The following is a 60,951-nucleotide window of genomic DNA, read 5'->3' on the forward strand; positions in this document are numbered from 1 at the left end:
TTGCTCCTGACCTTCTGAGACTCAACTGATTAACTCATTAACTGTGAGTCTTTTCTGTGTTTCTAGTTTTAACTGGCTAACATTTTGAGTTCCTTGTAGTGGGCTTTACTGGCTGTAATTCTCTTTCCAACCTGCTCATATCTATTTTTCTGCCTAACAGTCAGATTATAGATGCAAAAGTTTATTAATTTTTCAAATAAATCACAGTTATAAAGCAGAAAAACTGTCTTCATTGCATAACATGGAGATAAATAACACTTCAGTGTAATTCCTTTCCATCTTTATTATTAAAAATCAGTAAAACATTTTCATGACAACTAAAAAAAAATGACTTCTTATGCAACAATTATATTTGATGTAGAACTGCTTGTGAGTTTAATCAATCAGGACCTTGAATAGTGTCTATCATATGTTGTTCAGTGAAAGATTTCGTTCTTACAATAGACTATTGTTATCTGTATATTTGGACATCATGGAAATAGAAACAGCTTTTTATCTTAAGAGTAAATTCGTGTGCCATTCCTTGAATAATACTATTCAACTATACACTGAATAAAACATTATGTAAGCAGTACATGAATGTGAAGTTTTTAAGAGTATTTAAAACAAAATCTATTTTATCTCTGAAAGGTATCATGCATTGTGTGTCCCAATCAGTGCTTTCGTGCCCTCTCTGCATCATTACTAGCTTCTCCTGGGACAACTTTTGTATTCCCTGTACCTCATCCATCTATGTCCCTTGGACAGGAATAGCAATGGCTGGAGGCAGCAACCTAATGGCCATCTTCTTACTCTTTGTTTTTCAAAATGATTAGATTATAGTTTTAAAAAATGAACTTATAGATAATCTCCATCTGTTTTATAGATGCAAGGCAGTTACTTCTGAGTTCCTCCTGTGCTGTATAAACCATCCTTTCCTTCCCATGGCTTGCTGGCTTATTCATGGAAACTACAAAACAGACTTTATGTTGTGTATTTTAGTGATATGATTGGACGTGTTTATAAGTGCAGGTTTTTATTTTTGTGTGTATATATATATATTTAAATACTTTTTTGTACAAATATGGAAAAATAAGCACTAAGATTATATTACTTATTGGAAAAGAGAAGAGTTAGGGTGTATTTCAGACGTAAAGAGGACTCTTTTAATCCTACCTCTGCTACTGAAATCAACATGTACATGGGGAAATTAATCATCTTTCCAGGCCTTAGTTTATTTATAACAAAATGAGTATGGTGAGACAAAAGAAAAATTCACTCTTTACTACTAATGTGAGCACTCAAAAAGAGCACAATGCATGCAATAAACAATTCAATTTTCTCAAGGAAATATTATCTTCATTTGATTAACTGTAGCATATTTATATATACCTTACTGTACCAAATAATAATATAACTAAAATGATAAATTTACCTTAATTTGTGATAATTTTTTCTGGGCACTCTTTTTATCCACTTTGATTTCTGAAATAATTCTCCAAGTCAAACAAAAATACCTCTTTAACTGCAATTGAAAGTGCTTTTGAACATACTGCCTAGAGCATTCTTTATCTCCCTGTTCCTCAGTCCAAAAATAAAAGGATTTATACAGGGTGGGATCATGGGATAGAACATGGCCACGAGCAGAGTTTGAAACTTTGATTCATCTGAGACAGTGATGCCGGGGATCTTGTTCACGAAGCAGAAGACTGAGCTTCACAAACACTCAAGGTAGGAGAGCAAGGTAGAGGCTTTTATTTAGAAATAAAGTGAGAGAATAGAGCTCCTGGCTCACAAAAGGAGGGGCCAAGAGAGCCCGTGGTGGTATGTTGTCTAAGGGTTTTATAGGTAGTTGAGGATTTTTCGAGAACGTGAAAAAAAACTTTGGGGTGTGGACTTGTTAAGTGGTCCCGTAATACTAAAGATTAACTTAGCGTTATGAGTTTCCTGCCTTGATTTCTCTCTAGAACACTGGCGCCTTGGTCTGGGAGCACATCAAAAGGCTGCCTACCCAGCCCCAAGGTGGGCTGAGGTTTGTCTATTTGTTAAAGAATCCTGCCTCTTGAACTTTCTGCATATTAAAACGCAATCTTATATTTAAGATGAAATTCTTCCTGCCTTTCACCACGTTGTCTACAGCTGAGACTGCATGCTAAGTTAGTTGCTCAGTTTGCAAAATCACTTCCTCAGATCTGAAGGAGGAAAGACAGCACCTAGGCCTGGGCATTTTAGTATGTTGAAGTGAATATTACACATGGCTACAAAAGATTAGCATAACTGAACATGTGCCACTCTTCCCCATCTGGTGAATAGTAACTGACCTCACTGAAGAATCGTTCCAGAACTTAATGTTTAACATAGAGTTTCAATAGGGACTTCTTTGCCCATTCTCACATTGTTCTGACCATAAATATTCCATCCTGCTTTTCCTGGAGGCTCTCACCCTACTCTGACTACACCCATGGTCCCTGTCTCAACAGGACCCAATACAATTGGGTCAGCAAACAATCCAGAAATTACAAACAGAATGAAAGTAGCGATGTGGGAGTTACAGGTTGCCAAGGCTTTGTTCCAGGCTTCCACAGAATGCATGTGGAGCACAGTTGAAAAGATGTGAACATATGAGGTGAATAACATGACAAAGCAGAATAAGATAATGCAGGCGCTCAGAGCCAGGACCACCGACTCAGAAAACTGCACATCATGAGATGAGATGCTGAGGACTTGAGGGATGTCACAGAAAAATTGGTGAATCACATTGGACTTTATGAAGGGAAGCCTGAACATGGCTCTTGTGTGGACAGCAGAATAGGCCAGCCCACCTGCCCATGAGACACCTGCTACCTATGTGCACCGATGTGGGGTCATGATGATTCCATAGTGCAGAGGGAGGAAAATGGCAACATAGCAGTCATAGGACTTGACCACAAGGAAGAAAAAATCTGTGGACCCAAATATTATAAATAAGAAAGTCTGAGCAGCACATTCTGTGAGAGAAATCAGTTTACTACCCACGAGGGAATTTATGATGGATTTGGAAAGAGTAACTGAGACGTAACCAAAGTCTAACAGATATAAATTGCCTATAAAGAAGTACATAGGGAAAGGAAGACATGGATCCATCACAATGACAGTGAAGGTCACAAGATTTCCAGCCACGGAACCCATATCAAACACTAAAATATTAAACCTTGCAATACATGGAGCTCCCTGGAACTGGAGATGTCCATGAGGAGGGACTCTGTGAAGATGGTGGGTTTCTCTGCACCTGCCAGCATGCCACAGGGACCTGTAGTTGATGCATAAAGTGAAAACATGATGTTAAAAAAATGGAAACAGAGCTAAATGATCCTCATATGCTTTAAGATTTTCATATACACTGGTTTACTGAAGTTAAAGATGCTTATGAAGAGATGGCATAAAAGCTCTCAAATACCAGCATTTTTTTGGTTGTTGACTTTTTTCTGTGATACCTGTCGGTATTTAAATTTTAAATATTAATAAATGTGGGTAGGCGGAGCCAACATGGCGGCGTGAGTAGGACAGTGGGAATCTCCTCCCAAAAACATATATACTTTTGAAAATACAACAAACACAACTAGCCCTAAAAGAGAGACCAGAAGACGCAGGACAGTGGCAAGACTGCAGCTACACCAGCAAGAACCCAGCGACTGGTGAAAGGGGTAAGATACAAGCCCCGGCCCTGCGGGACCCGAGCGCCCATCCCCCCAGTTCCCGGCGGGAGAAGAATAGGCAGAGCGGGAGGGAGACGGAGCCCAGGACTGCCGAACACCCAGCCCCAGCCATCCGGGCCAGAGCGCAGACACAGTACGTGCCCAGAGGGCCCTGGATACTGGGGAAACAGGGAGTAAGACCTCTGAGTGGGTGCCGAAGCTGATACCCCTGTGACAAAGAAAAGCGGGGGCTTTTTGAAAGTCTTAAAGGGACAGGGACTTAAGAGCTTGATGGAAACAACCCAGGTCACAGTACAGCAGCTGGAAATTACAGGGAAAACCGGGTGCACTAACCCCCTGGGCAACAGCTCAGAGACCCCTCAAGGAGGCAAACAGTCAAGCAGCACCCCCATCCATTACCCCAACAGGCGCTGCGAAAGCAGAGAAGCAGCCTGAGACAAATTCCGCACACAGAAAGGGAAATTTCCCACTTCCGGCCAGGCAAGACACAAAGACCCACTCTACACGCAATTACCCAACACAATCCACTAGGGGTCACAGTTGTCCCAGTAAAGAAAGGCCAGTAGCAAGTGAAAATTTTGGCCCTCCCAGCTGACAGTCAATAGCACCTGTCAACATGAAAAGGCAAAAAAATATCATCCAGACAAGTCTAACCCAGACAGCTACGGCATCTGCTACATCTTCCCCTGAGAAGGAATCTGGGGAGATAGATTTAGCCAGTCTTCCTGAAAAAGAATTCAAAACAAAAGTCATAACCATGCTGATGGACTTGCAGAGAAATATGCAAGAACTAAGGAAGGAGAATTCAGAAATAAAACAAGCTCTGGAAGGACTTCAAAACAGAATGGACGAGATGCAAGAGACAATCAATGGACTAGAAAACAGAGAACAGGAACGCAGAGAAGCTGATGCAGAGAGAGATAAAAGGATCTCCAGGAATGAAAGAATTTTAAGAGAGCTGAGTGATCAAACGAAAAGGAACAATATAAGAATCATAGGTATTCCAGAAGAAGTAGAGAGAGAAGAGGGGATAGAAAATGTCTTTGAAGAAATAATTGCTGAAAATTTCCCCAAAACTAGGGGAGGAAATGGCCTCTCAGACCACAGAGGTACACAGAACGCCCATGACAAGGGATCCAAGGAGGGCAACACCAAGACACATAATAATTAAAATGGCAAAGATCAAAGACAAGGACAAAGTATTACAGGCAACCAGAGAAAAAAAATGGTTACCTACAAAGGAAAACAAATCAGGCTATCATCAGACTTCTCAACAGAAACCCTACAGGCCAGAAGAGAATGGCATGATATACTTAATGCAATGAAACAGAAAGGCCTCGAACCAAAACTACTGTATCCAGCACGAATATCATTTAACTATGAAGGAGGGATTAAACAATTCCCAGACAAGCAAAAGTTGAGGGAATTTGCCTCCCACAAACCACCTCTACAGGGCATCCTACAGGGACTGCTCTAGATGGGAGCACTCCTAAAAAGAGCACACAACAAAACACCCAACATATGAAGAAGGGAGGTGGAGGAATAAGAAGGGAGAGAAATAAAGAATCATCAGACTGTGTTTATAATAGCTCAACAAGCGAGTTAAGTTAGACAGTAAGATAGTAAAGAAGCTAACCCTAAACCTTTGGTAACCACAAACTTAAAGCCTGCAATGGCAATAAATTCATACCTTTTAATAATCACCCTAAATGTAAGTGGACTGAATGCACCAATCAAAAGACACAGATTAATAGATTGGATAAAAATGCAAGATCCATCCATATGCTGCTTACAAGAGACTCACCTCAAACTCAAAGACGCGCACAGACTTAAAGTCAAGGGATGGAAAAAGATATTTCAAGCAAACAACAGAGAGAAGAAAGCAGGTGTTGCAATTCTGGTATCAGACAAAACAGACTTCCAAATAAAGATAGTAATAAAAGACAAAGAAGGACATTACATAATGATAAAGGGCTCAGTCCATCAAGAGGATATAACCATTATAAATATATATGCACCCAATACAGGAGCACCAACATACCTGAAACAAATATTAATAGAACTAAAGGAGGAAATAGAATGCAATGCATTCATTCTAGGAGACTTCAACACACCACTCACTCCAAAGGACAGATCCACCAGACAGAAAATAAGTAAGGACACAGAGGCACTGAAAAACACATTAGAACAGATGGACCTAATAGACATCTACAAAACTCTACATCCAAAAGCAACAGGATACACATTCTTCTCAAGTGCACATGGAACATTCTCCAGAGTAGACCACATACTAGGCCACAAAAAGAGCCTCAGTAAATTCCAAAAGATTGAAACCCTACCAACCAACTTTTCAGACCACCAAGGCATTAAACTAGAAATAAACTGTTCAAAGAAAGCAAAAAGGCTCACAAACACATGGAGGCTAAACAACACGCTCCTAAATAATCAATGGATCAATGACCAAATCAAAATGGAGATCCAGCAATATATGGAAACAAATGACAACAACAACACTAAGCCCCAACTTCTGTGGGACACAGCAAAAGCAGTCTTAAGAGGAAAGTATATAGCAATCCAAGCATATTTAAAAAAAGAAGAGCAATCCCAAATGAACGGTCTAATGTCACAACTATCGAAATTGGAAAAAGAAGAACAAATGAGGCCTAAGGTCAGCAGAAGGAGGGACATAATAAAGATCAGAGAAGAAATAAATAAAATTGAGAAGAATAAAACAATAGCAAAAATCAATAAAACCAAGAGCTGGTTCTTCGAGAAAATAAACAAAATAGATAAGCCTCTATCCAGACTTATTAAGAGGAAAAGAGAGTCAACACAAATCAACAGTGTCAGAAATGAGAAAGGAAAAGAAATACAAAGAATTATTAGAGACTACTATGAAAACCTATATGCTAACAAGCTGGGAAACCTAGGAGAAATGGACAATTTCCTAGAAAAATAAAACCTTCCAAGACTGACCCAAAAACAAACAGAAAATCTAAACAGTCCAATTACCAGCAACGAAATTGAAGCGGTAATCAAAAAACTACCAAAGAACAAAACCCCCGGGCCAGATAGATTTACCTCGGAATTTTATCAGACATATAGGGAAGACATAATACCCATTCTCCTTAAAGTTTTCCAAGAAATAGAAGAGGAGGGGATACTCTCAAACTCATTCTATGAAGCAAACATCACCCTAATACCAAAACCAGGCAAAGACACCACCAAAAAAGAAAACTACAGACCAATATCCCTGATGAACGTAGACGCAAAAATACTCAACAAAATTTATCAAACCGAATTCAAAAATACATCAAAACCATCGTACACCATGACCAAGGGGGATTCATCCCAGGGATGCAAGGATGGCACAACATTCGAAAGTCCATCAATATCATCCACCACATCAACAAAAAGAAAGACAAAAACCACATGATCATCTCCATAGATGCTGAAAAAGCATTTGACAAAGTTCAACATCCATTCATGATAAAAACTCTCAGCAAAATGGGAATAGAGGGCAAGTACCTCAACATAATAAAGGCCATCTATGAAAAAACCACAGCCAACATTATATTGAATAGCGAGAAGCTGAAAGCATTTCCGCTGAGATCGGGAACTAGACAGCGATGCCCACTCTCCCCACTGTTATTTAACATAGTACTGGAGGTCCTAGCCACGGCAATCAGACAAAACAAAAAAATACAAGGAATCCAGATTGGCAAAGAAGAAGTCAAACTGTCACTATTTCCAGATGACATGATACTGTACATAAAAAACCCTAAAGACTCCACCCCAGAACTTCTAGAACTGATATCAGAATACAGCAATGTTGCAGGATACAAAATCAACACACAGAAATCTGTTTCTTTCCTATATACCAACAATGAACCAACAGAAAGAGAAATCAGGAAAACAACTCCATTCACAAATGCATCAAAAAAAATAAAATACCTAGGGATAAACCTAACCAAAGATGTGAAAGACTTATATTCTGAAAACTACAAGTCACTCTTAAAAGAAATTAAAGGGGACACTAACAGGTGGAAACGCATCCCATGCTCATGGCTAGGAAGAATTAGTATCATCAAAATGGCCATCCTGCCCAAAGCAATATACAGATTTGATGCAATCCCTATGAAACTACCTGCAACATTCTTCAATGAACTGGAAAAAATAATTCAAAAATTCATATGGAACCACCAAAGACCCAGAATAGCCAAAGCAATCCTGAGAAAGAAGAATAAAGTAGGGGGGATCTCACTCCCCAACTTCAAGCTCTATTATAAAGCCATAGTTATCAAGACAATTTGGTACTGGCACAAGAACAGAGCCACAGACCAATGGAACAGACTAGACAATCCAGACATTAACCCAGACATATATGGCCAATTAATATTTGATAAAGGAGCCATGGACATACAATGGCGAAATGACAGTCTCTTCAACAGGTGGTGCTGGCAAAACTGGACAGCTACATGTAGGAGAATGGAACTGGACCATTGTCTAACCCCATATACAAAAGTAAACTTAAAATGGATCAAAGACCTGAATGTATGTCACGAAACCATTAAACTCTTGGAAGAAAACATAGGCACGAACCTCTTAGACATAAACATGAGTGACCTCTTCTTGAACATATCTCCTGGGCAAGGAAAACAACAGCAAAAATGAACAAGTGGGACTATATTAAGCTGAAAAGCTTCTGTACAGCAAAAGACACCATCAATAGAACAAAAAGGAACCCTACAGTATGGGAGAATATATTTGAAAATGACACATCCGATAAAGGCTTGACGTCCAGAATATATAAAGAGCTCACACGCCTCAACAAACAAAAACCAAATAACCCAATTAAAAAATGGGCAGAGGAACTGAACAGACGGTTCTCCAAAAAAGAAATACAGATGGCCAACAGACACATGAAAAGATGCTCCACATCCCTAATTATCAGAGAAATGCAAAATAAACTACAATGAGGTATCACCTCACACCAGTAAGGATGGCTGCCATCCAAAAGACAAACAACAACAAATGTTGGCGAGGCTGTGGAGAAAGGGGAACCCTCCTACACTGCTGGTGGGAATGTAAACTTGTTCAACCATTGTGGAAAGCAGTATGGAGGTACATCAAAATGCTCAAAACAGACATACCAATTGACCCAGGAATTGAACTCCTAGGAATTTACCCAAAGAATGGAGCAATCAAGTATGAGAAAGACCAGTGTTCCCCTATGTTTATCGCAGCACTATTTACAATATCCAAGAATTGGAAGCAACCTAAATGTCCATCGATAGATCAATGGATAAAGAAGAAGTGGTACATATACAAAATGGAATACTATTCAGCCATAAGAAAAGGGCAAATCCAACCATTTGCAGCAACATGGATGGAGCTGGAGGGTATTATGCTCAGTGAAACAAGCCAAGCAGAGAAAGAGAAATACCAAATGATTTCACTCATCTGTGGAATATAAGAACAAAGGAAAAACTGAAGGAACAAAACAGCAACAGAATCACAGAACTCAAGAATGGACTAACAGGTACCAAAGGGAAAGGGACTAGGGAGGATGGGTGGGTAGGGAGAGATAAGGGGGGGCATAAAAAGAGGGGTATTAAGATTAGCATCCATAGCAGGGTGGGAGAAAGGGGAGGGCTGTACAACACAGAGAAGACAAGTAGTGATTCTACAACAGTTTGCTACGCTGATGGACAGTGACTGTAAAGGAGTATATAGGGGGGACCTGGTATAGGGGAGAGCCAAGTAAACAAAGTATTCGTCATGTAAGTGTAGATTAATGATTAAAAAAAAAAAAAGCAGTTCCTATGTGGTGACCTCTAATGAGTTCTACACAATGATATAAAGGGCATATAAAGTGTAGGCAAAGGGTCTGTTTGTGTTTATACAGAGGATCAAAGCCTAATTTGGCTACCCCAAAAATGAGCTAAGATACGATATGAAAAAGAACTTCCAACATCAGCACTCTCGGGAAGACTCATGACAGAAGATGATCAGCAAAAAAAAAAAAACTCCAACAAAGATCCACGCACTGTCACAGGTGTAGATGCACTCATCCCACCAGTTCCTGGACTTGCCATGGGAATGATGAAGGAGATATCTAAGCTGGCCTGTGCATACAGTAAAACAAAAAATTGGACTGGATCTATACTGTTGGAACTCAACCAAGAATTAGGAGAAGTGCAAATTGTAGCACTCCAAAATCTTACAACCACAGACTATTTATCGTTAAAAGAACATATGGGATATGAACAGTCCCCAGGAATGGGTTGTTCTAGTTTATCTAAAATCTCTCAGACTGTTTAAGTTCAGTCGGACAGTGTCCACCATATCATGGATAAGTTTTCACAAGTGCCTGGGGTGCCTAGCTGGTTTTCTTGGTTTCACTGGAGATGGCTGGTAATTACAGGTATGCTTTGGTTAGGTAACTATATTCCTATTATGTTAATGTGTGTGCACAATTTAATTAGTAGTTTAAAACCTATCCATGCTGAAGTTACTCTACAAGAAGATATGTCAAAGAAATAATCAATCTTCCCAGGTTTTCCTCTGCCTGCTACTTCTATAGCTTTTCTTCTTCCTACCTAATCACAACCTTTAAATAGAACTCGTGCCACATGTCGAATTTACCGAGTATCATAATTCTTCCAAGTGGTAAAGACACCTCAAGACAAATGCTGGGCATAGAAGCTACAGGGCATAAATATGCAAAGAAGTAAAAAGCTAACCTTTTCAAACAATAAGGCTTCTCTCTCACTTACCAACTTAACATTTCCCTGTATGGCCCCGGAAGATGACTGGTTAGCCAGAGACGGGTAAGATTCCTCAAGGGAGGAACAACCTAAGACAGGCACTGTCGCAGGGGGCCATGTGGTGAGAAAATGGGGAGCAGCAGAGGTGAGGCTTAGAACCTCCCCCCTCATGTTCTGAGAGAAATCTTCTGCATACATGGATGTTTATTGCCCCCGTCTAGCTCGGATTAACACGTAGTCTACAGGTACACACCTGATCATCTAAATTTGCTCTCTTACAACACTAAACTCTGTTTTCTACGTTTATCTCGTATCTACCTACTACTTCAGCATTTTATTAAAAATAATAATAGAGAAATGTGGTATCCACATATAAATCAAGTTTAAAAATCAAATGAATATTCATATTTGAACTGACTGTGTATAGTTCATAATGCATGAACAAAACCGAAAGCTTCTGTGATGACTGCCCTTGCACTGTTCACCATGTAACTTATTCACTATGTAAGAATTTGTGCTCCATGTAAGAATTTGTTCGTTATGCATCAGAAGATTGGAGACTGACGAAAATTAGGCTTGGGGTGGATTAATGATTGTGCATTGAGTATTGACCTCCATATACAGAAATTTATTGTGGTTAACAACTATTTGATCAATAAATATGAGAGAAGCCCTCACAAAATATATATATACATATATATATATATATATATAAACACACTTCCAATTGTCAAATAAATAAGTAACCGGGACGTAATGTATAGCATAAGGAATATAGTCAAAATATTGTAACAACCTGGTATGGTGATACCTGGTACCTAGAATTATCATGTATATAAATGTTGAATCACTATGTTGTACACCTGACACTAATGTAATACAATACTGTTGTCAACTACCCTTCAATAATAAAAAAAAATAAAATTAAATAAATAAATAAATAAATGTGTATGTGTTTTCCTCTGTTAAGTCAACTGCTGTCAGTTTCTTTATGAGATCCAACCACTAGACCTACAGAGTGGAAGGAAAGTATGTCAACCTGTACAGACAACTCATATAAATTTATACATTGTAGAGTTCTTAGTAATTGATAACGTGAAAGTTTCAGAACACAGGAAAACACAAAAATGGTAATGACTTTGAATATTCTTACTATACATCGGAGATTTTACAGTTTTCTTCAATGTGATACAAAAACAAAATTATATCCCCATAAAAGACTGAGCAATAAAATCACAGTCATACCTGAGGACAGAGATAGGAGCCCTCTATTTCGCACATCACTCAGGCAGACACACTGATGTCAAGTTCAATACCATTAAGTTGTTCTTCAATGAACATGATCCAGAAAGTCCTTTCACAGCGCCATATTTTTATTATAAACCATATGGAGAAATAAGCACTGGGCTTCTCTGAATTATTTAGTGATCCATCTCTGGAGGGCAAAGTTGTACTTCTGACAAGCCTCAAGGGAACTAGTAATGATAGCTTCCTGAAAGCCTATCAACACCTTGTATCCTGTACACATTTTGTTCCATCCATTGAGATTAATTAGGCCAATAATAGTCTATTTATAGAGGTTTCCTTACAATATGGGTTTTGTAAAGCTTGAGAGAGCACCCATTCATAGACATTGTTTCTAGGCTAGTGGTGACTCCATGACATTTCAAAATTTCTGTCTCATAACATTAAGATCAACACCCCTACATTGAATAAAAGCATGAATATTAATGTAAATTGTAAGACTAATTACTGTATCTATAAAGGGTGTCATGTAGGGAGGGAAGTAAGCAATCATCTAGAAATAAACAGAACACCCTGTAATTCTTAACAAGGCCTGCCCTTGTGAAATACTAGTTAACCAGACCCTAAACAAGTGGGGTATCATCAGAACTTAACAGAACTGAGGGAGCAAAATACCCTACTCCAGCACACTCTGGCCATTCTGCTCCACTTATGAACAGAGAAAAAAACTGAGAAGATGTTTTTCAATACTCTCCAGAGAAATAGATTCGCAAATGATTGAGTCCTACTTATAGGATTACAGGAACTGATACTGCATGGCCTAAGTCCCCCGCTGTTTGGTCAGAGTACACTCGCTGATGTGCCCCGTGTCCCAGGCAAACCAATATAGTCCTATTAGGAAGGACAATCCAAGGACTTAAAAGCTAACTCTCAGTGATCAGTAGAAAATGACTACAATTTTCTTTGGACAAGGTGAGTCCTTCATTTTGACCAAAGTTAATTGTTTATTACACATGCTATGCCTTAGTCTCTTGTCAAGACACTCTTACTGCAAAATAATCATATGTATGAGCATCTGAATTTAATTCAGCATTTATTTAACAGGGTAATAGTTTCAGAATGAATATTGATTGTATGTGGAGAAACTAGTGTAGGGTAGGGATGTATTTTCAGATGGCTAATATATCATAAAAAAACAATTCATTTATTTTAATAGCTTTTTCTAATTTGGTATATTTTTTCTTTCGTTGAGATACCACTATTTGTAACTTATAAATTTGTATGCAAATATTTTTCAAAGAAAATAGCTGATGATTATCTACAAATAGAGTTCTTGCTCAGTCCTTACATTTTCCATAACATTGCATGTTTAGGAGGCTTTAGGTTTTATCTAATCTACCTGAACACTTGATGAAGTACATCATCATAACAAAGGACCAAAATGGCTTCCTTCCAGAGCAATGTCACTTAGGATTGCAGGCGTTAGTTCTAATGTCCCAGGTTATAAAAGCCACAGTATCACACGGGTTCATCCTAAAGCATCAAGTGCAATTGAGGTAAGATACAGCATTACCTCTTTTTCTCAGCTTTTAACATATTACAAATAAAATACTGCATTTCCTCATTATACAACCTTTTATTCACTTTCCCTCAACTACAATTTCTAATTCTATCCATTTATCTTTTTTTCTCTAACATTTTTACCTTTGCAACAGATTTCAGATTTCAATTTCAGCAAACATTCTGCATAGGTTGCTGGCAGGAATGCTAGTTTAGCTAGTTCTTCCTCCTCAGCCCATTCTCATTTAACTGGGATAGGCTTCCATAGGGAAAGCCTATGGATATTCATGGCTATCTCATTCAACAGGGAATGTAACTGCATTTACTTTCAATTTCAATATTGTCAGAGGGGTGGGGGTTTAACCACCCCACCATGCACTTAGGAAATCTAACATGGAGTTTAAAATTATAGTTAAATTTTAATTATTAAAGACATTCTTTCTTCTGGCACCCACATGTGCAGAACTAATTTTGGTACCACTGCATCAGATGGAAACAGAAAATTTAGGTGAGGCAGAGAAGAAGGAAATTTGAGGATGTATAGGAACAATTAAACAATAATGCCAGCTTTCTTTTCACACTGTTCCACAAATGTCTCAGTAAAATGGAGGATTCTATCTAGTGGAGATCTTTGCTTGCTTCTCATGTTGAATGGGAGCACAAACCTGCAAATGAGTGTGGACTTCTCTGCATGCCTCTGTTTCCCTAGATTCATAAAACCAGTGCTTCAACTGAACATTTCAATTGTCTATCAAACAATTACTCTGAAGATGATACACAACATGATGTGCTCATTTGATACGACCTATTTACACCATTGCTGCTACAACACCTTCTGTTCCAATCTGGGCATTTGCATCTAGCACTGAGTATGCAAAGCCAAATCCAAAACAAGTTTCTATACCTGGCAGGTCCCATCTGTCATCTCCCAGCCTTCCAGAATCTGTTCAGAGTGACATCTTTGTGCAGTATCTTCTTTGCCAAGAATCTTCCCCGTGACATCTATATTCTTCCTCCCTGGGATACAGAACAGAATTGTTGGCATTATATATCTAAGAAATGATGAGAAAAATATGGTGACCATCTGTCCAATCCACACTGATAAAGGTCCCCTTGTATAGACTTTCTATGACCCTGGTGGTCACGTCAAGTGAAAGTATCAGAATTCCCGCTTGATATTCCTAAACAACTTTCATTCTGGAATTGATCCACCTCATGCACATGTACATTTTCTACATTAATACACCCCTTAAATTCCCATTTGAAGTGAGACATTGAAGAAAAATGTCCATAAGTTCAATTTCAATATGGGCATTCTATAGTAGCCTAGTTTTCCATTGTTCATCTGAATCATAATACTACCAGACCCTAAATCCATGTACACCTTCTAAACTAGGTGCTATCACATCAATAGCTATCATAAACTAATTATAATTCTTATCAATGCAGAAATACTTGAAGGGTACTGTCCATTGATAACAGGACTCAGTAGGTCATTAGATGTTCCATAGTTGTCCCTAGAGGAAAATATATCATCTATTTGTTAATATGATGAGTACTTTTATTATCCCATTGACAGGTTCTTGCAGAACAATTACCATTTTACCATGGAACTCACCAGGAAAATGCCCTGCTGACTATTTCTCTACCATCACCCTAGACATTATGACTATGTTAGTTTTCAGCATTTGTTTTTATGATCTTCAGTCATAGAGAGACATTCTCATTAAAGTCTGTGGGCCGGCTAGTTATTGTCCCTCAAATGAACATTTTCTAATTCATATTCCAATGGTTGCTGGTTTGTGCTCACATGCATTTGTCACAAGGTCTAATCTGCAGAGTATGTTTTGCAGATATGGGCATACCACAGGGACACATCCTCAAAAAGAAGAAGGCCAACATTTTGCTTTTCAGGTATAGTTCATCTTTTTTCTGCTTCACACTCACATGTAGCCTTCTTCTGCATAGTTTTGTTGATAGTATCTGACAGTATTCAAAGATGTACAACTTGTACCATCCAAAATCCAAATAAACTGTCTAGACACTGTTCTTCTTATTTTCCATTAACTAAAATGGTGGTCTCTTCTTTCAACAGCTTCCCTACTCATTCATATAACAGTCTGGGTGGGTTCTAGCAGTTGTACAGGGTCCCAGTCAGCAGGTTTGGTCAATAATAGCTGAAAATACTCATTTCCATAATATATTCAGCTAAAGGAAACACAACCACTTTATATAAAGTCTTTCAAATATTCCAGTTTCATCCACTTTCACCTTAATCCTATCAGTCATTGTATTACAACACTCTCACAACCCAAATGCAGTCACCATGAGGATTTCACTGGAAGGTCTTGGATTCAGAGCAAACTGTGATCACATATCATGCATCTCCAGAAAAGATTTTTCTCCAACCCTTAGCCAATTTGCCCACGTATGTAAGACCTTGGGTGCCAAGCCAGTGCCTCATCAAGGGAGAGTGACCCTTTCATAAATCGTTACCTTAAATTTTTGAAGAATCATTGCCCAAGTGATTTGATGTCAGGTTTCTTATTAATACCTTTTTCTTCTATCTTTTTAAATTCTTTCATTTTGGAGTAAATATATCAGATTTGTTTGTGACTTTCCAATGTTAGAAGAGAAGCAGAGCCTTCTGCCATTCCATCCAACCTGTAATTACAATTAAGCTTTAATTTAAATCCTTTGTTTTGAATCAGGCAATTATCACTTTATTAATTCCATTTCTAAATAACTAAATATTCATACCCTGCCATGATGAGTCCCTTTCGTGGTAACTTCTGACTACAAGCTATAATTCATACTGGATACATCCAAGATTGGCCCCAAACATCCTAATATGTACATTCTTCTTTATTTTCATTTTAGCTACTAGAGAAAACAGTAACCATGGCATTGTATATATACAGTTTCTTGATATTTTTATTTCCTTGTATGATAGAGCTGCATCTATAACTTCTAAATTTTATTTGTAACTTTTACATCTATAAATGATCACATGTCAGGTGGAATGGGAGACACAGTGGTCATGAAGGCATTAAATTTTATCAACAGTGGTGCTTACTTTGCCTACACCATTCTTTGACCATGTTTCACGGAGTCAGAGCAGTTCTGGGAAATCCTACTTCTGACACCAGCTCCCCAAGATCACCTTCATGTTCATCTAGTCAATAGAAGGATGCACATAATTCCAAAAAATCATTATACTCATTAAAGTTTATCAAAATGTGAAGATACAGATTAAAATGAGCACATTAAAAAGAAGAGACACATAGGGAAGAGCCCAGGAGTGTTCCAGGTGCAAATTTACATAACTTATGATCCCAGCAACAATATCTTACATGAAATATTTTATATGAAATATATAGTATGAAAAGTTTATATTGTGAAATAACAGTAGTGCACATGAAATATTTTCAACAAGGGAAGATCACCAAAGCGTTGGTTTCCAAAGATTTATTTCAGGTGAGACATATAGGTATGAATAACTTCCTGTGTGATTTACCTTAGCCTGTAGTTCTTTTATATGTGGATATGCTACTGTGTGTGGTTAAAAGTTCCTGCCATAAATCAAATTATTTGAATAGATGACCAGGCATGTCTTAAGGATTCTATGTAAAAAATATGTTTTAAGGACAGGATGTTGGACGGTCTTAGCAGTTACCTTCCAGGTTCTCAAGACAAAAGGCACAAGCTATCTTTAGGGAAGGTTAATATTTACTGAATATAATGTTAATCACATTCAAAAAAAATTATTCAATATTAGAATGAATTGCTCTTCTATACATATATGTTTATTTATGTATACATTTCATATGTCGATATATTAGTTACAGCAAATTTTTTTGCCTAAAAAATGCCATTATATACAATTTTTGTAGTGCTTATTATGAAAATAAATAGTAAAATTATCCTTATTTTAAAATTACATGATCTTTGAAATGGGATCCAGAAAGGATTCACAGTACATAACATAAAAATATAAAGGGATTTATACTCTCTACCAATGAAAAGTACAAAATGGAATTAAAAATACCATTCAATTTACAACAGAAAAATTATAATTTTTTTATTGAAAATTTTAACCAAACAACTGTAAATCTTATCCTCAGAAAAATATAAGAAATTGTTGACAGAAATTAAAAAACTGGGAAAAGGGGAAAAATCACAAATTCTTGAATTCAGAAATTATAATGCTTTTAAGATGGCAATATTCCCCAAATTGATTTACATATTCAGTTAAATTCCACTTGAATTTCATGTAAAAATTGATAAACCAATAACATTATTAATTCATGGATATGCATGGGTGTCATTTGTTTTAATGTAAAAATTCAAAGGACCCAGAATAGTCAGGGAAAAATTAGGAGAAAATTCAAGATTAGAGAATATACTTCCTTATTTAAAACTTCCTGGAAAGGTACAGTAGTCAACTATATGTGACAGACATATAGACAAATGCACTAGAATTCAGAGTTCAGAATAGATCCAACATTTTAAAACAGTTTAAGAATTTAATAGGAAATGAACTTTTTGTCCTGAATTCTTTTTGGTTTTTAAATTGAGGTATCATTGATATATAGTCTGATGAAGGTTTCACGTGAGCAACACTGTGATTTCAATAATAACTCATATTATCAAGTCCTCCCCACCCCATTGCAATCAATGTCCATCAGCAGAGCAAGATGCTGTAGAGTTGCTACTTATCTTCTCGGTCCTATACTGCTTTCTCCATGACTTATCTATATTGTGTGCTAACTGTAACACCCCTAAATCCCCTTCTCCATACTTCCCCACCCACCCTCCCCAACCCTTTCCATTTGGTAACCGCTAGTCATTTCTTGGAATCTGTGAGTCTGCTGCTGTTTTGTTCCTTCAGGTTTGCTTTGTTGTAATACTCCACAAATGAGGGAAATCATTTTGTACTTGTATTTATCCCTCTGGCTTATTTCACTGAGCATAATACCCTCTAGCTCCATTCATGTTGTTGCAAAAGGTGGGATTTGTTTCTTTCTTATGGCTGAATAGTATTCCATTGTGTATATGGACCACATCTTCTTTATCCATTCATCTACTGATGGACACTTAGGTTGCTTCCATATCTTGGCTATTGTAAATAGTGCTGCAGTAAACATAGGGGTACATATGTCTTTTTTAATCTGAGAAGTTGTTTTCTTTGCATAAATTCCTAGGAGTGGAATTCCAAGGTCAAATGGTATTTCTAATTTTAGTTTTTTGAGGAACCTCCATATTGCTTTCCACAATGGTTGAACTAGATTATATTCCCATCAGCAGTGTAGGAGGGTTCCCCTTTCTCTGCATCCTCTCCAGCATTTGTTGTTTCCTGTCTTTTGGATGTTGGTCATCCTTACTGGTGTGAGGTAATAACTCATTCTGGTTTTAATTTACCTTTCCTTAATAATTAGTGATGTGGAACATCTTTTCACATGCCTTTTTGCCATCTGATTTTCTACTTTGGAGAAGTGTCTGTTCAGATTCTCCACCCATTTTGTATTTGGGTTATTTGTTTTCTGGGTGTTAAGGTATGTGAGGTAGCTCATTATATATTTTGGGTGTTAAACTCTTATTGGATAAGTTATTTATGAATATATTCTCCAATACTATAGGATGCCTTTTTTTCTGCTCATAGTATACTTTGCTGCACAGAAACATTTTAGTTCGATATAGTTCCACTTGTTCATTTTTGCTTTTGCTTCTCTTGCCCAAGGAGATGTCTGCATCAAAAAGTTGCTCATGTTTATATTCTAGGGAATTTGGGTCCTGCCAGAGGACAGCTTTGCTACTTTATCCTTTTCTGTGAGTTCTTCTATTTTCCACAGATGTAGAAAGTCTGTTCTGCCATTTTTGGGTTGCTTTTTCAGGATTAGTTGTATTTGCTCTATTTTTGTGTTGTATGGGTTTTGGGAAGTTTCTGCTTCTTTTCTCACACTGTCATCATTTTCCCCTCCAATATACTTACTTGCTCCTCCAATATACTCCAAGTATTTTTGTTCTAAAAGATGGAAATCTGAATACATTGAACATACCAAAGAAAATCACATTTTTTGGTTTTATTGATAAGACTAACAATTTTTAAAAATAATCCAGATCACTTCATGTTCAAACCATCCAAACTCTCATATTGCAGAATAATATAGCAAAGGTATTGTGTATATCCTAGCCAAATTGCTATGTCTTTAAAATATTCCAGACTGTGTACATGATTCAATTATTATTTGAACTCCCATTTCTCTTTAAGTCGCATATCTATCTTAAAATACGTTAAAAATTAAACTTACATGAACACAATAAAGATCTTCAGAAGAATGAATTTTAAGTTGAATTATAAAAACTAAATATGTAAAAATATCTTTGATCTAATATATGATGAAAATAGAATGGTTTTGATAAAAAAAGAAAATAAAAAAATATAATATAATTTATCCATTATTTATAACAAGCACACCAAAAATATTATGGATATCACAATACTGTTAAAATCAAGGTATATCAATTTTGTATAGCATTTAAGGGTAATTATAAAATCTCTTCTGCAAAAAATTTCAATTTTTCAAAAATATGTACATGACACTTTGAGAAAATTCTACGTTCATAAGTAAGACTAAAACATATTATAATTGAAAACTCTTATCAGAAGCACTAATAAATTAAAAGAAATCACACCATCACTGCAGTTAATTTCTTTGGAACTGGAGAATTTCAGTCTAAATGTGCATTAAGTTATATTGGTCTTATGAAAATTCAGTTATTAAAATATATCATTCTGAAAATAATTACATCAATCATATACCACATTCCTCATCTTTCATTTTGTCTAGGATAATGACAATGAGAAGTCAAACTGGGATGATTATCCAGGTGGGGAATCTTGGAGGGTAAATGACTCAACAAAATTCTTTGTATGTCTCACTTATTTCACTCAGTATAATGCCTGCAAGGTCTATCCAAATTATTGAGCAAGGCAAAATTTCCTTTTCTAGAACTGCTTAATATTTCATTACCTATATATAAATATATATATATATATATATGAAGTCACACTTTTTCCATCATTCATTGAAGGACACTTAGAATTTCCATATCTAGATGTTTCCACATCTTTCTTGGTTATGGGTGTAGTACTGAAATGAATACAATATTTGCATTTCTTTCAGGTATATAGGCAGAAGTGGGATTGGTGAATTGTATGGTAGTATAATTTTTTGAGTGACGTCCACAGTGTCTTACACACTGGCTGTGCCAGTTTACATTCCCATCAAGGGTTCCCTTTTCTCCACACATCCTTGCCAACACTTAGTGTCTCATTTTATTGGGAATAGCCCTCTAACAGATCATAAAGTGACACCTCATTTTATTTGCATTTTGTTGCAGATACCTATTTTTAAACCACTTTTTGTTTATTTTTTTGCTTATTTTTTGCTATTACATTGCATGTATGTATTTTGGATATTAATTCCTTGTCAGGTAGATGGTCTGCAAGTTTTTTTTCCCTTTCCATGCATTGCTTTTTGTTTTACTGTTTCTCTGCTCTGCAGAAATGCTGTAGTTCAGGGTAGTCCTACTTGTTTATTTTTGCCTTGATGCTTATGCTTTTGGTGTCATATTCAAAAACCTTTGCCACAACCAATGTCAAGGCGGCTGTTGGGTCTGCTTTGTAGGAGTGTTATGTTATCAGATCTTATGTGTAAGTCTCTAATCCATCTTCAGTTAATTTTTATGAGTGTTGAAAAATAGGGGACAATTGTATTTTTTTTCATGTAGTTATCCACTTTCCCCACTACTGTTAATTGAAGAGAATATCATGTTTCATTTCATCTTCTTGGCTCCCTCGATGAATATTACTAGAATATATATAAGTGTACTAATTTCTGGGTAGCCAATATGTTCCATTGATTTATTTATCTAGTGTTATGCCAGTACTATACTATTTTGATTACTGTGATAAGAATGCTTGAAATGAGAGAGTGAGATACTTCCAACTTTGTCCTTCTTTTCAAAGCTGCTTTTTCTAGTCAGAGTACTTTTTTATTTCATACTAATTTATTATAGCTTTCAATTTCTGTGAAAAATGCATTATAATTTTGATAGGGATTAAATGGAATCTGTAGATGCTTTGGTGTAGTATAGTGTATTAACAATAGTAATTCTTAGAATCTGTGGACATATTTCCTTTCCATGTATTTGCATCCAGTCTTTCTCCCAGTCTACTTTCTCTACAGTCTACACTTACCAGACAGTGATCAAGGTTAAGTATAACATGACATGCTTCTCTCCTACTCAGAACCACCTGTGTCTTTCCTCTCACAGTAAAAATTAGCAGCTTCACATGAAGTGCGGTATTCCTGATCATGAAATCTTTTTGTTCACTCATATTCTAGTCTCTTGTTTCCCTGCTCCCCTGGAGATTGTCAAGCTCACATGTCACATCCCCGCTTGTGCTCTTAACTGACCTGGTGTTAGTGGCCCTCCCTTTGGGACTGCACTGTATTCTCTTCCTCCAGTCTCTCTTCAAGGCTTCCATCTCCGGGCAAGAGACAGATGCATTCACGCTCACCTTTGGACTTTGACTCACTGCACTGCTTTTAATGACGTATTGCAGTCTATTGAGTGTGACCCATAGTAGGCACTCAATAAATGACTGAAACATTGGATGCTAGATTAACTGGAGTCCTGTCACAGATATGTAAACAGCTAACAAAGTTAAAATATGGCACACTGATCGCACTGATAATTGAGTGAGATTTAGTATAGACTGATACTGACTGAGCAGGTTAATGGAGAAAACAATAACACTATATTCCCTTTGGAATAAAACAGCTTCATAAATCATAACTCTTGGACTATGGTTAAACACACAAGAGATCAGCAGGAGAGGTAAAATGGTCAAGCTCTTCAGGTCTCCTGTTTCTTTTGACTGAGTTATTGATGAAGCCAGAGTTGAGAATCATACAACTTTGTAGAGGAATCAACAAAGCTAGTCATCTCTACTCAATTGAGATGTGTATCTTTCTGTCCTTGTGATGGCAGTAAATTTCACTAGTAAAAAGCTTAAGTAGCCAACTGGAACTTTTATGTACCAGGATTTGGAGGTATACTATTAAATAATTTTTTTGGAAAAATCATTTTAAATTTAAAGTATTCTAGATATAAAATTTCATTTTATATTTGGAAAAAAGTAACAGTAGTTAAAGTACTAATTTTACTGTAATGAACACTAAAAAATATCTAGAGGGATCAATTTATTCTGTGGTACACAAATTGTTCAATTAACAATATCAGCTTTTTTGAGGTGAGTTTCAGTGGGAGAAAACATTATTTTTATTAAATTTAAGGTGCTCCACTGATTATGATTTTTAGTGGTTTTATTACAGTATTACATTCCTATCTGTTAGTGCTGAATTTAGCATTTAGAATACTAAGGTGAAAGTGTATAAAATGTTAAATGAAATAACAATTAACGAGAAGCAGACGGTAAACAATAAAGAGCCTCAAGATGAAACTAAAATTAAAATAATGGTGAGTCTTCAAAAAGGCGTGTTATATTTTTCAACCCCTAAAATATTAATGACATATATGAGTCAGATTGTATCTTCAGGTATGCGATGAAGCATTATTTCTTAGTCATTTAATATATCACAATAGAAGAGATGGACAGATATGGAAATCTATTTATCATGATGAACACCTGGGTTTTTCTTAGTCTGTCTCTGAGAGGCTGCTACTGATCTTGTAAAATGAAGAATTCACAATATTTTAACAGGGATATCAGCACATGTATATCAAATCTAATTTTATCATTATGAACATGTGTTTTAAGTCACACCCAAATTTTTAAATCTTTGACTGGAATACGTTCTAAACATTATTTCGTTTTCATTAAAATATGTGGAATTATTTCCACTAATATATTAAAATTGCTTTATAGTATTACTTTCCCAAACCCAACAACCAATATGTACTGAAGATGTTCACATTGTCCAGCACCATGGAGAAAAAGTGGAACATAATATTTTAGAGAATTAGAATAAGAGTGTGTGTGATAGAATATTGTAAAGGCTTAATATTTTACATTTGCACGAAGATTGATGAACAAAATCTGTACAAACAGAAGGTATCAATGTGTTACTGCAAAAAGAGGAAAATTACACTCGGCAGACCAAGACTGAATTTAGCTCCAGCTATAAATGGTCCCTTCTCCCCAACCACGTATTTGCATTCATCTCATGTTAGGGATAGAAGGAGACAGGAAAATAGATGGGGAATAGGTGAACGTGGAAAATATCATGCTTGCAAGTTCATGCATTGTGGGACTGGAAGTTCAGACATGAAAAAGAAAAAGGATTATAGAGAAACACTTTTTAACTTATTAGATAAGGGGAAAAAGTCAGATAAAGTGGGAAATAAGAGGAGGTGATAAATTGATGAATATGAGGCCAACAATCTCAGGTCATACCCTGTAGGATTTGATACCTAAGGTAATCAGGATATGTGTCATATAGAACCATAATGCATATATGAATAAAACCACCTTCTTTTATGATAAATAATTTGCGTATTATGAACGTGAAAAACGTAGTTAGATCTATCTCTATATTAAAATGTTAAATGTAAGAACATCTCCAGATTAAGTATTTTGTAGAGAGAATGTAGGTTAAATAGTTTATAGGATTGAGGAAAGTCTGTAATTCATTTTTTTAAAGAATTGTTTACTGTTCAATTTATTGGAAGATGTGCTGAAACAAATGTTGTTAGTCATGGGATAGGGTGTAAGGACATTAAGATTAGGACACAATTTAGCAGTTATCAGTTTGTTTCTCAGGATTCATTTATAGATATGGGGAGGGTGCTTTACATCAGGACACTTACGTTAAGGTCGGTTCAAATTTTCAGTCCCTCAGCATCTTTCATAGAACATATTTGGGTAATAAAAATGGCACGTGCATGTGCACTGAGTATAAAGTGGTTCAGTAAAGCAGTGTTATTCAGGTACTGTTGGTGATCAACCCACATGGTAGGAGTAACATTTTTATTAAATAGATTGTGTGATGACTATAAGAATATAGAACTGTCTTATAAGTTGAATATAGAAGGACTTGAAAATGACATTTCATTTCTCTTTTTTTAAAATACAGATTTATGTCTCCAAGCACAACAAATCTCACAGCTGTCACAGAATTTATCCTCATTGGATTTTCTATCAATGAAAATATGTACATTTTGCACTCAGTGCTCTTCATCTTGATATACTTCTTTGCACAAATGGAAAATGTCCTCATTATCATGATCATAACTTTGGACAAGTGTCTCTGCACCCCCATGTACTTCTTCCTGAAGAATTTGTCCTTCTTGGATCTCTGCCTAGTTACATTCACAATCCCCAAATCCATTGCCAACTCCTTGACTCACAGAAACTCCATCTCATTTCCTGGCTGTGTAGCCCAGGTCTTTCTGCTTGTGTCTTTAGCGACTACAGAGGTGAATCTCCTCACCATGATGTGCTTTGACCGCTGTGCTGCCATATGCCACACCCTGCACTACGAGGTCATCATGAATGTGAATATGTGTGTTCAGTTGACAGCCGTTTCCTGGCTGGGTGGGGGTCTGATCGCCATAATGTACACAGCCGGTACCTTCTCCTTATCCTAGTGTGGTTCTAACGTGGTCCACAACTTTTTTGTGATATCCCACCGTTATTGGCTATTTCTTGCTCAGAAAACATAATAAGAGAGATTGTACCTATCCTCATTAGTGTGGTATTGGATATCTGCTGCTTTATTTTCATCATTATTTCCTATGTCTACATCTTCTCCACTGTCAAGAAAATGCCATCAACAGAAGGTCAGTCAAAAGCCTTCTCCACTTGCCTTCCACATCTGATTGTGATTGTATTATTTCTCTCCACTGGTTTCTCTGCATATCTGAGGCAGATTTCACAGACCCCTTCCATTTTTGTCCTTGTCATTTCTATGTTCTACACCATGGCTCCCCTAACCTTTAATCCCATAATATATAGTCTAAGAAATAATGCCATTATAAAGTCTCTGGAAATGTTGCTGAAGGGACTATTCACCCAAAAGCATTAGGTATTCCATCTTTTATTTCAATAACAATTATCATCAATAATTATATGTCCATTATTTAGTAATATTTTTACTTAAAATCCTTTGAAGACTCTTTTCAGAAGATTTTTAGGTTTGTAACAAAATTGATTGTGAGGTATAGAGATTTTCCACATAACCCTTATACCGACAAATGCATAGCCTCCCACAAGAGCAATATAACTAACTAGAGTCACACTTCTTTTAAACCAACAATGTAATGTTGACATCTCATAATTACTCAACATCCATAGATTACATTAGGGTTTCAATCTTAGTGTTTTGCATTCTATGAGTTGTATAAATGTAAAATGACATTTACTCATGAGTATATCATCACACAGAGCATTTTACTACCCCCAGAATCTTCTCTGCTTTGCCTACTTTTCTCCCTTACTTCCGTCAGCTTCTGGCACCCACTGAATTCTTCCATTTTCCATAATTTTTGGTTTTGTAGAATGATTCAGTTGGAATCATGCAATAAAGAACATTTTGAAATTAGCTTGTTTTACTTACTAATGGGCATTTAAGTTTCTCCATGTCTTTTTATAGCTAGACAGCTCATTTCCTTTTATTTATGAATAATCTCCCATTGTCTGCATGCACCGCATTCATTTACCTTTCCACCTGCTGAATGCCACCTTGGCTAGTTCCAAGTTTTAGCAATTAAGAACAAAGCTGCTATTGATATTCTTTTGCATTTTCATTTTGTACATAAGTTTTCAACTCTTTTGGGTAAATACCAAGGAACATGTTTGCTGGACCACATGATAAATGTATATATGGTTTGTAAAAAACAGACCAAAACTGGCTTCCAAATGGCTGTACCATTTTGAATTCCTATTTCTAATATGTACGAATACCTGGTGCTATACCTTCTCGGCAGCATTTCTATTAATGTCTGGAACTGACCATTCAAATTGTGTGCAGTGGTATCTCATTGATTTTATTTTTATTTTCTTGATGACATATGATATGGAGCATCTTTTCAAACGTTTATTTGACACCTGTCTGTCTTCATCAGTGAAGTGCCCAATTTTCAGTGGGAGTGTTTGTTTTCTTATTGTTGAATTTTATTTTTTCTTTGCATATTTTGAATAAGGGTCTTTTATCCTATATGCCTTCCACAAATTATTTCTCCCAGCCTGTCGCTTATCTTCTCCTCTTGATATTTTCTTTCTCAGGAGTTTTAAATTTTTTAATTTTACTGTAGTCCAGGTTACCAACATTTGTTCTCATGAATCCTTTGATGTTGTATCTAAAAAGGGATCATGCAACTAAGGTTATCTAGGATTTCTCTTAGGCTATCTAGCAGGGTTTTATACTACAATGCTTTGCATTCAGGTCTAAGATCCATTTTGAATTAAATTCTGTAAAGTGTGCACAGTATATAACTGGACTGCTTTTTCATGCCAAGTTTTTCCAGCAACATTATTAGTTGAATAAACAATCTGCTCCTTTGTCAAAGATGAGTTGATTATATTTACAGAGGTCTACTTCTGAGCTTTCTATTGTATTGCATTGACCTATTTTATGTTTGGTGGTCATTACCAGACTATCTTGATTATTGTAGCTTTCCACTAAGTCCTGACGTTGGGCAATATCAGTCCTCTAACTCTGTTTTTGTTCTTGATTTTATGATGTGACTGGTTTTGCTTTTTAAACAATTTTTATTGTGGGATGATTGAAAAATACAATTGTATTTATATATATATTTATTGAGTCATTATATTGTACCTCTGAAACAAATATGATATTGTATATCATATTAATAAAAATAAAGTATACAATGTGAAAATTATATATATATATATTTATATATAAGTATATATAGTTGAATCATTACCAAGGTAAGCATAGTTAATGCATCATCAACTCACATAGCTCACAGAATTAACTCATTGTGTGTTACTGATAATTTATAAGATTTATTTTAAGCAACTGTTAACTATAGAATACCATATTATTACCTATAGTCACAAAGCTCTACATAAGATCCTCTGAACTTTTTCTTATAATTAAAAATTTTTATCTTTAGACATTCATTCCCTCACTGAAGCCTGAGGCAGCTACCATTGTATTCTCTGTAAATATGAAGTTGTTTGCTTGTTTTTTAGATTCCACATGTAAGTGAGGCCATACAGTATTTGTCTTTCTGTCTGACCTCACTTAGCATGACGCCTTCCGGATTTCCCTATTTGGTCACCAATGGCAAGACTTCTTTTTTAACTGCTCAATTATATACCATGGATGTTGTGTGTATATAATTTTATTTGTGTACTTCTCCATCAAAGACCTTTTAGGTTGTTTCTATAGCGCAGCTTTTGTGAATAATGCAGTTTGAGCATGGGTGTGCAGATCCTCTTTGATATACTGATTTCCGTTCTTTCAGGTACATCCCAGCAGTGGTATCGCTGGATCAAGTGGGGTTTATATTTTAAGTTTCTGAGCCACCACCATACTGTATTCCGTAGACTGCTCCATTTTACATTTACATCAACAGTGTCTGAGAGATACTTTTCCCTTATCTTGTTAATATTTGTTATCTGTCTGACAACAGCCATGGTGACATATGTGAGGTGATATCTGGTTATGGTTTTGATTTCTAGTTTTCTGTCCATTAGTGATGTTAAGGTACCTTTTCAATTCCTGTAGGCCATTTGCATATCCACTTTGGAAAAATTATACTCAGGTCCTTTCTTCATTTTCTAATTAGATTATTTACTCTTGTGATACTGAGTTGTGTATGTTCTTTTAATACATTTTTGGATATTAAGCCCTTATATGTGGTTGGCAAATATTTCATCTCTTTCCATAGACTGACTTTTGAACCACAGAAAATCCATAGTTCTGCTGTTTACTACATATAGCTTCACAGATAAAAGCCTCCATTTGTCTATCCTACAATCTGAAGAACTGAAATGTATGCAAGCTGACACAGTCATCAGGTAAAAATTAGAGTAATAACCTGTCAATTCAGTTCAGTGAATGTCCTCCTGGGGTTCCTTTGTTAGAGGGTCTCTGGCCTTCTGTGACCTGAGTGTCTTTTTCTTCCCCAAAGAAAACTTTCCCAGAAGTTTTCAACAGTTATTTCCTCAAAGAGTGTTTCTAACCCTTTGTCTCTATCTTGTCCTTCTGGTATCCCTATTACACAAATATCGATTCCTTTGGAGTTATCATACATCTCTCTTATCATTATTTCATTCCTAGAGATCCATTTTTCTCTATGTTTCTCAGTTTCATGTGTCCTTGTTCAAGGAGATACATGAGAATCCCACAACTAACATTATAATAAATGATTAAAAGATCAAATAATTTCCTCCAATATCAGTAACAAGGCATGTGTGCCACTCCCTCCAGTTCTTTTCAGTAAGGTGCTGAAAATCTTAACTAAAGCAATTAGACAAATAAATAAAACGTGTGAAATATATTCAAATTGGAAATGAAGAATTAAATTGTCTTTGTTTGCAAATGACATGATCTTTTATATAGAAAATCCCAAGAACTCCATAAAAAACTGTTATAAATAACAAAGAAAATTTCTATAATATACAATCAACATACACATTCAGTTGTTTCTAAACAGAAAAATGAACTACATGAAAATAAATAAAACAATCCCATATATAATACCTTCAAAAACAATAAAATACCCAGCAAGAAATTCAAATGAGATTAAAGATCTGTGCTCTGAATTGTAAAACATTGATTAAAGAAATTGAATAAAATACAAATAAGTGAAAATATGTATCATATCTATGGATTGGAAAAATTAATATTGTCATAATGCCAAAATTATCCAGAGCTGTTTATAGATTAAATGCAGTCTTTATCAAAATTGTAAAGGCATTTTTCACAGAAATACAAAACAATTTTGAAAGTCGTATAGAAGCATAGAAATACCCTAGTAGCCAAACAAATTCTTAAAGAGAAGAACAAACTTGGAAGCTTCACAGTTTGTGATTTCAAACTACATTACAAAGATATTGTAATTAAAACAATATGGCATTGGCATGAAAGAAGACTCATAGACCAATGGAACCAAATCAACATTCCAGAAATAAAACTCATGCATGTAGATTAAATTAACTAATATTTGACAAAGGAGTCATATGACCTAACTGTTTTGAAAAGACAGCTCCATGTCTATGTTCATTGCAGTATTAGTCACAAAAGTAAAAACGAAACATTAAAACAACCTGTGTCTATTGAAAAATGAATGAATAAAGGTAATACAATAGAGGAGATCCTTCTATTTGCATCAAAATAGATGAACCTTAAGGACATTATTCTAAGTGAAATGAGTTAGATAGTCAAGATGAAGATGAATACTGTATAGTATCACTTATAAGTGGAATCTAAGTAAGGCAAGTTCATGGAAACAGAGTGGTTATCAGGAGCTGGGGTTTTGGAATATATAGCAGATGTTGATCAAAGGGAACAATCTTCCAATTTTAATAAGAATAAGTTCTGGGTATTTATTGTAAGCAGCCTGACTAGAGGTACCAGTACTGTGTTATACAGTTGAAAGGTGCTGAGACTGTAAATCTTAAATATATTACCACAGACTCACATGCATATGAGGTAATTCTGTGAGGTGATGTATGTATGAATTAACATCATTGTGGTAATCATTTTGCAATATATAAATGTACCAAATCATCACATTGTGCACCTTAAACTCAATGTTGTACATCAATTATGTCTCAAAAAACCTAGAAAAATATACTAAATATATTAATACAGTTATGTAAATCAACATTAATGTTTTGTACATTTCTTATATCTGCTTTAATATATGTTCACAACAGTCATTTATAATTGGTAGCTTATAAAATAACAATGAGAAATTCACCCATAAAATTACACATGGGAAAATTTAAAGGATACAAATTATAACTAATCCCTTAAGGCTTTTATGTCTGTGTTGTCAACTAAAGCCACATTTAGAAGAAAATAGAAATAATGACAAAATAATAATATTTGAAGATATTATGCTTGCTGATGCCAATATTCACTAACTGTTTAAGTGAGGTGATAGACAAGGTAGGGTGGTACTCACATTAATCTAAGTTTTAGACATCTAGCACACAATAAAGTATTTCTCAAGTATATCTTTACTGTTTTGATGCATTATTTATGATATTACTTCACACAGTTGCATACATTAGTAAAGGAAAAGTTTTCTAATTTTCCACAAAGTCTTGGAAATCCTGATCTAAATATCATATGTCATATGTATTTAAGAGGTTTTTAGCATAAAGATTATACAATTTTATGTGAAAAGTAATAAGTTCTATAAAAGGTGTACAGACTCCTGGATAAATAAGTTATGTCATACAACGTGGTAGACAAAAAGAAAGTAACACAATTTTTTTAACACAACAGTTTAGATGAAGGATATTTGTTTATTGATAAGGGAACCTATTAAATACAGTAGAGTTCAGATTGCCAGGTGGTATTACCATAAGTTCATACCTGAGATTTTACTTTAAAGAGTGTTAACAGAAACTCCTCATAAATGTAACAACTTCCTAATCTCTGTGGTGAAAATAAGCCATAATTGGATTGCTGTATTACCAAAAGAAGGGATAACCTTATAAATCTTTATTCATCTCCAGAGAAAATGTCTCTGGGGTACATACCTGAGGTTGACTATCTGCTTAGTATCCCTTTCTCCTGAGAAAGTGAATTGAATGTACCTTGGAGGCCACCTAAGAGCACGTTCATGTTATTCACGCTTCCTTGTTTACCTTTTTCAACCCCATATCCTTTGGTTAAATCATTATGACCAACCACGAATTCATCATGCACATGCTTTATAATTGCTGCTGGAAATGAAAGTGGTGGATCAATTAAGCCCACTTTCTTCATGAGAAGAAACAGTAATGACAGCAGTGAAAAAATACCCAAATAAAAACATTAATTTAGGTAAGTTATTTCCAGTTTTTACAAAAGCCCCTTTGCTGGCAGCCTATGATACATAGAATGGCTACATGGGCATCTTTTAGTTTTATAGATGTAGCAGTCCCTGCTCTCAAATAAAGTTATTCTGAGATATTTAGTATACAGATGTCCACTCAAATAATAAGGCTTAGAGGTATTAATGTTATTTAGTATCTGAAAACTATAGCTATGGGTTACAGTCCATATTTTTAAATGACTTTTAGGATGAAAACTCTTCCAACAGCTCCATTTCCAAAGCTGTTTTAGAAATATTTAAAACTATATGTCATTACACATTTTTGAATTTCTCTTCCTTATAATATAAGCTGGTCCTTGATTTTATGTTGCTGAGACTTTAAAATGTCCAAACCATGACAATTCAGTGAATGTTGAATTATGGTTTGTAGTTTTCTTTTTTCATATTTGTCTAGTTTTTGTAGTTTGGCCTCCTAGAATGAGTTTAGAATTATTCCTTCCTCTTCCATTTTTCTGGAATACTTTCAACAGAGTATTAGCTCTTTAAAAGTTTGGTAGAATTCACCCATGAAGCTGTCTGGTTGTGGAATTTTGTTTATTGGGAATTTTTTTAATTACCAATTCAATCTTGATAGATGCAATTGGTCTGTTCAGGTTTTCAGTTTATTCCTGGGTAAGTCTTGAAAGAGTGTATGTTTCTAGGAATTTATACATTTCTTTTAGTTTGTCAAATTTATTGGCATATCATTTCCCATGTAATTTTTCTTATAATTGTTTGAGTTTCTCTGTGTCAATGTTAACTTCTTTTTACATTTCTGATCTTTATTTTTGTCTTCTCTTTCTTTTCCTTGATATCGCTGCCTAAGGGTGTGTCTATCATATATGTTGTAGAAATATATATTACACACTTCTGAATTTCTGTGTTCTTCTAGCATGAGATAAGTTGGTCTTTGATTTTATGCTGGTGAGACGATAAATTTTCCAAAAATTAAAAATTCAGTCAATGTGGTAAATTCAACCTTCAAATATGTTGATATCATTAAACACAACTATGCAGCCAACACATAGAAGATTTGGTTCTAGTGTGACTTTTCTAGATGTTTATATTATACACATGATCTGCCACAATAAATATTTTGTCTACACCATGGGTGTAATGTGGTATTTGAGTAAGAACAACTCCATCCAAGCATTTGTAACTAAGGAGAACATGATTGTTTTGGGCCACACATAGTCAGAAATTATGATAATTTCCATGGATGCCTTGAGAACAATTTTCAATTAATATTCTTTAAGTATTCTACACTTGAGAGTTTTATTTATCTCTAATGTATGAGAGTTAGGCTCTAGCTTAATTTTGTCACCTATTCTGAATTCTTGGTTTTTCCTCTTTTAGAAGCCAGGTATGTTTCAATAGATCTATGAAAATGACTATACTTGGAGGAGCCCTGTGGACCAGTAATCTAAGATGAAGGGATATGCCCAGGGCGATATGAGAAAAACTGAGGTTCTGGTTACATTTGTTTTCCATAAGAGATTTTTTGATAACATGATGCTTAAAAAAACATACACCTGACTGTTCCTTGGAATTAATTTTAATTGAAAACTTAGCGTCTATCCACTTCAAAAGCATTAGCCTGACTCTAAAAGGAAAACTCACATTGAACTTCAAGATGAGTTTAAACTTTCAACAAGATAGGCACAGATGACATAAATAACACAAAGGAAGGATGTCAATCTTAATACTCCTGGAAAATATCATCTCCATTTCATTCAATTCAGCTATTAGTCTCCAAACACATTAGACTAGTTGTATATTCATTATATTTCTTTTGTTATTACTTCAAACAGATAAAGGTTTTCTTTAAATTATAGCAATTGTTTTCATTATTCTATAAACCAGAAAATTTTTAATAACAAACTTTCATATCAGAGCTACAGAGCTAATAAGCTTTGAATCCTTTTCTGTCCACGTTCATTCACTTAGAATTACATAATTTTGATTCATGTAATTAAAATCATTTATTTTGCTGTTCAAAAATTCTCTGATATGAGTGTAATCTCACAAATAGAGACAAAGAAAAATTGTGAACTGCTTCAATTAATTCTTAAAAATCATTTATTCCTTATTTTTTGAAAGTGGGAACACATAGGCTCTTTGTTATGAAAATAGGTGAACCATTCCCTATCTTGCCAGATTCTATATTAGCCAGAGTTTCCTGAAATGTATTATTTTGTTTTGATAAATTTTCATTCATGTAATTATTCCATTATCTAAGTCTGAACTATTAGAAGATGTGATACAAGAGTAAACATGACATAGACACTATTATTTAAGGGGCTTGCAGTTTTATTTAAAAATACATAAATTAAGGAGCAATTGAATTGCTACAGCTTAATTGTTCTGATAAAGATAAAGGGCTCTGGGACACACACCCAAAATAAGCTGGAATGAGTCTTAGGGAGGTTGTAAAGCCAAAACAAAGTGAAATATAGATTATAACTTCTACTCTTAATAGTAAAAAAACAAGAGTGTTTCAATAATTTTACATTTGGCATTTTCATGGTGAAATTACACCTCATATGAATTGCAAAAGAACAGTCAGAAAATCTGTGTTGAAATATGAGTTTCACTTACTTATAAGTATATGATAACTCATGGGAAAGACAACATCTTATGAATCTCAGTTTATTCATTGGTAAACATAATATGATTTCCAGGTGAATTGAATGAAAATGAATTAGAGAATGTATGACATAGTTTAGTTTGGGTGTGATAAAATGTTTTTGTTTTAATATAGAATTTAATTATTCTTGAACTAATTTGATGGCAATGAATCAACTGAACCAATATGATTACACCATACCCCAAAGAAATTGTATTTACAATATTTTCACAGAAAAAAATCCAACATAGATTGATGGCCTGAATAAATCTGGTTTCTGAGCTTCCTGTTTCTGTAAAACACAAGATCTACATGCAGGTGACAGAATTTTTGAAGGGGCTAAACAAGACCAGTGTTGTGGAGTTCCTTCTCAAGGTTTTTTCTGATGACCCAGGTAAACAGCCGCTCCTGTTTTCCCTGCTCCTCTGCATTTATCTGACCACCATGGTTGGCAACCTGCTGATAATCCTAACAATCATCTCAAATGCTTGTTTTCACTCCCCCATGTATTTCTTCCCTAGCAATTTGTCCTTCTCTTTATATTTTCTTTCTCAGGAGTTTAAATTTTTTAATTTTACTGTAGTCCAGGTTACCAACATTTGCTTTCATGAATCCTGCCTTTGATGTTGTATCTAAAAAAGCCTCATAAAACTAAGGTTATCTAGGCTTTCTCTTAGGCTATTTAGCAGGGTTTTATACTACAATGCTTTGCATTCAGGTCTAAGATCCATTTAGAATTAAATTCTGTAAGTGTGCACAGTATATATCTGGACTGTTTTTTCATGCCAATTTTTTCCAGCAACATTATCAGTTGAATAAACAATCTGCTCCTTTGTCAAAGATGAGTTGATTATATTTTCAGAGGTCTATTTCTGAACTTTCTATTGTATTGCATTGACCTATTTTATGTTTTTTGGTCATTACCACACTATCTTGATTATTGTATCTTCCCACTAAGTCCTGACCTTGGGCAGTATCAGTCCTCTAACTCTGTTTTTGTTCTTGATTTTATGATGTGACTGGTTTTGCTTTTTAAACAATTTTTATTGTGGGATGATTGACAAATATAATTGTATTTATATATATATTTATTGAGTCATTATATTGTACTTCTGAAACAAATATGATATTGTATATCCTATTAATAAATAAAAATAAAGTATACAATGTGAAAATTATATATATATATATATTTATATATAAGTATATATATAGTTGAATCATTACCAAGATGAGCATAGTTAATGCATCATCAACTCACATAGCTCAGAGAATTAACTCTGTGTTACTGATAATTTATAAGATTTATTTTAAGCAACTGTTAAATATAGAATACCATATTATTAACTATAGTCACAAAGCTCTACATAAGATCCGCTGAACTTTTTTTTATAATTAAAAATTTTTATCTTTAGACATTCATTCCCTCACTGAAGCCCCAGGCAGCTACCATTGTATTCTCTGTAAATATGAAGTTGTTTGCTTTTTTTTTCAGATTCCACATGTAAGTGGGGCCATAGAGTATTTGTCTTTCTGTCTGGCTGACCTCACTTAGCATAATGCCTTCCAGATTCTCCTATTTAGTCACCAATGGCAAAACTTTCTTCTTTTTTTACTGTTCAATTATATACCATGGATGTTGTGTGCATATAATTTTATTTGTGTACTTCTCCATCAAAATGTTTTAGGTTGTTTCTATAGCTCAGCTCTTGTGAATAATGCGGCAATGAACATGGGTGTGCAGATCATCTTTGATATACTGATTTCCGTTCTTTCAGGTACATCCCAGCAGTAGTATTGCTGGATCAAGCGGGTTTATGTTTTAAGTTTCTGAGTCACCACCGTACTGTATTCCGTACACGGCTCCATTTTATATTTACATCAACAGTGTCTGAGAGATACTTTTTCCCTTATCTTGTTAATATTTGTTATCTGTCTGACAACAGCCATGGTGAGATATGTGAGGTGATATCTGGTTATGGTTTCGATTTCTAGTTCTCTGTCCATTAGTGATGTTGAGGCACCTTTTCAATACTTGTAGGCCATTTGCATATCCACTTTGGAAAAATTATACTCAGGTCCTTTTTTCATTTTCTAATTAGATTATTTGCTCTTGTGATACTGAGTTGTGTATGTTCTTTTAATACATTTTTGGATATTAAGCCTTTATATGTGGTTGGCAAATATTTCATCCCTTTCCATAGACTGACTTTTGAACCACCGAAAATCCATAGTTCTGCTGTTTAACATATATATTCACAGATAAAAGCCTCTATTTGTCTATCCAACAATCTGAAGAACTGAAATGTATGCAAGCTGACACAGTCATCAGGTAAAAACTAGAGTAATAACCTGTCAATTCAGTCCAGTGAATGACTTGAATGCTACTATTTTAGTTTTTAGAGCATAGGTTGGTTAATCATCTCAGAATCCTAAAGAAAAAGAGTTCAGTTTTAATGTTAGGGCAACAAGGATCAGAAAAATGTAGAAGGAAAATTATAGGCACTATTCTAAATTTTCTGTGATAACTATATAATAGGAAGGGTGTATCTTTATGCCTTCTATTAGCATTATCAAAGAGATGATTCTGAGGCTGAAAACAAAGATCTAGAAGTTTTAGAAATATTCTAAGCAAAAGTCTGGGAACAGAGGGAAGAAAAGTTTTCTGAAGACATAGTGAAAAAAGATAGATAAATACTTATTTTTTAGAGTAGTAAATCTTCCTGTTCCTGCACTAGTCAATGTTGAACTTTCATTCTTCCACTTAGTGCCACTATTCTTTACTTGCAAGATGAGCTAATTCTTCATTTTTATTTCCAACCACACTTTTTATGCGTTGGCAATTTAGTTAGGAATTATCTCTTAATATCTTATTTGTGTAGGTTTACAGATACTTAAATCAGTGGAAAACTGATTCATTCACATAGTGTGAAAGTACAGTTAGGAATATTAATGCAGTATCAATCAACCCAAATGTCCATAGATGGATGGAATTAATAAGGAAAACATTACACATACAAAGGAATATATTATTCACCTTAGGAAGGAATGAAATTCTGACACATTTGCAGTGTGGATGAGGGTTGAGAATGTTATGTTAAATGAAATAAACCAGTGACAAAAGGGCAAATTTTGTATAATTCCTCTTATCTGATGATCCCATAATAGTCAAATTTAAAGAGACAGAATAGTAGTAGTAAGGTGCCTGCCAGTTCCTGGGGAAAGAGGGTATAGAGGACTACTGTTTTATGGGCACGTATTTTCAGTTTGAGAACATGCATAGAGTCCTGGCAGTAGATATCGGTGATGGTTGCAGAGAAAATGAAAATATGCATATCACTGTACTACAGAATACTTAAAAATGGGCACAATAATAGCAAAAATTATTTTAAGAAAATGACCCAACACCCTACAATGACTAAACTACTGATTTTTAACACTAACTTGCCTTATCTTTTATTGTTGTTTTTAAAAACTAAATAGTAAATGGCATTCAGACTCCCACCTCTTAAAAATGTTCTTTCTCTTTCTCAAGTGCTCTCTTACTACACACACACACATGTACACACAAAGGCACCATTTACTTTTTATGCATTGATTTTTAAACAAGTTTAAAGTTTTGTCAACATTCAACAAGGAGAGATCAGAATAATGGAAAATAAGAAGTATCCTAATCAAAGAAATGAGTCAGGAGGATTAGTTACTAGGTGTTCAGAGTGCAAGTTACAAATATAGGACTTTGCAGATAGAAAAGTTTTGGAAAATGCAAAGAGGAAGTGGGCTCTGTGACGTCAATTTCTGAGTCAACCAACTAAACCCTCCAGCAGAATGCCGCCCCTACAACCATGATGCTCCCGCAGTGGGGTTGGGGACTGAGTGAGGTTTGGCACTGCCTTTGTCTGTCTTCATTGGCCTTCCAGTACGGGAGGGCTGTGTGCAGTGGGGAGAAGGAATGACCATGGAGGATCGGGACTCCTGCTGCCATGTCACTTCATTGAATGACATCAGATCCTTGAGACTGAATTACCATCTCCATCTCTGATCATATTTATTTAAAAAGAATAAATAGTTCCTGTTCCAGCAGATAAGAAATGAAATTGCCCTTAAATATGTGTGTTCTCTTGGCACCGAGGAGGAAAGTAATTTACCTCTGTTTGGTGAGAAACGAATGACTATTTTTTCTTCTTTATCAGAGGATACTATATTTCTGTGAATTTGAGGAGAAACAGTGTCATTACACGAGTGCCTTTATATAGTAAATGAGGGCACACTAAGCAGTACAGACATGCTTTGGGGGAAAGCATTCAAAGAAGGTCACTCTTGTTTTCAGTGTATAACGTGATACATTCAAGCTAAAGGCACTGCCAATTCCAAGTAGTTATGTTTCCATCAGCAGACTCAGGCCTGTCAGTTCCTAGACCAGGGGAAATAAGCTATGTTGTTTGAAAAGGAAAGAATGCCTCCTACGATTACTCAACATCAGGGAAAATTATCTGATTTTGGTAAGTTTCAATAAGTTTTGAAATGTTACATAGGTATAACTCCATTATCAAGTACTTAGCTTTTACAGTTAAATGCATCGATTTAATTTAGCTTCCAAGAATATTACCATGTTTGATACAAGGCTAGAACAAATATTTTATAAATTACGTAATTAATATCTTCTCAGTTTGTGTTGCTATCATACAGCATAAAGACACATTTACAAAGCAAATTGGATTTATGAAGAATTCTCATTCTCTGTGTCAATTAAACAAACTAAACTGAGAAGTACTTAAAATTCAAACCTTGAAAACAAGAAAATACTGAAATTAATTTTATGCCCTACTTAAAAGATTTTGCAAATGGTAGATAAAGTATTTGAAATAAGTTTTGTTATTTTCAGTTATTTTCCTGAAAATATAATTTAAATGGAGCATTGTGACTGATGAAAACTCATCTATTTCGCTGTTTTCAGTGTCAATCCTGTTGAAATCATGGAAAGTTGGAACACCACCTCAGAGTTCATTATCCTAGGACTCTTTAACCACTCAGGAGCCCTCCTGTTTCTCTTTGTGATGGCTCTGACAGTTGCCTTCCCATCCCTCGTGGGCAACGCCCTCATGATCCTGCTGATTCACCGTGACCCCCGGCTGCACATATCCACATACCTCCTGCTGAGCCAGCTCTCCCTCACGGACTGGGTGCTTGTCTGCGCTATTGTGCCCAAGATGGCCGCTCACTACGTGACAGGGAGAAAGTCCATCTCCCCCAATGGCTGTGGGGTGCAGATCTTCTTCCTCACATTGGAAGGAGGTGGGTGCTTCTTCCTGGTGGCCATGATCTACAACCGCTATGTGGCTATTTGCCACCCGCTGAGATACCCCATCCTCATGAACTGAAGACTATGCCTGCTAACGACCTGGGGGTCCTGGTTCCTGGGAGCAGCTGATGGGCTCATGCAGGCTGCTGCCACCCTGGGCTTCCTGTTTTGCAGGGCTCATGAAACTGACCATTTCTTCGGTGACGTGCTCACGCTGGTGCGTTTGGCTTGTGCTGACGTGTACACCTGCTGTGTGTTAATGCTCCTGGTCCCACCTTCCCTCATCCTGATTTCCTATGGTCTCACCCTGGCTGCTCTTCTCCGGATGCGTTCTACAGAAGCCCAAAGAAAGGCTTTTGCCACCTGCTTCTCACATTTGGCTGTGGTGGGACTGTTTTAAGGAGCAGGCATTCTTACTTACATGAGATCCAAATCCTATAGGTCAGCTAACCATGACAAGGTTGTGTCAGCATTTTATACTATCTTAAACCCTGTGTTTTACAGCCTCACCTACAGTGTGAGGAACAATGAGATCAAGGGAGCCCTGACAAGGTTTATGGGCCAGTGTCCTGCCTTAAATAATGACTGAGGGTAAGATTCCTAGAGAGAAGTTATGTATGCATTATACCTATAATGGTTATTTCTCTTTTTCTTTGAAATACAGATGGACCTCCATACATTGGATTGTCTATTACATTGTCATCAAGAATAAATTGTGGATGTTACAAGTCTGCTGATCACAAATCCTTATTACACTGTTTCCACAACCACACCTCACAAATTTATTCAATGAATTAACTTGGCTGCTTTTGCCTAGCTGGCTGTCTTATGCTCTTACTGAATGGTTCTACTGGAGCTATGTATTTGATATATCTTTAAATTATTGCCAAATTTTTTTTTATAAAAGAAATTCAGCCAGGCATGTGTTATCACAAATTAGGTATTTTATTGTGCCACCATCTTTATGTCAGTGATTATCAAACTAATGTTCCTTTCTACCTATAATAACTTCCTCTCTGATATACTCCATTCTTTACAAAATACTATAAACAAAGAAATCATATTATTATATATATATAACAACTATTCTATGGAGTTTACCTTAGGACTTCCTGAACTACAAATAAATTTGAAATTTAGGATGGGGTGTAACTTCCATCCACAGAAGAGAAAGCATGGACTAGAATCATCTTCCTCCCATTATTTACATGAAACATATTTTTCTATCCCTTCACTTTTAATTTGTGCATGTCTTTGGGTCTGAAATGAATCTCCTGTAGACAGCATATATATTGGTCTTGTTTCTTTATCTATTCTGCCACTCATGTCTTTTGATTGGTGCATTCAGTCCACTTACGTTTAATGTAATTATTGGTAGGTATATATTATCACCAGTTTATCAACTGTTTTCTGTTTCTTTTGTGGTTCCTCTCTGTTCCTTTCTTCCTCCCTTGTTGATGGTTTTCTTTAGTGTTGTGTGGTTGGATGTCCCTTTTTTACTTTTTTGTGTGTCTTTTACAGGCTTTAGGTTTGTGGTTATCATAAGGTTCAAGGATAGCTTCTGAAGTACATGACAGCCTATATTAAGTGGATGATTGCTTCATTTCACACAAAATCTAAAAGTGCTTTTGTGTTCTTTTTCCTCCTCCGCACTTTATGTATTAGATGTCATAATCTGCATTTTTTGGGGTATCCTTTGAGCCATCTTATGTAGTTAACTTTACTACCTCTGTTTTGTTTTAATTTTGTGTGTGCTTGATAATTAATTGGTCTACTACCTTTAATGTGCATTTATTTTCACTGGTGAAATCTCTTCAGGCTAAGGAACATTTCTGTCTACAGCAGTCCTTTTAATGTGTTCTGTAATTCTAGTTTAGTGATTATAAATTCCTTAGGCCTTCATTTACCTGGGAAATGTTTAATCTCTGCTTCAAATTTGAATGAAAATCTTGCTCGGTTGAGATTCTTGGTCGGAGGTCCTTCTGTTTCAGTACATCAAATTATTCATGCCCCTCCCTTCTGGCCTAGAAAGTCTCTGCTGAGAAGTCTGATGGTAGTTTCATGGGGCTTCCATTTTAAGTAATCTTTGTTCTCTCTCTGGCTGCTTTCAATACTCCCTCCTTATCCTTAATCTCCACCATTTTAATTATTGTATGTCTTGGTGGTGTCCTCCTGGGGTTCCTTTGTTAGAGGGTCTCTGGCCTTCCATGACCTGAGTGTCTATTTTCTACCCCAAAGAACACTTTCCCAGAAGTTTTCAACAGTTATTTCCTCAAAGAGTGTTTCTAACCCTTTGTCTCTATCTTGTCCTTCTGTTATCCCTATTACACAAATATTGATTCATTTGGAGTTATCATACAACCCTCTTATCATTCTTTCATTCCTAAAGATCTGTTTTTCTCTCTGTTTTTCAGTTTCATGTGTCCTTTTTCAAGGAGATACATGAGAATCTCACAACTAACATTATAATCAATGATTAAAAGATCAAATAATTTCCTCCAATATGAGTAACAAGGCATGTGTGCCCACTCCCTCCAGTTCTTTTCAGTAAGGTGCTGAAAATCTTAACTAAAGCAATTAGACAATTAAATAAAACATGTGAAATATATCCAAATTGGAAATGAATAATTAAATTGTCTTTGTTTGCAAAATCTTTTATATAGAAAATCCCAAGAACTCCATAAAAAACTGTTAGAAATAACAAAGTAAATTTCTATAATATACAATCAACATACACAATCAGTTGTTTCTCAACAGAAAAATGAACTATTTGAAATTAAATAAAACAATCCCATATATAACACCTTCAAAAACAATGAAATATTCAGCAAGAAGTTCAAATGAGATTAAAGATCTGTGCTCTGAATTGTAAAACATTGATTAAAGAAATTGAATAAAATACAAATAAGTGAAAATATGTATCATATCTATGGATTGGAAAAATTAATATTGTCATAATGCCAAAATTATCCAGAGCTGTTTATAGATTAAATGTTGTCTTTATCAAAACTGTAAAGGCATTTTTCACAGAAATACAAAACAATTTTGAAAGTCATATAGAAGCATAGAAATGCCCTAGTAGCCAAAGAAATTCTTAAAGAGATGAACAAAATTGGAGTCTTCACAATTTGTGATTTCAAACTACATTACAAAGATATTGTAATTAAAAAAATATGGCAACGGGCATGAAAGCAGACTCATAGACCAATGGAACCAAATCAACATTCCAGAAATAAAACTCATGCATGTACATTAAACTAACTAATATTTGACAAAGGAGTCATATGACCTAACTGTTTTGAAAAGACAGCTCCATGTTTATGTTCATTGCAGTATTAGTCACAAAAGTCAAAACAAAACATTAAAACAACCTGTGTCTATTGAAAAATGAATGAATAAAGGAAATACAATAGAGGAGATCCTTCTATTTGCATCAAAATAGATTAACCTTAAGGACATTATTTTAAGTGAAATGATTTAGATAGTCAAGATGAAGATGAATACTGTATAGTATCACTTATAAGTGGAATCTAAGTAAGGCAAGTTCATAGAAACAGAGAGAATAGTGGTTGTCAGGAGCTGGGGTTTTGGAATATATAGCAGATGTTGATCAAAGGGATCAATCTTCCAATTTTAATAGGAATAAGTTCTAGGTATTTATTGTAAGCAGCCTGACTAGAGGTATCAATATAGTGTTATGGAGTTGAAAGGTGCTGAGACAGTAATTCTTAAATATATTACCACAGACTCACATGCACATGAGCTAATTCTGTGAGGTGATGTATGTATGAATTAACATCATTGTGGTAATCAATTTGCAATATATAAATGTATCAAATCATCACATTGTGCACCTTAAACTCAATGTTGTACATCAATTATGTCTCAATAAAACTAGAAAAATATACTAAATATAATGATACTGCCATGTAAATCAACATTAATGTTTTGTACAATTCTTGTATCTGCTTTAATATCTGTTCACAACGGTCATTTATAATTGGTAGCTTATAAAATAACAATGAGAAATTCACCCTTAAAATTACACATGGGAAAATTTAAAGAATACAAATTATAAGTAATCCCTTAAGGCTTTTATGTCTGTGTTGTCAACTAAAGCCACATTTAGAAGAAAATAGAAATAATGACAAAATAATAATATTTGAAGATATTATGCTTGCTGATGCCAATATTCACTAACTGTTTAAGTGAGGTGATAGACAAGGTAGGGTGGTACTCACATTAATCTAAGTTTTAGACATCTAGCACACAATAAAGTACTTTTCAAGTATATCTTTACGGTTTTGATGCATTATTTATCATTTTACTTCACAGAGTTGCATACCTTAGTAAAGGAAAAGTTTTCTAATTTTCCACAAAGTCTTGGAAATCCTGATCTAAATAACATGTGTAGTCTGTATTGAAGAGGTTTTTAGCATAAAGATTATACAATTTTAGGTGAAAAGTAGTAAGTTCTATAAAAGGTGTACAGACTCCTGGATAAATAAGTTATGTCATACAATGTGGTAGACAAAAAGAAAGTAACACAGCTCTATGTTTTAAACACAACAGTTTAGATGAAGGATATTTGTTTATTGATAAGGGAACAAATTAAATACAGTAGACTTCAAACTGTCAGGTGATATTACTATAAGTTCATACCTGAGATTTTACTTTACAGAGTGTTAACAGAACCTCCTCGGAAATGAAACAACTTCCTAATCTCTGTGGTGGAAAAATGCCATAATTGGATTGCTGTATTACCAAAAGAAGGGATAACCTTTTAAATCCTTATTCTTCTCCAGAGAAAATATCTCTGGGGTACACACCTGAGGTTGACTATCTGCTTCGTATCCCTTTCTCCTGAGAAACTGAATAGATTGTACCTTGGAGGCCACCTAAGAGCACGTTCATGTTCTTCATGTTTCCTTGTTTACCTCTTTCAACCCCATATCCTTTGGTTAAATCATTATGACCAACCACGAATTCATCATGCACATGCTTTATCATTGCAGCTGGAGATGAAAGTGGTGGATCAATTAAGCCCACTTTGTTCATGAGAAGAAACCGTAATGACAGCAGTGAAAAAATACCCAAATAAAAACATTAATTAGGTAAGTTATTTCCAGTTTTTTACAAAAGCCCCTTTGCTGGTAGCCTATGATACATAGAATGGATACATGGGCATCTTTATTTTTATAGATGTAGTAGTCCCTGCTCTCAAAGAAAGTTATTCTGAGAGATTTAGTATACAGATGTCCACCCCAATAATAAGGCTTAGAGGTATTGATGTTATTTAGTATCTGAAAACTATAGCTATGCGTTATAGTCCATATTTTTAAATGACTTTTAGGATGAAAACTCTTCCAACAGCTCCATTTCCAAAGCTGTTTTAGAAATATTTAAAAGTATATGTCATTGCACATTTCTGAATTTCTCTTCCTTATAATATAAGCTGGTCCTTGACTTTATGCTGATGAGACTATAAAATGTCCAAACCATGACAATTCAGTTAATGTTGAATTATGGTTTGTAGTTTTCTTTTTTCATATTTGTCTAGTTTTTGTAGTTTGGCCTCCTAGAATGAGTTTAGAATTTTTCCTTTCTCTTTCATTTCTCTGGCATAGTTTCAAAAGAGTATTAGCTCTTTAAAAGTTTGGTATAATTCACGCATGATGCTGTCTGGTTGGGAAATTTTGTTTGTCGGGAATTTTTTGATTACCAATTCAATCTTGTGAGAAGTAATTGATCTGTTCAGGTTTTCATTTTATTCCTGGGTAAGTCTTGAAAGATTGTATGTTTCTAGGAATATATACATTTTTTTATTTTGTCAAATTTATTGGCATATCATTTCCCATGTAATTTTCTTATAATTGTTTTAGTTTCTCTGTGTCACTGGTAACTTCTTTTTACATTTCTGATCTTTTCTTTATATTTGTCTTCTCTTTCTTTTCCTTGATATCGCTGCCTAAGGGTTTGTCTCTCAATATGTTGTAGAAATATATATTACACACTTCTGAATTTCTGTGTTCTTTCTAGCATGAGATAAGTTGGTCTTTGATTTTATGTTGATGAGACTATAAATTTTCCAAAAAATGAAAATTCAGTCAATGTGGTTAATTCAACCTTCAAATAATATGTTGATATCATTAAAAACAACTATGCAGCCAACACATACAAGATTTGGTTCTAGTGTGACTTTTCTAGATGATTATGTTATACACATGATCTGCCACAATAAATATTTTGTCTACACTATGGGTGGAATGTGGTATTTGAGGAAGAACAACTCCATCCAAGCATTTGTTACTAAAGAGAACATGATTGTTCTGGGCCACACATAGTCAGAAAATATGATAATTTCCATGGATGACTTGAGCACAATTTTTAATTAATATTCTTTAAGTATTCTACACTTGAGAGTTTTATTTATCTCTAATGTATGAGAGTTAGGCTCTAGCTTCTTAATTTTGTCACCTATTCTGAATTCTTGGCTTTTCCTCTTTTAGAAGCCAGGTATGTTTCAATAGATCTGTAAAATGGCGATACTTGGAGGAGCCCTGTGGACCAGTAATCTAGGATAAAGGGATATGCCCAGGGCGATATGAGAAAAACTGAGGTTCTGGTTACATTTGTTTTCCATAAGAGATTTTTTGATAACATGATGCTTAAAAAAACCATACACCTCACTGTTCCTTGGAATTAATTTTAATTGAAAACTTAGCTTTTATCCACTTCAAGAGCATTAGCCTGACTCTAAACTGAAAACTCACATTGAATTTCAAGATGAGTTTAAACTTTCAACAAGGTAGGCACAGATGACATAAATAACACAAAGGAAGGATGTCAATCTTAATACTCCCTCTATGCAATCATTGCCATAGTCTGCTACTGGAAATGTCATTTCCATTTCATTCAATTCAGCTATTATTCTCCAAACACATTAGACTAGTTGTATATTCATTATATTTCTTTTGTTATTACTTCAAACAGATAAAGGTTTTCTTTAAAGTAAAGCAATTGTTTTCATTATTATATAAACCAGGAAACTTTTAATAACAAATTTTCATATCAGAGCTACAGAGCTAATAAGCTTTGAATCCTTTTCTGTCCATTTTCATACACTTAGAATTACATAATTTTGATTTATGTAATTCAAATCATTTATTTTGCTGTTCAAAAATTCTCTGATATGAGTGTAATCTCACAAATAGAGACAAAGGAAAATTGTGAATTGCTTCAATTAATTCTTAAAAATCATTTATTCCTTATTTTTTGCAAGTGGGAACACATAGGCTCTTTGTTATGAAAATGGTGAACCATTCCCTATCTTGCCAGATGCTGTATTAGCCAAAGTTTCCTGAAATGTATTATTTTGTTTTGATAATTTTTCATTCATGTGATTATTCCATTATCTAAGTCTGAACTATTAGAAGATGTGATACAAGAGTAAAGATGACATAGACGCTATTATTTAAGGGCCTTGCAGGTTAATTTAAAAATACGTAAATTAAGGAGCAATTGAATTGCTACAGCTTAATTGTTCTGGTAAAGATAAAGGGCTCTGGGACACACACCCAAAATTAGCTGGAATGAGTCTTAGGGAGGTTGTAAAGCCAAAACAAAGTGAAATATAGATTATAACTACTACTCTTAATAGTAAAAAAACAAGAGTGTTTCATTAATTTTACATTTGGCATTTTCATGGTGAAATTACACCTCATGTGAATGGCAAAAGAACAGTCAGAAAATCTGTGTTGAAATAATAGTTTCACTTACTTATAAGTATGTGATAAATCATGGGAAAGACTTAACATCTTATGAATCTCAGTTTATTCATTGGTAAGCAGATAATATGATTTCCAGGGGAATTGAATGAAAATGAATTAGAGAATGTATGACATAGTTTAGTTTGGGTGTGATAAAATGTTTTTGTTTTAATATAGAATTTAATTATTCTTAAACTAATTTGATGGCAATGAATCAATTGAACCAATATGATTACACCACACCCCAAATAATTGTATTTACTATATTTTCACAGAAAAAATATCCGACATGGATTGATGGCCTGATTAAATCTGGTTTCTGAGTTTCATGCTTCTGTAAACCACAAGATCTACATGCAGGTGATGGAATTTTTGAAGAGTCTAAGCCAAACCAGTGTTGTGGAGTTCCTTCTCAAGGGGTTTTCTGATGACCCAGATATACAGCCGCTCCTGTTTTCCCTGTTCCTCTGCATTTATCTGACCACCATGGTTGGAAACCTGCTGATAATGCTAACAATCATCTCAAACGCTTGTTTTCACTCCCCCATGTATTTCTTTCTTAGCAATTGGTCCTTGATTGATCTCTCTTGGTCTTCCACTACAGTTCCCAAACTTCTTGTAGACATCCAGACAGGAAATTCCACCATCTCTTTCAATAGCTGCATGATGCAAATGTACCTGTTTATCTGCTTTTCAGGGTTGGAAACACTGCTTCTCCCGATCATGTCCTATGACCGTTTTGTGGCCATCTTCCTCCTTTTGTCCTATTTGCCCAACATGACTCCCAAATTTTGTGCCTATCTGGGGGCAGCTCCTGGATCTTTGCAGTCTTGTGTGCACAGAAACACACCACCTTATTGGTGCAATTACCCTTCTGTAAGGATAACAAAATTCCTCAGTTCTTCTGTGATATTCATCCATTGTTAAAGTTGTCCTGTTCAGATACCCACATTAATGAGGTATTTATTTTTATTGAGGGGGGACTTGTAGTGGTGGTGAGCTTTACCTGTATTTTAGTTTCTTACATACTCATTGGTTGTGCTATAGTCAGAATACCATCAACCACAGGGAAGTTTAAAGCATTCCCCATGTGTTCTTCTCACATCTGTGCAGTCCTCTTGTTTTTTGGTGCAATAATTGGTGTTTATTTTTGTCCCTCCACCTTCCACACAGCTGAAACAGACAGAGCAGCAGCTGTAATGTACACTGTGATCACTCCATTGTTAAACCCTTTTATCTACAGTCTAAGGAATCATAATCTTACCGGAGTTCTTAGGAAAACCATCCAAAATAAATTGTTTATATGATATTTTTCAAGGAGTGGGGACTTTTCAGGTGAACGTATAAATGAGTCAATAATTTTATTAAATGTTCCCATTTTCATCTGCATTTTGTGACTGTAAGGCTTACTTATAATTTCTTCAGTAAATTATATTAATTGTTTATGACAGTTTATGAATTATATCTTAATATAACTGTTGACATACAATTTTTAAAGTACATAAACCTGAGTATCATAAATATTGTAGATGCTTTAGAAAAAAATTTCTAATTCCTAGGATTTTTACAAACCTGACTAATCCTAAAATGTCAAATATGGTTATTCTAAAATTTATTCTATTGGATATGATTAAATATTGTGTAATAACATTATTCAAAAGGGAATAATTACACTTATTTGATATTAGTTCTGATTGTTTTTAGGTAGATTCTTTTGGATATTCTAAGTATAAAGCCAAATCATTGTAAATAGAAATATATTCATCAATTAATTTCCAATTTTCATTTTTTTTTCAGTATATTTTATGTGCATTGCATTGGTAATAAACTCTATTACATATAATAAAAGCAGGTGTAGTGGGCATCCTGTTTTATTTACTTTAAATTTTACCATTTTTTTTTCAACTTGTTTATTTTCAGTTTTATCATGTTTTTAAGATTCTGGAATGTGTTTTTATGTACATATACAAAGTAACTTATATAATTACTTTATTTTACATATATAAATTTTATATTCTAGTGATTTTATATATATATAATTTTCTATTTTCTTTCTCTCTGTATATATATATATATTAATCTAATTTCCATTTGCCTTTGTTTTGTGTTTGCGTCTGTGTTGTGTATGTGTGTTTACTTGGGGTAAAGAAGGACAGTGGTCAGCAATAGGTGTTAAATATGTCATATAACTTTCAATGTCTAAAAATTTGGTCATGTAAGTTTTCTCCCTTGCTCTATGGCTTTAATATATGTGAGGATAAGCACTTCTTACTCCAAAATATGCTGGTTGGGTTGTACCAAACGCCCTCATACCAAATCCGTGCACATATGTATGCAACCGAATTAAATTGTGCTTAATAGTCTTGGCTGAATCCTGACAACACATGCCTAAAACTTGATCTTCATGGTGTCGTGCCCACTCTGCAACCCTCACTTTCCCACTGCAAAATACCTGTAATCTTGAGAAATAAACTCTCCATCATGGTTGTACTAACACTAAAGGTCTCATATCCCAGTGATGAGATTGCAAAGGGGTCAAGATTGATGAGTATGAAATAGAATATCCAGGATAGATAGTGGATAAGTACTCTCTATCTATATTCCTCATAATATTCTATATAATAACAAAAAATGGAAACCCACCAAAGAGTTTTAAACTGGTAGCAAAAAGGTCAAATATGAATGTTACATCAAACAGATAAGTATTACATACACCTATGCTCGCATGTGTTTTCTTCTAAAATATTTAGTAATTTATTTTTCAAATTCAGAATTACAATGCAGCTGATATTATCTATGCTTTTAGTGATGTTTAAAGATACATTCTCACTGTGGATGTTTAACTGATGAAACATCTTTTTTCTTTTTATATATTTTAATTATAGTGTATATATTATATTTATTTGAACATAGAACATAGTGATTCAAAAGTTATATACATTACTAAATGTGTACCACAAATAGTACAGTTACTATCTGTCAGAATAGAAACATATTAAAGAGATATTGACTACATTCTCTAGGCAGTACTTTCATCCTTGTAACTAATTCATATTATGATTGAGATATTCTGCCTCTTTATCCCCTTCACATATGTCAACTGCCCACTTCAACATCTCCTCATGGTAACCACCAGTTAGACCTGTGTTTGTGAGTCTACTGCCGTTTTATTCATTTTGTTTTGTTTTTAGATTCCACATATGTTTTCAGAAGGTTGTGTGTGTGTGTGTGTGTGTGTGTGTGTAAGTTGATTAACTCTTTCTGAAATGTACATGGAGTCCAAAGGTTTAGAAAATCAACAGTTTTGGAAATAGGAAACCATATTGTCCAATTTTACCACATGATTTTCAGAATGACTATACAGGTATGTTAATCAGGACTGTTATTAGCATAAATATAAAAAAATGAATCAGATAAGACTTTAGAAATAATTACATAGGCTTACTCTGAACTTTTTTTCTAATGGGCTATGAAAATTTAATAAGGAAAGGATTATAAAATGGTGTAGAAAAACAGTATAGGAAAAACACAGAATCTCATATGTTATTTCAGGCCATACACAAATTCACTAGAAAAAGATGATTGACCTAAATATAAGATGTAAAACTTCATTTTATAGAAGAAAATAGAGAAAACTGACTTCAAAAAATTAGAAAAATAGAAGACTTATAAGACACATGCCAAAAATCATAAACCATGAAATAGGAAAGTTACAAATGATAATAGAGGTAAATCCTAATGAAATTTAAACTCTTACTATTTAGAAATCATTACTAAGGCTATGGAAAATCAAGTAAAAAATTGAGATAAAAATACACACACATATATAATAAAAAATAAATATATGAGAATAAACTATCCAATTTAAAATGCCAGCATTTGGACACTTGACAAAAAGTGATATAAGATTGGCCAGTGAACACATGAAAACATGCTCACTATCATTAGTTGTAGAAAAAACACAAAGTGAGACATGAAGTACACTGCATACCCACCAGAATAGCTTAAATGAAAGAGAACAGTATTAAGTGTTGGCGTGGATATGGACAGTGGGGCACTCGTCACTCCTCACTGGAATGTAAAGTGTTCCAACAAATCTGGCTATTTTGGTAATAATTTCTTACTAAGTTTAGTACTTAACACTATACATACAAATTATCATCTTAGCTACTTATTCAAGCATAGGCATGTATATCTTCATACAAGGATTTGTATGTGTAAGGTTCATTGTAGTTTTACACTTAATAACTCTAAATTGGAAACAATCTAAACATTTAGAGGGACGATTGGTACCGTCATCCCTGGAGATGGCAGAGGAGTAATCAGGAGGGGAAGAGGGGGTGGGGCGAGGGGCTGATCTGTTGCCAAGGTCACTGCCCAAGGCACCAACCTCTCTCCCATATTAAAGTTCTGCTAGTTTTAATTAAAAAAATTAAAACACAACAACTGTGGTCTCTTCAGGGGGAGGAGCTGCCTCCTCCCCAATTTGCGGAGCACTCGGTACTCCTTCCCTATACCCAGGATTTGCTGGTGGACATAAGCATCTGGTATAGGGGAAGCCATTGGAATCTCTGCCTAAATGGCTTTTACAACTCTGGGATATGCAGGTGGAAAACATTGTTATGTCAGGTACTGAGATGAGTAGACTGGCTTTTCTGACAACTCATACTTACTTCTTGCAACAGTTGTAAAGTGCCCATCATACCTCAGGGAAACAGGAACTTCAGGATTGACTGGCAGTAGCCATCAGGGCTCTTTGACCTAATCAGGGAGATTTACCATACTCACCCACTAGCTGGAAAATGTATGCACAGCTACAGCAGGTGTTATGCAAGATGGGCATGAAAAATATCATCCATAATATGGACACTCAATGCCCCAGTGAAGAGTTGTTCACTGTAGGAATGAAAAATACAGTGCTCGATATAGCAACCCTGTCTCTCCTTGAGTTCCTAGTGACTATTCTTGCCCTCCACATAAAGCAACCCATAAATGAGGCTACTCATACTTTAGCAGATCTGGGGGAGGACGAAATAATAAGAAAATGAAGGAAGTACAGGCTACAACTGAAAGGAGAGGTGCAAAGGGCCCGGGGAATGTCTCGAGGACTCAGATGTGGGTTGATTTGATAAAGGCTGGGGTAGTGAAAGAAAACTTGATGGGAAACCCAATAAGATGATGTCATAACTGTGGGAACAACTAAGCCAGAGCAACAGTTCCACCCACTGAGATCCAGGACATGGAAGAGAGAGGCAAAGTCCCAAGCTCAGCCTGTGTCCCTGCAGGACTTCCTGGGGGACAGTACTAAGGCTCTGCCTGGGCCCTCACCACCACACGATGATGATTGGGTATTGCCATACATGCCTGGAGTGTAATAGACCCATCAGGCCCTATGAGCTAGATGTTCATGTAAATGAAGATGGTTATGGATGGGACTTTTGGCAGCAGATTGAAATAATCTGCCAACCTTTTGTATTCTGGACACAACTATGAAAAGGAGCAGAGGTCCAGTATACTTTGACAGTGAAGCAACCGGATGCTGGGTACCATACCTTTCTGACCATGGAGCCCATCACCAGAACAGCTCTGACCTAGGTAAAAACCACCTATCCCATTGCAGGGTGGGTGCAAGACTAGACCCAAAGGCCATGGAGTGGTGTGGCACAGATGCCTACACTAGCCAATGGGGCATATATTCACAGTAAATTAACACTCTTTCTAATAGCCCCTTAAGTGGAGAAGTCCAGTGCTTATTGGGGCCAGTGATGTTTACCAGTGGAAAAGCAGGATGAACTTGCTTTTGAACCATTGGTAGCCAAGAGTGCTTATCAGGAGGGAAATGCCCCTATATCTGAAGATGCTTAGTATACACACAGCTCCAGTTTTGGGCAGCCCCTAAAGTGGAGGGCTATGACTTTCCATCCTAAGACTGAGACAATATGGATGGAAGATGGAGAGGGGAAGAGCAGTCAATGGGCTGAGTTGCAGGCAGTATGGCTCATGATCACCCAGGAGACCTCCCCTATAGTTGTCTGCACTGACAGCTGGGCCATCTATCGGGGCTTGACCCTATTGATACCAACATGGTACCATGCCTTTGGATGGTTGGTCACTGGCCCCTTTGGGGACAAGGGCTATGGCAAAACCATACAGGTATCTGCTCAGACTAAGACAATTACCATACATCATGTGACTGGCCATTTGCCCTTGACATCCCCAGTGAATGATGCAGCAATCACATTGGTCCAGGAGCACTGGCTAGAAGGAAAGCCTGCCTCCGATGAAGCCCAATGGTTACATCAGTGTTTGTTAAACATGGGGCAAAAGACAAGGTGGGCTGTGGCCTGTCATTAAGGCTTAACAATGACCTTTAAAGAAGTCAGCAGAGCCTGGAAGGAGTTCCTTGTGTGCTCTAAGAGGGACTTACGCTGAGTCCTGCAGCAACATGGGACAATAGCTAGGGGGCCAATACCCCTTGTCAGGTGACAAATAGACTATACTAGGGATCTGCATATATGAGAAGGTTATCGGTACATCATGACTTGTGTGGACACAGCTACTGGATTCTTGGTTGCTTTTCCTGCATTTTGTGCAGATCAGCAAACCAGCAAGAGGGACCCAGAGCATCTCTTTGCAGCCTTTGGCTGGCCACAGGTGATTGAGAGCGATCAAGGTATCCACTTTACTTGACATGCATTACAAGAATGGGTATAGCAATTAGGAATAAAATGGAAGTTTCAGGTACCATATAACCCTGCTGGGACAGGAGTGACAGAGAGGTAAATTTGTTTTGTTGAAATCTGGCCTGAAGTTGGACACTAATTGTCTACAGGGCTGGTCAGTTCACTTATTGATGATGGTACAACATTTGGATGAGAAGTCCCAGAAAAGACCTTTGAACCCTGTGGATATGCCAACACACTGATGCCTCTCCTACACATGTATGTGCAAACCAAAGAGGAATTATTGAAGCCAGGATATGACCAGCAGAGCAACATCCTGCTGCCGGTCCCAACTGCTTTAAACCCTGGAGACTCTGTTGAGTGGATGTGGTCCTGCACATTCCAACACACAGACCAGTGATGGCTGGCCCTTCTGGCAACTTAGGGAAAAGCCCCGGAAGCTGGCCTTGTGAATGTACCAGGAGTAACAGGAGAGTGGACCCCAAAGATCATGGTAGTATACCCAAAGTGTCTGGGGAGTAAGAGCTTCTTACCAGGAAGTTTTGTTTTATCTTTATGACCAGGGCATGTGCCTCCTGTAGCCCTATATAATAACCCATCTGTAACTCCCACAGGGAGGGGGTGAAAGTCTGGTTTACCAGACCAGGATGAGATCCCATTCCTGCCAGTGTCCTATCACAGGACCACTCTCTTGCATACATCCTATCAGATGGACAAGATTCGCCTATGCTGGTGTCATTAAAACATGTATCTTATTGCCCTTAAGGTTATTGTCTTCTGCATTCCCTGTGACCTGGATGTGCCCATTGGCTGCAGCTGCTGCATGATGATTGCTCTGAACTCCTTTAGCTACTGGCGCCTGTGGTATAGGTGAGCCTAGCAGAATCCTCCAGCTTGAGGATTTTCATGATTTTATTGCTGTTGTTATTGCATGTTATGAGTCTGGTTACAGTTCTCCAGTTTTCTCACACAGGGGCCATTGTGGAAGATGGGGATTGAGTATACTGTAAGGTGAGATTTCTGGAGGGGTGGGCTGTGGGTAAAATTTCAATATTTCCAGGCTCTCTGGGCTGGCCTTAGTGCATCTCCATATCAGTAGGTGTTTCAAGGCTGTGGAGAGATGTAGTCCACCTCCATATCAATATATGATCATAAAAGTGAGGCCATATATTTACTGGAGAGGTTGGGTTGGGTCATTTGCAGCCCAGTTGAGAGAGACACTGGTGAGCAGAAGTGGACAATTGCTTGTAAGCAATAAACAGGTTTATCCCACTTTAATTTTCACTTGGACTGATTTTACCTTCAAAGGTAATTTTCCCTGGGCTGGGAACATATTCCCCCACCCCCAGAGTAACAGTGACTAAACAGAAAGCAGCATTTCTTGTGTCTAAGTGGAGAAAATAATTGAATGCATGGGTCAAGAGGACACTTTCTGCATGCTCTGTTTCTTGATTGCAGTTGTGGTCACATTTGTATACATTTATCAAAACAAACTCTATCCTTATATCGGCTGTATCTTATATTATGTCAGTTATAGCTCAAAAAGTTCATTTTAAAAATTATCTTCTATTGTCTTTAGATAGTGATTCTTAGTGGGACCACTATTAATATCTTTGGTCGGGAATTTGACAACCCTAAATAATTAGCATTGTTCATTCTCATATTAAATCATGCCACCAATATCCCATGTTACTTTCAACAAGCTACCTGTATGTAGTTTCAAATACATACCTCCTGGTACTTCCTACTTTCTCAGTAATAACAATTATTTACAGTTTATTTCTTTAATGCTTTAATGTTTGATCGTCTTGACTTTTATTTATAAGGATTTATTTTTAAAATATTTACATATGGGCTAATTTTCAGAAACCATGTATTTAAGAAAACATTTCCCTTGGCAACATGAACTTAATGTGAACAAGCTCACACTTATATTCTTAGTTCTCTTGTTGCCATTCATATGTAGAAATAATCTAGATTTATCTTATTCAGACACATACATTGTCATTTTTTCCTTCTTTTGTCCTTGTAGATTGTCAGTCTTTCATACCCTCTATATATTTACTGTGCTGCTATAACAATGTGTGTGTGTGGGGGGGTGTGTGTGAAATGACTTAACTTTGGTATCTACTCAGTTGGGCAGGGTTGTTTCCACATATGCTCGGTAAATATTGAGAGTTGAGATTTTTGATATGAAGAGAATGTCACACCAGCATTGTTTTGTTTTGCACGTTTAGTAGTGCTGTTTCTGTAAAGGAATTCTTTTAAGTACTGATCCAGTGTGTACTTTGTATGCTAGGCAGTGTGATCTTCTGGGTATGCTTGTTATGGATGAAATATTGAAGGGTGCACTCTGTACACATGGATGACAGGTGAATGCCATGGGCAGTGGCATTATAAAGCCAGTTAGTAGGCTATTCCTTCAGTTCCTGTAGAAGCATTTCTGCTACTTCCCACACTTCCTTTGTTCTTTTATTTTTGCTAATGTGAGACAATTACGACTCTCATCCGAGGAAAATCTTCAGGGAAACTTTGTGGATGTCCCACTTTGAAAGGCAAGTCTCCAAGGCCCCTGGCTGAACATATAATACTAATTCCCACAAGGGGATCATGGACCGGGACTTTCTTTACATCCTGCTCACAAGGAAAAAAAAGCTCTGAAAAGAAAAAAGTGAATTCGTGTTTATATATAACATAGATGGTCGGGGTGAGCCAATGATATAGCGGTGAAGAGATATTTCTGTTTCTTCTCCTTATGGTCCAATTGAATGTAATGTCCTTTAATACTGTAACCTTCTGAAAGGAAAGCTTAAAGAAAATTTAATAACATTCCATTCCTGAAAAATAAACAAAGTGACTACAGGCTGTGAGTATATCTGGGGGGATATAATCCACGTTTTTACTTGGGTAGAAAATAATGTATCTGCGTAATAGTACTTTTATAATTTGGATCCTTCTGTAATCACATGTAATATACCTTTGGCATGTCCAGTTCCCTTCAACGTTAATATATATTTAAAGTGGGTATAACCCTATTTCTGCTAAAGGCAGAATTAGCCATAATATCTTTAATAAAAAGAAAATAAATGTTCTCTTTGGCATGATGTTCACCTGATTGTTGCAAAAACTCTACTGCTATTTTTCTCAAATTACAGAATTTGCTTTGGTAGTGCCAGCAGAAAGAGAGCCATCCAATACCCTTTTCATAAAAGCAATGTAGAAACGTTGAAACATTTATAGTAAAGTGACAATATGAATTGTAATATTGGTCTTATGGAATCAGGAAATACATTTTTAAATATTGATCAAAATTCTTTCTTCGAAATAGTTTTCTTAAATTGATAAATTCTGTGTGTTCACTAGTCATAATATTTTTTAAAATACTTTGAATAGTTATAAACCCTGAAAAAAAGTAAATGTTGTATTATGTTAGAGTAAACACCAAAAGTAGCATTTTTAGGAAATTAAAATCTGATGGTTGATGTAGTGGGGCAAATAAAATGTTTCCTGATCATACTGATGTTACTTTAACCACATCTAATAATTTTTATGACATATATATCTTGAAAAATTCTCTTCTGTATCAGCAGTACACTACATTGGACCATTAACATGGTGACATAACACATATACATATTTTTAAATAGAGTTTTATGGTTCAAAATCCCAGAAAGTTTTGCTCACAGATATACACATATATGAACACAATTGTCTCTACATTTCACTATAAACATTTTTATTGTGATATAGAAGATATCAAGTCAGTATCTTTATGTCAAATAATTATTTTAAATAGTAAAATTATATTTTACATATAGAAGAAAGCTTTTATTATGAGCCCTAAGAATTTTTTCTGCTATAATTTCCATTTATCATCTTGATACTTGACACTAAAGCACATGTATACCTGACAGTACCCATTGGAATCCTTCTCCCCTTAAAGACAAGATTTCGAATTATTTTTTATTGTGGTAACACAACAGAACAATGGTTTGCAATGTTATAAAGTACACTTAAATATTTGGAAAGTGGGTATATCCCATGTTCTGTTCTTTCACAGTAACCAAGATATAGAAACTACCTCACTGTCTGTGAAAATTTATTTGTTTGACTATTTCGCCTAAATATAGGAAAAGAGATGAATGCAATGATTCTAAAAACAAACAAATCAAAGATTACGAATATTAATATTTAGAAACAAAATATTTTCCATATAGATTTTAAATCCTACTGTGTGCTACTGTTTTCTCTCAGATAGTGTTTGCTCATGTCCCAATATTCCAAAAAACCATAATTGAAGGAATAAATTAGGGATCTTGAAGATATCATTGTAAAAAACATTCTGTGTTGATTAGCAAATAGTACGGCCTAGAATCTCCATTCTGTGAGGCATAACAACCACTCACATGATCTTCTGGCTTTGGAAATGAGGTGTCTGCATATTTCATCACCATCCTCTAGTCTCCAGGATGTAAATTCCTCAGTGATGGGACAATAATAGAAACATATTTTATTTATTGGTGTGGACTCACCATTAAAATCAACCTGCTGAGTTCAAAACATACCCCACCATTTAAAGTGATGTAAGTGTAGGAAAATCACTCCCCAGTTTCTTCATTTGAAGTTTTAGATTCTTTGAATATTTACCATGGATATTACTTCTCAAAATTGAGTGAGTTAATCCATGTGTAAAATTTAATTTTTACAAATACTAGAAGTCTATTATCATCATTAAAAAAATGATTACAAATATATCCCATTCTTGCTCATCTATCACCCGGGCTTTTTTGGTTCCATATCAGAGAGGATGAGCTGTGGAGGTGACAAACCAGACCACAGTGACTGAGTTCATTTTTCTTGGGTTTCCTGGTATTCTGTACCTGAGACTCACGTTGTTTGTGATGTTTCTCACTGTGTATCTGCTGTCCCTCATGCCAAACACCCTCATCATATTCACTGTTGTGATGAAGCCCACACTCCAGACGCCCGTGTACATTTTCTTAAGAAATCTCTCCTTCCTGGAGTTCTGGTACACCACAGTCACAGAACCTAAACTGCTGGCCACCTGCCTGTCACAGGGTGTCACCATCTCTGTGTCTGGCTGTATAGCCCAGTAATGCTTCTTTTTCTCCATGGGAGCTACCGAGTCCATCCTCCTGGCAGTGATGGCCTGTGACCGGTACCTGGCCATCTGCAACCCTCTAAGACACTCACTGCTCATGAGTATTTTAGTGTGCTTGTAGTTCTCTTGGATCTTGGATTGGGGGCTTCATATGCCCTCTTCTATCTACCATACTTATCTCTCATCTGAACATCTGTGGCCCTCAGAAGATCAACCATTTCTTTTGTGACTCAGACCCCATCGATAAACTCTCTTGCTCAGATACATTCTTGGTGGAGGCCTTGAGCTACACATGTAGATCTGTTGTTATTCTCAGTTCTTTTCTTCTCACCATGCCCTGCTATGGACACATTGTGGTCACAGTAATCAGAATGTCTTCCCAGGAAGCTTGGAGAAAAGCTTCCTCCACCTGTGCCTCCCACCTCACTGTGGTCACCATCTATTATGGCACCATCATCTTAGCCTATGTCTGCCCTCCGGCCAAGTACAACTTCACCATTGGTAAAGTGGTCTCCATGTTCTACTGTGTGATCACCCCATTGATAAATCCTCTCATATACACTCTGAGAAACAAAGATGTGAAGAAAGCTTTCAGAATGTTTCTAGCCCAAAAGAGATTGCTCATGCAGGGGATTTGGGAGACCAATTAAAATAAGTAATTTAGAATGGATTCCCATACCACATTTGCAAACAGTAAGTATTGAAAAGTACATTAGGAAATTGATACCACCTATTACAGACACTTCTCTCACTTTTCATATTGATTTGTATCTTCTTGAACTAGTTATCCTGTAATTAATGTATTTAAGAATGTTTTAGCTTAATACCAAAGTTACAAGTTTCCAGTCCATAAACCATTCAGAATAGGAAAAAAGGCTGGTTTAGTGCCATATAATATTTCAGTTATATGTTCTAATAATATGTACCTTAACAGTAACTATGGGTCAGAAATTGTCCCTGTTAAAGGGAGAAATGTTTTAATTCCATCTGGTAAATGGATTATTATAAATTTGTCACTATGTACATTAAAAAAACACATGATGATTCAGTATTATTCTAAGGCATTGATGTCGATTTAATTATGAATATAAACATAAAAATTAAGTAGAAACTAGAAATTACTCTCTAATTAACATTTTTATGAGTAATATAACTGAATTTGAAAATATTATCAAATGTAACAAGATCAATAATTTGTGGGGGAGAAAATGGGAAAAGTTTGAACTGGACAGTACAAGAATTGGATATCTAATATGGAAAAGCAAGCATCGACTCTCTTAGATTTTATTATAATAGTCAAAGACACACTCACTTTACTATATACTAATTCAATTCAGAGTAAGAGGCAAAAAAAGGATGGACAACTACTTTTCCATTATAGTGTATCACTCTCCCATGTGAATAAGGAAGTTCTATAATTTTCAGTACAGTTAAGAATCTACAGGTATGGTAATGGTGATGAAAGAAAAGGTATCATCAAAGCTTTTTAAGTATGAATTTTCCACTAGATTGCCTCACCAAATCTCCTTATTCAAAGTATGGCCAGTGGATGAGCAGAGTCAGAATAACCTAGGAGGCTTAGAGAATGAGAATTTACATAGTTACAAGATACACAGTTCATTGATTTGATATGCATATTAAATCATGAAAAAAACACTATTTTAAACACCCAAGATTCTAAACAATTCCATTTTAATGGGAGGAGAATATAGAGAAATCAGAGAACAGACTGGTGGATGCCATAGTGGAAGGGGATGGTTGAATGGGTAAAATATATGAAAGGGGAAAAATTAGTGAGAAAAAGTTTGATATCTTCATCTGGATGATGCTTCATGATTGTATATGTATATCAAAATTCATCGAACTGTACACTAAAATATGGGAATATTGTTGCATACACCACAATTTCATCAAAAAACAAAGAACTTGCTGCATGTGCCAATGTTTAAGAATGTCTTTGTTTAAATCTGAACTCTTATTTTCTGGAATAAATTAGAACTGCGTATTTTTCTGAATGCCTAATTAGTTTGCATTTTTAAAGCAGTATGCATGCGTGGAAACTTGTCAAAATTACATTTACATGTAAATGTGAAACAAGTCATAATCA

The 60,951-nt window shown here is 35.5% G+C and overlaps 3 pseudogenes; all 3 read left to right on the top strand.

Moving 5' to 3' along the window:
• Window positions 1-24,418: 24,418 nt before the first annotated feature.
• Window positions 24,419-25,365, top strand: LOC118909470 (olfactory receptor 14A16-like; annotated as a pseudogene).
• Window positions 25,366-38,917: 13,552 nt separating this feature from the next.
• Window positions 38,918-39,859, top strand: LOC118909467 (olfactory receptor 2T8-like; annotated as a pseudogene).
• Window positions 39,860-47,762: 7,903 nt separating this feature from the next.
• LOC118909469 (olfactory receptor 6F1-like) lies at window positions 47,763-59,494 on the top strand (annotated as a pseudogene).
• Window positions 59,495-60,951: the final 1,457 nt, after the last annotated feature.

The sequence above is a fragment of the Manis pentadactyla genome, chromosome 13 (genome assembly GCF_030020395.1).
Source record: "Manis pentadactyla isolate mManPen7 chromosome 13, mManPen7.hap1, whole genome shotgun sequence".
Lineage (NCBI taxonomy): Eukaryota > Metazoa > Chordata > Mammalia > Pholidota > Manidae > Manis > Manis pentadactyla.